At 39.1% G+C, this 72089-nt stretch overlaps 1 long non-coding RNA gene across 1 annotated transcript; it reads right to left on the reverse strand.

Moving 5' to 3' along the window:
• Window positions 1–11517: 11517 nt before the first annotated feature.
• On the reverse strand, window positions 11518–47812 carry LOC132402772 (uncharacterized). The gene is made up of 3 exons (XR_009515073.1): window positions 47619–47812; window positions 47375–47459; window positions 11518–11742 (listed from the first exon to the last, which is right to left on the reverse strand). It is a non-coding gene; the product is annotated as an uncharacterized LOC132402772 (long non-coding RNA).
• Window positions 47813–72089: the final 24277 nt, after the last annotated feature.

The raw sequence follows: 72089 nt of genomic DNA on the forward strand, positions 1-72089 counted from the left end.
GGCCATAGGATTGACTTCAACTGCACAAAACTAGTGTGCTATGCCAGGGGCTTTTGGGACCACCTGGTAATGGAAGCCATTGAAATAAAGCTAGCAGAGAAGAATTTGAACAAAGATAAAGGTCCCACTCTCAGTACGAACTAGAATTTGATTGTAAACAAGGTGGGAAAGCGGAAATCTGATTGGATGAGGACTAACCAATCAGGAGGGACAGACAGTGAGGGTATAACTAGACATGCCCAGGTATCATCCTTGACGTAGATGAAAGAGCTTGTCATCAGAACCAGCTGTACCCGGCTGGAAGTCTGAGAAGAGTTTATTCAGCATATCCGCCAGGAAAGCACTAGATCCATTTTTGCTAACAAAAAATGTTAAACTGTGGATTTGCACTTGAGTTACACTAAAGGATTACTTAAATGACATGAGTAACAATTCTGACATGGTCTTTTTAACAATGCAAGGTGTCACTCATGATGAGCATGTCTGGTGTTTGTTGTGCCATACTGATTACTTGCTCATGGTTTTATTCTTCAAAATCCATTTCCTTGTTGATCTCTAAAATTCGGAATAACTGTGAAACCTTTCTGATCTCTATTAAGTGAAATGCTAGCATTAACATGGAATGAGTCTGACAATTTCTAATAGTTTAGCTGTGGAGAATGAAACTAAATAATTTGCTAGATTGCATAACATCCAGAGCAAACATTCTTGACAGGATACCAAATATTTGACGGCATAAGCTAAATGGTTAGTCAGAAAAAAGGTTCTCACCAACTGGGAAATATTAAAGTAGTTACAGGACTGAATGTCATCAGATAACACCCTGGTATTTTACTGCTGGGAAATGGATGTCAAACAGTAAAATCAATAACCTAATTACAGTACATCCATTGTGCATTGCCAATAAGAAACAAAACTGAAGCTTCAGGCAAAAAATCAAAATAAATGCCCTGTAAAGCAAGATTGCAGGAATCCTTTCACTTCATCAGAGGTGCATAAAATACAAAATTTTATTTAAAGTAAGGGATGAGAGATTTTCAGGGGGATTTGAGGGGACCTTTTCAACCAGACTGCAGTGAGGATCTGGAATGCATTGTGGGGGAGAGTGATGAAAGCATAGAGCCTAACCACATTTAAGAGCTGTTTAGATAGACACTGGAAACACCAAAGGTATTGAAGGTTACAGGCCAAGTTCTGGGAGATGGAATCCATACATATGTTGCCCACAGTGTGGCTGGAATGTGGTGAGCCAAATCATCTGTTTCCATGAAGTATGACTCGATGACTGTTAGGGCTGCATTATAATTAATACTACTCAGTCTAAAACCAAAGTACTGCAGACTCCAGAAATCAGAAATAAAACAGAGAAGAGTGGAATGCACCCTGTGGATGGAGTAAAAAAGGTTAATGTTTAACGCAGGGTCTGTGTCATCCTGTATTAGGGGATCCATCTTGTTAATGACCAGTCAAATTTGGAAGATGCAGAACTTGCAAGAAGAGTAGGGTGGTTATCTATGATGTCCTGAGCAAGATGTAGCACTTCAATAAATATCACATTGAACATTAACTGATCATTTTTAAATTATCATTTGTCAGAGCTTGTCTACATAATGACTATCATATAAACCAGTGGCTAAAGAGTTCAGAAAGAGCTTATTTGGCACTAGGGAGTAAAAGAACCTATCAAAATGTAAATCTTTATAAACAGTCTTCTCAATAGTTTTAACCAATTTGTTTTATTCTTGACATTTAATGTCAGTTCTTTTCCAAAATGTTATTTTCTTCCATGTCCAGTGCCAGGAAGTAGGACAGGACAGTGACTGAACTCTTGTACTTTAATAGCACAACTTGTTTACACAGCGTCTAAAAGAAAACTGGGCCAATAAGTCAGAGAACAGAAAAACAGATGGAAATATTCTGCTCATTTTGAAAACGGCCATGGAAACAGTTCATTGGGTTAAGTTGAATTGAAACTCAAATAAAAGACCCCCTGCCCCTTCTCATCTTCTTCCATATCCTACTATGTCAAAATATCAGCCATCTTGATTTCAGCACTCCTTTTTCCTATTCAACACTTACCCCCCTCTGTACGCATTGCCTTCCACTCTTTTCAAACCAATCCTAACCTCACCATCAAACCTAGGTAATGTTGTAGGTCTGCTGGACTGATCTCTATCTTGTTGAGGCCAACCGGCAACTTGAACAGCACCCTACTAAGGAGTATCAGGTCATTGACACCTGCCCCATCATCAACTATCATTTCTGGAGAACTCCCATCCACTGCCACCAACTTTATCGTTCCCTTACCTGCACCACTCATTTCTACCAAGATACACAAGTCTGACTGACCAAGTAGACCCATTCTTTCTACTTGCCCCAGCCCCACTAAATTTGTTTGTGCATACCTTGACTCCATTTTGTCCCCATTGGTTCAGTCCCTACACGTACATCCATAACACTTCACGTGCTCTCTATCACTTTATCACTTTCAGTTCCCCAGCCCTGATTGCCTTATCTTCACTATGAAAGTCCCCATACACTTTTAACCCAATTCAGGAAGGCCTTAAATCCCTCCTTTCTGGACAACAGATCTAACCAGTTCCCCTTCTCTGTCTGGTAGACCTGTTTCTCAACATCAGTTATTTCTCTTACATTTTTTTTTCATTTTCTCCAAACACAAGGAATAGCTATTGACATGCAATGTTCCTTCTAATCTTAATGACCGGTGTGCGTAAAAATATTGTGCAGTCTGGCCTGTTGAGTTCCTCCAGCGTTTTGTGTGTGTTGCTCTGCAGATTTTCTCTTGTTTATAAACCGTCATGAATCAGGTCCTGAATGGCAAAACATATTTAGGTGAATATTGGAAAGTATTTTTTTGTTCATTGTGTGCCATGTTGTATGACGTGGGCAATCAAGGTCTTTCCACGGCCAAGATTTTCTTGGCAAATTTTTCTGCAGAAGTGGTTTGCCATTGCCTTCTTCAAGACAGGTGACCCCAGTCATTATCAATACTCTTCAAAGATTGTCTGCCTGGCATCAGTGGATGCATAGCCAGGGCTTGTGATGTGCACCAGCTGCTTATTAGACCATCCACCACCTACTCCCATGGCTTCTCAAGACCTTGATCAGGAAGCTAGGTTAGTGATAAACCTTGCCCAAGGGTGACCTGCAGGCTAGCGGAGGGAAGGAGCACCTTACACCTCCTTTGGTAGAGATCTGTCTCCACCCTGCCACACTACATTTCAACACTATCCTACCCCTTGTTATATTCCCCCCTCTAATTACAGTCTTTCCACCTGAAAGTTGTGTTTGGCTGAAATACCAACCCAATATCAGCTCTTAATTGTTCTTCTTTGACTGTTGTGGAACAATGACTAAGAATTGGTTCAGGCCATCAACATTTTATAGGTTTTGTGGAACGAGCTTCCAGTAGAAGTGGTAGAGGCAGGTTCAGTATTGACATTTAAAGTAAAATTGGATAGGTATGTGGACAGGAAAGGAATGAAGGGTTATGGGCTGAGTGAGGGCCACTGGGACTAGATGAGTGTAAGCGTCGGCACGGACTAGAATGGCCGAGATGACCTGTTTCCGTGCTGTAATTGTTATATGGTCTTTAAATAAGAAACTGATTTGGACAAAACTAAGCATTTTTATCAAACAGTTGCATTCTGAGTCATTTAAGGCTGGATGAGTAAATGGGCATTTGATCAGAGCTCTTTGGACATCAAGAACGACTAAAAACTTTAATTGTTTTTAATGCTTTTTCACCCTGAAACTAACTGTGGTGGATAGCTGATATCACCTAACTGAGCACACCAAAGGTTAAGATAAATAGATTCTAGATCAAAATGTCCCAGTGACAGTTAAGTATGTATATATCCACGAAATCTATGAATGAATTGAATTGAATTTGAATTGACTTTATCACTTACATCCTTTATATACACGAGGAGTAAAAATCTTTACTTTGCATCTCTGTCTAAATGTGCAATGTGCAACCATAGTAATTTATAAATACTTATAATAAATAGAGCAGTCAATGGAGTATAGAGTACACTCAGATCAGCGTGAGTTCATCAGTCTGATGGCCTGGCAGAAGAAGCTGTCCCGGAGCCTGTTGGTCCTGGCTTTTATGCTGTGGCACCATTTTTTTTACGCACCTGACCTTGTAAATGTCCTGAATCATGGGAAGTTCACAACTACAGATGCACAGGGCTGTCCGCACCACTCTCTGCAGAGTCCTGCGATTAAGGGAGGTACAGTTCCCATACCAGGTAGTGATGCAGCCAGTCAGGATGTGCTCATTGAGTTAATTAATTAACTCAATTAATTGAGTTAATTGAATTAAATATGCTGAAAATTTAAAATCCCAAGTAAATGATGAAGTTGAGGTATTCATGGTACAACAATGACATTGTACTGACCTCAAACTACTGTGACATCCCTGTGCAATAGCTAATGTACATATACTAACAATAGTGCAGTAATGAAAGGCTTGCACTTTAAATTGGAGAAGTATTTCTAACGGGCTATACATGATATTTATCAGTGTAATCACTGATAAATATTCTATCCAAGTTGATGAAGTAGGATTTAGCCAATGTCTGCTCCTCGGAATTTAGAAGAAAGAAAGACAGATTTAGAAGAAAGAATGAAGGGCGACCCAATTCCAACATATAAGAGCAACATATAAGTTTCTTAACTGGATAGATGTTGAGAGTTTTTCATTAGTCAGAGAGTCACAAACACAGAAACTTAGCTATGAAATAAGGGAAAATTAAAACAATGGTGTGTAGAAATGTATTCACTCAGAGAGCAGTGAACCTTTGGAAATCTTTGCCCCAGAAAACGGGGGAGGGAAGGTCATCAGTTATATGGAGATGGATGGAGATATATTTGAAAGATTGGGGAATTTAGGGCTATGGGGAACTGACACAGAAGAGGAGTTCCAGTCAACATAGATCAGTCATGGTCCGATTGAAATGTGGGGCAAGTTTGAGGAACCTGGTGGCCTACGTGATCAATGAAGACAGAGCAATGGATGATGTCTGCCTAGGTTTTGGTAAGGCATTTGAAAAGTTCCCACCTTCTAGGCTCACTCAGAAGGTTAAAGATCAGTAGTAGAACCTCTACAGCTTTGTGATACATATAAGTAACTTGGATGAAATCATGGATGTGTATGTTAATAAATTTGCAGTCGATACAAAGATTGGTGGCATTACGGTTAATGTACAAGATTGCCAAAGAACACAGCAGGATATGTAGTTTAATGGGTGAAGAAAAGGCAAATGGAGTTTAATCCAGCTTAGTGTAAGATGTTCCATTTTGGGAGATCAAATTTTAAGGAACAGTAGACAGTTAATAGGAGGACCTTTTAGAGTGATGAGATACAAAGGGATTTGTTTTCCCCTTAGCTTCCAGAAACTGGCTGCACAAGTTGATAGTGTGGTAAATAAGTCATATGGCATGCTTACCTTTATTAGTTGAGTTACTGAGTTCAAAAGTCAGGAAGTTATATTGCAGCTTTATAAAATTCTGGTTAGGTCACATTTGGATCATTGCATTCATTTCTGGCTGTCCTGCTATAAGAAGGAATTAGAAGTTTTGGAGAGTGTGCAGAGGAGGTTTACCAGGATGCTGCTTTCATTAGAAGGCAAGTAATGTAAGACAAGGCTGGATAATGGAGGTTGTTTTCTTTGGAGTGGTGGAGGCCTGATAGAGGTTTATAAAATTATGAGAGTAGACAGCCAGTATCTTTGTCCCAGGGCTGAAATGTCTATTACAAGGGAACATGTGTTTAAGGCCAGAGACAGAGAGTTCAAAGGGGAAACATGGGGTAAGTTTTTTCACAACAAGAGTGGCTGGTGCCTGGAATGCTTTGCCAAGGGTGAGGCTCAATTCAGATACAATATGTGTTTACAAGGCTTTTAGATAGGTGCATCAATGTGCAGAGAATAAATAAATTAGGATCATGTGCACTCAGAAGGGCTTAGTTTAACTTGTCATCATTAGCTTAATTAGTTCAGCATAGGCAAAGGGCCTCTTACTGTCCGGTACTGTCCAATGGTTGATGTTCTATGTACTGCTCAGGTGTTCTTGTGTTCTTTTCCACTCTGAATATAACTTCAAGTAATTTATATGGTCATTGTCTAGAAATTTCTGGAATTTCTTTGGCCTTCTTGCTGTTCTAAACTGGATCCTAACATTATCTGCTGTTCCAAAAAGCCACAGCAGGAGCAATTTCACCATCAGTTGCCCCCTATGTACACTAACAAGATCTGTCAAAGCCATTGTGACTTTTTTTTGAGAAATCTGGTGATTTTCACATTGCCTACAAGACAAAAATCTACATGTAGGCATCATTTGATCATTCCACATACAGAACAACGCACTAGGTAAAATCATTCATCACAACCCCATGTCAACATACTGTCATAAATAATGCACAACATCTTTAGTATCTTCATGATATCCCAAAACCAACTCTCAAAAGATATTTTTGAAATGCACTCAGTGTTGTTTCTTTCGAGAATTGTGGTACCCAGGCTTTCCACTGCAAGCTTACTCGAACAGCAGTGGTATGAATTATTGGGTTGTTGGTTTGTGAGGTCATTACTTGACAGGTAAATGTTATGAAGATTGCATGCAATACTTGATCACTTTACTTTGAGTAGTTTCATGTGATTCTTCACCTGAGCTGGCAAACAAAACAGTAATTTAACACATCATTGAAATATCAGCATTTACAATACGTTAGCAATTACCTGAAGATGAACTCAAACAATGAGGGTAAAATTTGGCTGAAAGAATGAATAGGAGGTTGATCATCTATCAGCTAATTTGCATTTTCTTGTATGTGAAATAAAAGCAGAGTTCAGAACTGGGACAGGTAAATTCCCAGTAAGTCTCTTTGCAGAATAAAATATAATTCCAGAAAAGAATGTGACGTCTTTCTGTGGTGGGCAACCCTGCTTAGACTTTCCATTCAGCAAGATAGAGCTTTAGATTTGTTGAATAAGTGAGTGCAAATACTTTGAGAATTTTCCTCACTCGTAAGGTTAAAAATAAACAATGTACAATTCCACGCTACATAGTATACACCATTATCAATAATTATAGTTTAATATTTAGCAATTAATCTTTGGTTATTTGAATATGGTCATTTGTTTTTGAATATTTGAGAACTGTTCAGCACTGCTTGTACAATTGGCTAAAAAAAAAGTGAAGTTTACTATTTTTTTTGGATGGCTTAAACAACAAATTTAAGGAAATGACCAGTGAAGGACAGTTGAATTGACGCTCCTATTAATGAGTGGAGGACTAGCAACATAAAATGTAGCCAGGTGTACTGTTAATAAGATCCAGTCAGATAGAGTTTAGCATGACCTAAACCATTACTGAGTGTCTGTATTTTACTTAAAGGAAGCACCACCATAAAGATGTCTCCTTTTAGCAGAAAGTATGATCTCTTTTTGACCTGAAGACCCTGTCAGTAACAATAGCTTTATTAGTCAACAATGACGTGGTGCCTGAGCTATTTCCTTGAGATTTAACACCCATCCTCTCAGCATCTGCTGTTTCCTGCTTGCTGAGGCTGAGTGACTTTTTTATTACTCCACTTACTTCTGGCCACTTTAAGCCAGCATTCTAGTGTTCTTGTCACTTTCATAACTGCTCCACTAACGCAACAGCACTCTCACAAGCTGTCTCAAAGTAACCACTTCCTCTGCAAATGGTCGCCCCACAATAACAAAGCTATTCACATTCTGGCTGCTCTATGTAATCACCAGAAAGACAAAAGTTTGTAATGGGAGACAAGTCTTTATGTGATTGCATTTACTGACTACATCGTGAGTTAATAGTGAGAGTTAATACTGTAGCAGGCATATGCACCATTGTTTTGTTAGTGTGGGAAGCTTCAAAGTGCAGCTACACTCCAGCCCTCTCATCTTCCAGCATTACCTGCACAGAAGCAATCAGAAGAAAGGCTATGCTAAATTCTTTCAATAAACCTTACAATATAAAGATTACCAGCATTACTGCAATATGTGTAAGATATTTGTTGCAAAATTTTAAGGAAATTTTAGGTATTTCAAACCATAATCAATGTTTCATTAAAATCAATATCACCAGAAAATTTGGTCAAAATATTGACCTCCAGCTCATATAGGACTAGTTATATAAATGCATATTCTCTGTTAAAGTAATGCAAGGGCAACATTTTAACATTACCGAAATTATCAGTGTTTCACCAAAATTTGTTAGTATCAACAGTGTAATTTTCTTTGTAACAAGTGACAAAAACTGTTAAGTATATTTTTTAAAAATCCTTTTAATAGTACATTTGATATAAGGCCATAAGACCATAAGATATAGGAGCAGAAGTAGGCCATTCAGCCCATCAAGTCTGCTCACCAGTCAATCATGGGCTGATCTAAGTCTTCCAGTCATCCCCACTCCCCTGCCTTCTCCCCATACCCTTTGATGCCCTGGCTAATCAAGAACCTATTTATCTCTGCCTTAAGTGCACCCGATGACTTGGCCTCTACAGCCACTCATGGCAACAAATTCCACAGATTTACCATCCTCTGACTAATCTAATTTCTCCGCATCTCTGTTCTAAATGGATGTCCTTCAATCCTGAAATAATGCCTTCTTGTCCTAGAATCCCCTACCATGGTAAATAACTTTGCCATATCAAATCTCTTCAGGCTTTTAACTTTCAGAAAGTTTCTATGAGATCCTCACTCATTCTCCTGAACTCCAGGGAATACAGCCCAAGAGCTGTATTCCTCATATGGTAACACTTACATTCCTGGAAATATTCTTGTGATTCTTCTCTGAACCCTCTCCAATGTCAGTATATCCTTTCTAAAATAAGGAGCCCAAAACTGCACACAGTACTCCAAGTGTGGTCTCACAATTGCCTTATAGAACCTCAACATTACATCCCTGCTCTTATATTCTATACCTCCAGAAATGAAAGCCAAAATTGCATTCGCCTTCTTCACAACCAACTCAACCTGGAGGTTAACCTTTAGCGTATCTTGCACAAGGACTCCCAAGTCCCTTTGCCTCTCTGCATTTTGAATTCTCTCCCATCTAAATAATAGTCTGCCCCTTTATTTCTTCCACCAAAGTGTATGACCATACACTTTCCAACATTGTATTTCATGTGCCTCCAGGTACCCTGTAATTTCATATCTAACAATCCCTTCCAACAATTTCCCAACCACTGATGTCAGGCTAACAGGTCTATAGTCTCCTTTCCGCTGCCTCCCACCCTTCTTAAATACCGGAGTAACATTTGCAATTTTCCAGTCATCCGGTACATCCCAGAATCTATCGATTTTTGAAAGATCAACTTTAATGCCTCCACAATCTCTTCAGCTACTTCCTTCAGAACCTAAGAGGGCATTCCATCAGGTCCAGGAGATTTATCCATCCTCAGACCATTAAGCTTCCTGAGCACCTTTTCAGTCATAATTTTCACTGCACGAACTTCACTTCCCTAATACTCTTGAATGTCCAGTATACTGCAGACATCTTCCACTGTGAAGACTGATGCAATATATGCGTTCAGTTCCTCTACCATCTCTGAATCTTTCATTACAATATCTCCAGCATCATTTTGTATAGGTCCTTTATCTACCTGCAACTTTTATCCTTTATATACTTAAAAAAGCTTTTAGTATCTTCTTTGATATTAGTTGCCAGCTTCCTTTCATAATCCATCTTTTACTTCCTAATGACCTTCTTCATTTCTTTCTGCAAATTTTAAACCTTTTTCCCAATCTTCCATCTTCCCACTAGCTCTGGCTTCCTTGTATGCCCTCTCGTTTGCTTTTACTTTGGCTCTGACTTCACTTGTCAGCCACAGTAGTGTCCTTCTTCCCTTTGAAAATTTCTTCTTATTTGGAATATATCTGTCTTGCACTACCCTCATTTTTCACAGAAACTTCAGCAATTGCTGCTCTGCTGTCCTTCCTGCAAATGTCCCTTTCCAGTCAACTTTGGCCAATTCCCCCTCATGCTATTGTAATTTCCTTTATTCCACTGAAATACTGATACACTTTTTCCTCTCAAATTTCAATGTGAATTCGATCATATTGTGATCACTCTTCCCTAAGATTTCCTTAACCTTAAATTCTCTGATCACCTCCAGATCAATGCACAACACCCAATCCAGCACAGCCGATCCCCTAGTGGGCTCAACAACAAGCTGTTCTAAAAAGCCATCCCTTAGACATTCTGCAAATTCCCTCTCTTGAGGTCCAGTACTGACCTGGTTTTCCCACTTTCATGTTAAAATCCCCAACGGTTAACATGACATTGCCTTTCTGACACATTTTTCTATCTCCTGCTGTAATTTGTAATTCACATCCCAGCTGCTGTTTGGAGGCCTGTATACAACTGCCATTAGGGTCCATTTCTTAACTCAACCCATAGAGACTCTACAAGTTCTAATCCTATATCATCTCTTTCTAAAGATTTAGTATTATTTCTTATACACAGAGCCACACCACCCCCTCTACCTACAAACCTATCTTTCCAATACACCATATATCCTTGCACATACCGTATATCCTTAGATATATCTAGTAGCTGGACAGAACATAGTTTTGCTAAAACTTTTTCCGGTTAGATATCATAATCATATGTTCAATTTTGGCCAATTAACCTGTAGCTTCCTAATATCCTCTCCACTACCTTCTTTACTTCCTGTGTATGTGTGATCTGCGAATTTAAATGGTAACTTTGGTGCCTTCATCCAAGGCCTATACATAACTTGGAAAAAATAGTTAAGGCTCTAAGACACATTTATGTTGCAGACCACTCAATCCATCTTGCCAAAAACAAAAAAACCCACTTTTTCCTATTCTCCGTTCCCCATTATCCAGCCAAACTCCTTCCCATGCCAATATCTTACCTCCCATCTCATAAATTATTATTTTCTGCAATGAGCTTTCATAAAGCATCTTATTCTGTAAGTTGAAGTACATCTCCTCTTCTTCCCTGTATTTCCAGTGTATGTCATTCTTTCAAAGAATTCCAATAAATAGATCAACCATGAGTTCCCTTTCACGAAACCACATTGGCTTTACCTGCATTCTTTGAATTTCTTTGTGCCCTGCTATCACATCTCTGATAGTAGTTTCTTGTGTTTTCCCCATCACAGGTACTAAGTTAACCTTTCTGTATCTTCCTGTTTCCTGTACCCCTTCCTATTTGAATATTATGGTGTGAACTTGGAGACTTGTGGATAGTTGTGGAGGAAGAGTGAGGTCAGTGGGAAAAGTTCAAAATGCATGATTTCATTTCAACTAAAATATGAGGCTTTGCCCACCTCTCACACTGTTCTTACACTTTGTACACCTATATAGCCTTTATTCCCCTCATGGGCAACTGAAATATTGTACTTCTAGAGATAGGGATAAGAAACTGTCTTTACTTACATCTTCCTAGCCCTGTTAATCGAGGTGCTGATGCACCATCAATAACTCTCGGAGACGTGAGGCAAGATATAGGCTTTTATTGGCTGGAAGAAAGAACAATCAGCAAGTGACCACCACACTACGTCCTGGAGACTGAGGCCGGGGCTGTGTCTCCAATCACCTTTATACCGGGGTCCGTGAGAGGAGCCACAGGAGCAGCCAGCAGGAGGCGTGTCCAGACAGGTATATGTAGTTCACCACAGGTGCAGAAGCCACTTTTCCAGTGATTAAGGTTCCAATGAAGGCACTACAAATGTGAAATTACTCTGTATGAATAAAAGATGTCAACCAAAGAAAGTGCCATTCTGAACACCGACAGACACATTTGATTCCCTTATATTTGCTTAATTCAAATAAAATTAAAATGTTCTTACATTGAAATTATACAGATATGTTCTTCATGCTAAATATTTTATTATTAGAAGCGCTGATGATTAATAGAAGCTATTCAGTAACATTATTTCTTCTAAGGACTTCATGCTTCTAAAATATTGGATGAAAGACAATTGACCCTCAACACAGGAACCCCTCAGGGCTGTGTGCTAAGCCCCCTTCTTTACTCTCTGAATATGCATGACTGTGTTGCCACCCACAGCTCCGATCTGCTAATTAACTTTGCTGATGACACTACACCGATTGGCCTAATCTCAAATAATAATAAGGCAGCCTACAGAGAAGAAGTCATCACCCTGACACAGTGGTGTCAAGAAAACAACCTCTCCCTCAATGTCGCAGAAACAATGAAGCAGGTTGTGGACTACAGGAGGAATGGAGACAGGCTAACCCCATAGATATCAATGGATCCGATGTTTGAGAGGGTGAACGGCTTTAAGTTCCTCAGCATAAACATCACCAAGGATCTCACATGATCTGTATATACCAGCTGTTTGGTGAAAAAGGCACAACAGCACCTCAGACTGTTGAAGAAGTTTGGTGTAGGACCCCCCCAAATTCTAAGAACTTTCTATAGGGGCACGATTGCGAGCATCCTGATTGGCTGCATCACTGCCTGGTATGGGAACTGCACCTCCCTTTGTGGTTGCATGAATGAAATCTCCAGAGAAAATTACTGGTAGATACAAAGTAGCTTCTTCATTCAACAAAACAAGGTACATCAGGCATCTTACAGAGATGCTTTCGGTGGAAAGGTCTGCTGGCCCAAAGTGGGGCTCGATATTTATGTGCTAAACATAAAGGACATTTCCATGTTTATAAAGTATATACAATGCTTTCTTTTGAAACTACATACAAACTTCTCACCTTCTGGTTCGCATCCATCCCACAGGCACCAAAATCATCTGGACTGGGATTCACAGCTTTTAGGAATGCATTGGTCTAAGCTGAATCCACAATACATTATCAAGAAACAGAAGACTGGTAGCCAAAGCCATTTGCTAAATGTAAATGACCTAAACCCAAAAATCACTCTAACTCCTCAATTGCAGGACTCTGCAGAGAATGGTGCGGACAGCCCAGCGCATCTGTAGATGTGAACTTCCCACTATTCAGGGCATTTACAAAGACAGGTGTGTAAAAAGGGCCCGGAGGATCATTGGAGACCTGAGTCACCCCAACTACAAACTGTTCAAGCTGCTACCATCTGGGAAATGGTACTGCAGCATAAAAGCCAGGACCAACAGGCTCCTTCCACCAGGCCATCAGACTAATTAATTCATGCTGACCCAACTGTATTTCTATGTTATATTGACTATCCTGTTGCACATAATATTTATTATAAATTACTATAATTGCACATTGCACATTTGAATGGAGTCTTAACGTAAAGATTTTTACCCCTCAAGTATATGATGGATGTAAGTAATAAAGTCAATTCAATTCAATTCGATTGATGATACTATATATCCAGTAAGAATTAGACAAAGTGAGTAGAAACATAGAAAACCTACAGCACAATACAGGCCCTTTGGACCATAAAGCTGTGCCAAACATGTCCTTACCTTAGAAATTACCTCATGTTACTTACAGCCCTCGGCTTTTCTGAGCTCCATGTACCTGTCCAGGAGTTTCTTAAAAGACCCTATCATATCCACCTCCACCACCATTACCAGCAACCCATTCCACGCACTCACCACTCTCTGTGTAAAAAAACTTACCCCTGACATCTCCTCTGTACCTACTTCCAAGCACCTTAAAACTGTATCCTCTCGTGCTAGCTATTTCAGCCCTGGAAAAAAGCCTCTGACTATCTGCATGATCAATGCCTCTCATCATCTTATACATCTCTATCAGGTCACCTCTCATCCTCCGTCGCTCCAAGGAGAAAAGGCCAAATTCACTCAACCTCTAATCTGTACTAGCAAAATAAAAATGATGGAATGTACCATTTACTATGATAAAGCATACTTAAATGAATGCTTTTATCTTTGTAGCAATAAAAATCATTTTAATGAGCAGCATAAAAATCACTATTTTCAGATTAGAATAACAACCCAAATATCTTCTATTATCAGAGTAATCTCAGTAAAGTACAAAGACTACTTGTGTAACTGGAATGAGAATCATATTAAATATAATCTCTATGATTTACAAAGCTGTTGATCAAGTACATACTAATTTTTCAGAATGAGAAGAATTTGCATTCCAGTGATTCCTTCAGCCACATTCATGGAATGGAACTCACAGAGCCATTATAGTATTCGCTTTGTGCATTCTTTCCTCATTTACATCTGGTTTTATGTGTTAGTTTATTTAATCAATGGATGCAAGTGACCATTCGAGAAGTTTCTATATGACAAGTCTCAGGGTATCTGAATCATCAACCATATAACTACAGTAACAGGGTTGTTGAACCACCCAAGTTATTAAGTATATTTACTGATGTTAACTTAGTTTGCTTGCAATGTCTGGTACTCTCTGATTACATCTAGGAATAAAACAAAACCTTCAGTGAACATCTGGACCATGAAACCAGCGATTCCTATCAAACAGGTCACATCTGAATATTTTCTACCACCAAAGCAATATTAGCACAGAAAGTAATTTAGGGAAGGTGAAAAGATGGAAACTTCTACTTATTGTTAATTTTGCCAGTCTAGCAACTTTTGCCGAATTGCCAGTATAAAAGAAGGTTTTGTACAATTACACATTGTCACCAAAGCATGGAAACCTGTTAATACAGAAGAAAGGCACATGACTCTTGACCCCCATGTGGCCCTTTAGTTGTAGCCCCATGCTAAGGCATTTTGTTGACAATTCCCTAGCTCAGTAAATTGGTAACCCATAAATATGCAACCAACTCTTTGCAATAGAATCAGCTTCTACTGTCTTTTCAGGTGAGTACTCCTCATCTGAAAACTTCAGAATGAATACCTTTCTCATTATTTCTCCTCACAAGTTTTGCCTGTATATTTAATTTTATCTCTTCCAAATAGAGGAATTCTTAATCTATTCTGTTAAAATCCTTCATTTTTGTAACAAAAACCAGTACCAGTCTTCCCTGTTCCATAGACAACAATACTGCTCATTGCAACAGAAAATCCTCATCTCTGCTAATATCCTATCAAATATCCCCTATGCCTTCCTTCATTGTGTTTTCCCAACAACAAATTGAGCAAAAGGCATGAGGCTTGAGTTGGAGGGAAAATTGCCTATGACCGTACAGCCTTGCACCAACGACGTCAAATCATAGAAAGTGATAGTGTTTTCAAGAAGCAATTTTGAATAAGCACTGGAAAAATGCTGCAGTATATTTCATAAATGGCCCACCCTGAAGTCCTGTAATACTGGCGGTGGCAAACATTAACATGGTGGATAGCATGCTACTATGCCTTGGATGATGTAGAATTTATGTGAGTTATATAACTGCAATCAACCAGGCAAGTGGAGATTCTTCCATGACAATCCTGATACCAGAATCAGGTGTAATAGCACTGGCATATGTCATGAAATTTGTTAACTTAGCATCAGCAGTACAATGCAATACATAATAAATATAGAAAAAAATGAAGAAGTGAGTTGCAGTAATTATATATGTATATTAAATAGTTAAATTAAAAGTAGTAGTGCAAAAATAGAATAATTATTAAAAAGTGAGACAGTGTTCATGGGTTCAATGTCCATTTAGGAATCAGATGGCAGAGGGGAAGAAGCTGTTCCTGAGTCACTGAGTGTGTGCCTTCAGACTTCTGTACCTCCTACCTGATGGTAACAGTGAGAAAAGGGCATGCCCTGGGTGCTGGAGGTCCTTAATAATGGACGCTGCCTTTTTGAGACACCGCTCCTTGAAGGTGCCCTGGGTACTTTGTAGGCTAGTACCCAAGATGGAGCTGACTAGATTTACAACCCTCTGCAGCTTCTTTCAGTTCTGTGCAGTAGCCCACTACTTCCCTCTCTCCAATGTACTCAACAGTGATACACCCTGTCAGAATGCCCTCCACAGTACATCTGTAGAAGTTTTTGAGTGTTTTGGGTGATAAACCAAATCTCCTCAAGCTCATAATGAAATATAGCCACTGTCTTGCCTTCTGCATTGATATATTGGGACCAGGTTAGATCCTCAAGGATATTGACACACAGGAACTTGAAATTGCTCACTCTCTCTACTACTAATCCCTCTAAGAGGATTGATTTGTGCTCTCTTGTCTTACTCTTTCTGAAGTCCACAATCAGCTATTTGGTCTTGCTAACATTGAGTGCAAGACTGTTGCTCTGACACCACCGTGCTAGCTGATATATCTCACTCTTGTACACTCTTTTGTCTTCATCTGAGATTCTGCCAACAAAGGCTGTATCATCCTTAGCAAATTGATAGATGGTATTTGAGCTATGCCTATCCACACATTCATGGGTATAGAGAGAATAGAGCAGTGGGCCTAGCACACATCCCTGAGATGCACCAGTGCTGATCGACAGTGAGGAGGAGATGTCATTACCAATCTGCACCGATTATGGTCTTCCAGTTAGGAAGTCGAGGATCCAATTGCAGAGGGAGGTACAGAAGCCCAGTTCTGTAGCTCTTCAATCAGGACTTTAGGAATTATGGTATTAAGCTCTGAGCTATCGTCAATGAACTGCATCCTGACACAGGTGGTTGCATTGTCCAAGTGATATAAGGCTGTATGAAGAGCCATTGAGATTGCTTCTGCTGTTGACCTATTGTGGAGATAGGCAAATTGAAGTGGGTCCAGGTCGTTGCTGAGGGAGGAGTTGATGCTAGCCATGGCCAACCTTTCACATCACTTCATCACTGTAGATGTGAGTACTACTGGATGATAGTCATTAAGGCAGCTCACAATACTCTTCTTTGGCACTGATATAATTGTTGCCTTTTTGAAGCAGGTTGGAGATTGAAAATGTCTTTGAATACATCCACCAGTTGGTTGGCACAAATTTTCAGAGCCTTACCAGGTACTCCATCAGGGTCTGCCACCTTGCAAGCGTTCACACTCGTGAATGACAGCCTGATGTCAATCTCCAAGACTGAGATCACAAAGTCAGTGGGTGCAGCAGGGTTCCTCACAGCTGTAGTTATATCCTCCCTTTCAAAGCAGGCATAAAAGGCATTAAGCTCATCTGGTAGTGAAGCATCGCAGTCATTCATGATGCAGCATACTCATCCACATTCGAAGGTGAATCCTTGAATACTGTCTAGTCCACCAATTCAAAGCAGGGCTATAGGTGCTTCTGTGCTTCCCTCGTCCATACCTTTTTGGTCCTCACTACTGGTGCTGCAGTCTTCAGTCTTCGTCTATAAGGAAGTAGTACAGCTAGGTGTTGAGACTTTCCAAAGTATGCGTGTGGAATAGCCCAGTAAGTGCTCCTGATGATGGTGAAACAGTGGTCCAGTGTGTTGTTTCTTCTGGTACTACAAGTGATTGGTTCATGATAATTATTAAGAGATTTTTCAGTAACTTTACTGTGTATCCTTTGTTGAAAGTGGTGGATATACTATAGAAGTGGATGAGTCTTTCACACAGGGTATCTAGTCTCAGGCACACCCTTAACACAATATTTTTGGCTCATCAGGGAAGGTTTTGGGCAAGGATGTTGATGGAGCCATGACTCAGAGAGAGTGATGCTGTTTGTTGAAGGTCAGGGGAAGTGGCAGGACTTTCTCTTGTTGAACTTGTAATTACACTGCTCCTTGCCTGAATTCTAAATAGGTCCTGCTCCATGAATGAACTACTCCATTGGGTCCATGAATGAACTACTCCATTGGGTCCATGAATGAACTACTCCATTGGGTCCATGAATGAACTACTCCAGCAGTTGTCCGATCTTCACAATATACTTGTAAACGTTTTGTCACCATACGAGGAGACATCATCGGGGCGCCGTTCATTGTGGTGTGTCCACCAAACATCCCCATTTGCCAGAGGGCTGTAAATGGAACTGAACACTAAACAATCATCAGCATCATACTTCTGAAGTTTTGAAGGAGAAATCATTAATGAAGTGGCTGTAGCTGGTTGATGTTTTGCCTTGAGCAACTTCTGCCGTGTGATTGGCCTCCACCAATCACTATCATCCTTTTTTGTGAGGTGCAGCTCCATTTATTTGAGAATGTTCCCCATGATTCACAATCAGCAAGCTTACAAGAATTTATTGATACACCATTCACTCAAATTCACTCAGTCATTTCCACTCCAGAACACAGCTAATTTTTTTTACTACTTAGACCAAGAATTCGATGCGATCTATAGAGGAGTATCTCTATATGAGTTTTTACTGAGATAAACTCTTACAGTGTTATTCCACAAGACACCATCAGTGATACATGTTCATGATGCCTTTCACTACTTTTCTGATTCTGAAGATTATTCTCATGGAGCTGTTGTTAGTCAGATTAGATTTTACACAACTTTGAGTGTAGGAACTGTACCAAAACTACTTGTTACAATAGGTCAACATTTTTGGCAAGCATGAATTCTTCTGAGAAGAGTCAATCTGAAGTGATCTGCAGTCCAAAATTATATTTGTACCACCCACCAAGTAGGACTCTGATTTATTTTCATGTAAATCTTTGGGTAAATAAACTATTTGTGATCTTGGAGTGATGTGAAAGGGAACAGGAAAATATATTTCAAAGTGGGTGAAACTTTAAGTAAGATCACTTCTGTTACAAAAATACAGATGGTTGTCTCAAGTAAGCAAGTATTTAAATCATTGTCGGTTACACTCTCTGCTTTTCACACAGTGTCAAATGAAACCAACTTCAGCTATGCAAATACATCACCATGCTGAGGTTTTTGAAATCATCACCTATGCAAACCTATTTAACTTATAAATCAATCACCTGCTTAAGTACTCATTGCTGCTGCTGCCTGTAAGGAGTTTGTATGTACTCCCTGTGACCATGTGAGGTTCCTCCGGGTGCTCCAGTTTCCTCCCACAATCCGAAGACGTACTTGTTGGTAGAGTAATTGGTCATTCAAATCGGCCCATGATTTGGTTAGGAATAAACCTGAGCTTGCTGGGTAGTGTGGCTCAAAGTGCCGGAAGGGCCTTTTCTGCACTGTATCTCAATACATAAATTAGTTAATTAACTAATGCCAACTCTTCCCATCTCACTTACATCATCAGTATTTCTGAGGTCTTATCAGAAAGGCTGCTTAAATATCCTTCAGAAATATTACTTCCATGTTGTTATGACTTTCTATCATGAAACATGAGGTTTGGAGAGGCATACCAGAAAGAAAACTTAGCAATTGTCCTTTGAGACACCATACAGCCTCTATATGTCTTCCCAGTAGGTACATTTTTGAAAATGAATCACATTTGAAACGCAAAGCTGTGAATATATCCTCTTCGATTAAAGCAAAGGATGCCTAGTCTTGTGTCTTAAGCTGCAGTCTGATGATTCAACTTTCACACCATTATCTGTTATTTCCTGAATACAACACATACTTTAAAACCTACTTTCCTCTGCACGTGGATGAAAGTAGACTGAAAAACAAACTTGAAAGAACAACATTTTTTTTTCTTTCTGATCTTAGCGTGAATTAATTTGATCTGTTTATAGATTTCATCATTCATTTTTCCAACTTGTGACAAAACTTTTCCTGTTGACATTACCCTTTGGTCTATAATTCAGTGATAATTTCCAGTATTCCTCTCATTTCATTTACAACAATCAGTTTTCTTATCATTTTTCTTCATAATGTAAAGAATTTTTTATCAGTATTGAAGCAGTGCTGGCCATCACTTCCCCTCTTTTGCCAGATTTTATAACATGTGAACCAGTGATAAGTAGGAAAAGATTTTTTTGCTACGTTCATTGCTAGATTTTGAAATTCAGTCAGAAAGGTTCACAAAACTCATATCAAATTAAGATTGGTATACAAATTATTAGAAAAAAAGTATTTTCATTCATCCCTATGTGTGAAAATGGAATGAACATTTGCTTAAATTGGAAATTTTTAAAAAATCATAAAAGTCATTGGTGCTAATTCCAAAAAAAATGGTAGTGGGCTACATTTTGTCTCAGTTCTCCATATCAAGGACTAGAAGAACTATTTCCTCTTTTCCCTATAGCTCAGATGTCAGCAAGTAAACCTTACTGGGTTAGTATATTACAGTGACTAAATGATGGGGATAAGGTGGAAGAGTGCTTCTGGGAGCTGCAGAGTACCTTACACAGGCTTCTGAAGAGTAGTGCGTATGGGTGGCAGCCTCTGCGTGAAGGGCTCTAATAGTAAGAAGTTGCTAATGAGGTGAATGCACGAACATGAATGTCCTCTACAAGCACTTGCAGTTCTCAGGACCAAAACCGCAAAACCCCTCCTGGAGTGAACACAAGATTTACACAAACCAAAGGTTAAGGGTTGCTCTCTTATTGGTTTCTTTACTTCCACGATGCACCAATGAGCAGCCGCGACGCATGTGGCTTATCTCGGTAGAGGCACCCAACAGGGCTTCGGAGAGTAAGGGGAATCTGCCTTCAAGATGACAAATGCATTTGTGCTTGTTTACTGCTTGAGTACAAACACAACAGACAGGTATTAGTCATTAGGTTACATCTGTTAGTCAGCTGGAAGAAGTTTTTAAGGACACAATAGAATCTTTGTTGAATGTCTCTTCATGAAACAACAAAGGAAGAAAGGGCCACATGGATGTATGGAAGGCATATGGAGTGCAGGATACATGAAACAAGTTACTCTGTTGAATCAATCCATCAAAAACTAGTTACCTCAGATGACGGAGGAGGCTGTTAAGTGATATATTAGAGCCTCATTACTCAATTCCTACAATTAATTTGCAAATGACCTTTATTATTTCTAAGGGTGCAGAACAACATTTGTAGACTTGTTAGTTATTTCAGTTTTCAAAAGGTTCACAAACCTAATTCCTGAACAACTGACCTCAATAATAAATGACTGACATCATGAAATGAGTTTAAGTAGAATAGTTCTAGGCATTGCTTAAGTGCATTGTTTACCTGCTTCTGATCTTTGCACTTAAATGAGTCACAGAGCTACAGGTCTGTCTATTCCCCTTAAATACGAAGAATGTGGTTAAGAGTAAAAGAACTAGGTAGCTTCTTACCAGCCCTCAGCTTGCATAGGGGATAAAATGCTACTAACTTTATCTGCTCTACAGTCCTTCTCTGTGGATCAAAGCAAATGCTTGTGAGCTCAAAGGAGGCCATAGATATTTGTTTCTGTGCTTTACATTTCTCTTGAAGGTAATGCATCATGAAGATAATATAACTTTAAAAGCACAGATCTATATCACCACCATCATCTCTGTCATTGTTCTTTTATGAACCTCTCCAAACTAGATCATTTTTGATGACCTGATCTGATGTATCAATAAGTCAAAAAAAAATCCCATATATTCACCCAGTCTTATGCCAATGCTTTGGTGACAATTGAGGCAAAAGAGATTTAATTTACTGGAATATGCAGTAACAATTTGTTGTAGGAATCCAGTGGATCAATCAGCATCGTGGGTTTCCTCTGGGTTTTCCAATTTCCTCCCATAGTGCAAAGACCTACCAGCCAGTAGGGTAATTGGTCATCATAAATTGTCCTGCGATAAGCCTAGGGTTAAAATAATTGGGTTCAGCCAAGTGTTGTAGTGGCATCCACAATGGACTTCAAGGTGAGTGGTCCTGGGTTTGAATCCAGACGGTTCCTTGCATGCTCTCCATCCTTTCTGGGTTGAGCGTTGAGCTAGTAACCTGGCCTTGTAAAAAATGGACAAATGCTAAAGAAACAGCAAGGTTGCTGCTCAGTGTGACACAAGACGCAGAGAAGAACAACAACGAATAGCAGGCTTGCATCTCTTTGGACCAGAAAGGCCTGTTCAGCACTGAATCTCTAAATAAATAAATTTGTAGGAGAAGAGGATTGTTGATGTTTCAGGTGAAAGACTGTATTAGGACTGCAATAGATTTGTTGTTGTTCAGTGGTTAGTCGAATCCGACTCTTTGTGACCTCACAGACCATAGGGTTTCCATGGCAAGATACAGAAGAAGATTGCCAGGCCTTTCTTCCACATGGATACAGCTGCTGCCCAGGTTGGAACCCAGCTGGCTTTGACAATTAAGGCAAAGGACCATCTGCCTTGAAGTCCAGTGCTGATGCCACTGCACCTGGTCCCCTGCAATAGATACTGCTGTCATTTCTGGGGCATCTCTCTTAACTTCAACGCATCCATTCCTTCACCCTTCCAGCTCCTTCCCATCCCGCCATTGGAACCAGCTCCAAAAACCATAGGACCACTGCCTTCTTCTGACCTCTCTCTGCAATAGAGACGCCATTCCCCCAGCTTTCCACTCCACCAGAAGACCACAGTGTGTACAGATCAGAAATTACATCTCCACCTTGCTGATACTGAAGCTGGTACAACTCAAGGACATGTGTTTAGCCCACTGCTATACTCTCTCTACACCCATGACCATGTGGCTAGATGCAGCTCAAATGCCATCTATAAATTTGCTGATGGCACAGGTATTGTTGGTAGAATTTCAAGGGGTGACAAGAATGCGTGCAGGAGTCTCTGTGTGGCTTCCATCCAGCGAGAGGAACATGTAACATGATTTTTACAGCACATCAATTGCAGGATAACGTCTAGGAACAAAATCTCCCATTTTATATGGCCTTCATTGATCTTGCAAAAGTATTTGACTCTGTGAATCATCCTGTCCTTTGGCAGGTACAGTCCAAAATTGGGTGCCCAGAGAAATACCTCAAGATCCTACAGCTCTTACATAATGATATAAGTGCAACAACCATCAGCAACAGTGGCTCTGAAACAGCACCTTTTAAGGCTGAGACCAGGATCAAACAGGGGTGCATCATTGCCCCAACTCTGTTTGCCATTTTCATTGCAAGCATTCTTCACCTCACAGGCAAGACCTCCCATAAGGAGTCCAGATTCTCTATAGGACTGATGGGAGGGGGGTGCTCTTTAACCTTAACAGGTTCAAGGCAAAGAGCCAGGTGTCAACTGCTTCCATCATGGAGCTCCACCATCATGGCTCACCCCGAGGAGGATTTGCAGTGTCAGAGCATACACACTCCTGGGATTTGATCTAGACATCAAGCCCCGCACCATATCTGCTCCAGATCAAGCTCCTAACCCTCCTACGATTGAGATTGACAATATCCCTCTGGAGAACATTGATCATTTCCCATGTCTTAGCAACCTTCTTTCTTCAAGAGCTAACATTGACCCTGAAATAAATCACAGAATGGGCTGTGCAAGTGGAGCTTTTGCCAGGCTGAGGAAGAGGGTTTTCTACTTGATGAGCGTAGACACATTCTGAAGACTGCAACACTAGTCGTAATGGCCAAGAAAGTATGGGCAAGAGAGGCACTGGAACACTTACAGGACTGGTTTGAATCAGTGGACTGGATTGCATTCAGAAATTCTTCTTCAAGACTAAATGAGTACACCATATCTGTCACAGACTTCATAAAAACCTGTGTGGATGAGTGTGTGCCTATGAAAACTTATTGTACATCCAAATTAAAAGCCATGGATGAATGAGGAGGTTCGTAGTCTGCTGAGGGCTAGATCTGTGGCATTCAAGACACGTGACCCAGGTGTGTACCAAAAAAACAGGTACGACTTGCGGAGGGCTATTTCAAAGGCAAAGGAACAATTTCAAATTAGGCTAGAGGCAGTATTGGATGAATGTCAACTCTGACAGGGTTTGTGGGGCATTACTTCCCACCAAGCGAAAACCAACATCATGAATGGTTGTGATGCTTCACTCCCAAATGAGTTCAACAACTTTTAAGCTCACTTTGTAACAGAAAACAAAACTGTGGCTATGAGGATCCCTGTATCACCTGGGGACCCTGTGATCTCTGTCTCGGAAGCCGACATCAGGCTCTTTTAAGAGGGTGAAACCATGCAAGGCAACAGGCTCTGGTGGAGTACCTGGTAGGGCTATGAAAGCCTGAGCCAACCAGTTGGCAAAGTTGTTCAAAGACATTTCCAATCTCTCATTGCTCCAGTCTGAAGTTCCTACCTGTTTCAAAAGGACAACAATTATACCAGTGCCTAAGAGCAGGGTGAGATGCTTATATGACTATCGTCCATTGGCACTCACATCTAAGGTAATGAAGTGCTTTGAGAGGTTGGTTATGGCTGGAATTAACTCCTGTCTAACAAGGACCTGGACTCACTACAATTTACCTATCATAATAGGTCTACGGCGGATGCAATCACATTGGTTTATCACGCAGCCTTGGATCACCTGGACAAGAAAAATACCTGGGTCAGGATGCTGTTCTTTGACTACAGCTCAGCTTTTAACATAATCATTCCAACAGTTCTGATTGAAAACCTCCAGATCTGGGCCTCTGTACCTCCGTCTATAACTGGATCCTTGACTTTCCAGCTGAGCAAGGAGCACATCAGTAACTATTCTTAAATTAAAGGGCCCCTCTTGGGTCAAGGTTACATCATTAACTTTCCCTTGTAGACAAGAAGCACTGATAGAGATTGCAGCAATTTTGCTCAAGATTTTGCAACCTATGTGTCTGTTGGGGGTGACCTGATCATAATATTGATTGTTGAGGTCCTTTCTTGCCACAGGGCTTAATCAGGCTGAACACCATTGCCCAGCACTGTGATGTTAACATCCATCCAACTCCTATGTCCTGTACCCACCTGTGTGCTTTCTTCCATTCCATCCCCCTTTTCCTCATTCTCATGCTATTCTTTGGCAATGCCAAGGATAACACTTTAACAGGGCAGAAACAAGAGAGAATCTGCAGATGCTGGAAATCCAAGCAACACACACAAAATGCTGGAGGAACAACACCTTATATTCCGTCCGGGTAGCCTCCAACCTGATGGCATGAACATCGATTTCTCAAACTTCCGATAATGGACCCCGCCCTCTCCCCTTTCTCTCTCTCACTTTATCTCCTTGCCTGCCCATTGCCACCCTCTGGTGCTCCTTCTGCCTTCTCTTTCTTCCATGGCCACCAATCCCCACCTATCAAACTCCCTCTTCTCCAGCCCTGTATCTCTTTCACCAATCAACTTCCCAGCCATTCACTTCATCCCTCCCCCTTCAGGTTTCACCTATCACCTTGTGTTTTTCTCTCTCCCCTCCCCCACCTTTAAAACTACTCCTCATCTTTTTTTCTCCAGTCCTGCCACAGCATCTCACTCTAAAACATTGATTGTACTTTTATTTCATAGACGTTGCCTGGCCTGCTGAGTTTCTCTGGCATTTTGTGTGTGTTAGTTTAACAGGGCTTTCCAGCATGCGGAGAGTGAATGGGCAGATGGCTGTGAGAACAGGTAGCAGCCACTGCCTGTAAGGGTGCATGTTGCTTCTAACACTTTTAAAAGCAGAGAACAACAAAGATGGCTAGGATGTACTAGGTTAGAGTCTCATTTTGTCGACATTTTAGTTTACCACTATGGCTAAGCATTGTGTCCATTAGCTGGATCAAAAGTGAATGAAATTGAATTTCTCAGTGTACATTCCTAAAGGGGTTAATTCTGCTGAAGAGTCTCAGCCCAAAATATCAATTGGTCATTACCTTCAGTCATTACTACCTGACCTGCTGGCCTGCACAGTGGTTGCTAGACAGTCTTTGTCACTTATGTATAGCTTTTTTTTGTAAAATTGTATTGTATTTTAGTTTTTCTGCAAATGCCTGCAAGAAAATTAATCTCTAGGTAGTATATACTTAATTTGTCAATACATTTACTTTGAACTTTGAAATGTTAACTTACTCCAGGATTTTCTGTGCCTGGCTGAAGATTTCCAGCATCTGCTGAATCTTTTGTTTCTCGTCAGATCTGTGCTCATGATCAGCGATCTTGCTGAGCTTTTTCTTTGCAAATATCAGAGAGATAATTTCAGAATTTTGGTGCACACATCATTTATATGGTGTATGTTCAGGCAACAACTTGGCATGTCTCTTCCGCTTTAGTGGTTTGAAATCCCACTTAGTTCATTTGCACATTTCTAGCATGCATTGTCAGTGACGTCAGAAAATTATCTTGAAGATAACAGAATTTTCAAAGTCGGCTAACAGCCCTAGACACATTGATAAAATTCCTGACAGCTATAGCTAGTCAACAGAACATCAAATCCATGCAAAAAATAAAGATTTAAAACCTTTAAAAAGTATATTCCAGCCAGAAGACAAAGGGTCATCTCATATTAATTCTGTATCATCCCTTCACATAAATAATCTTTCTTGGTTAGGAATATTAGTTTCTAAATTCATTGCATTCTTAATAGAAAAAGATGTCTTCTGTGAAACTTATCTAATTTGTCTCCTGTGATTAACGTCAGTGATAGAAAGATATTGAATTCACAACTGCCACGTGAGCACTTCACTCTCACGGAGCATTCAGCAGACTATGGAGATGTTGCATCTGGAAATTATGTTGTCTGATTCCTGAAATAGTTACTCAAATAAGCTCATGAAATTAGCCATATGAAATATAAACAATATACATTTTTGGACTTGAGTTGACAGAAAAATAAACACCAATGTGAGTCAAGCCAGCTTCACTTCCCCTTTGTCTGAGTTCCTCGGCTGCCAATATTATCGGCCGGTTTATTTTTCAGCAAACCATTGTTGGGGTTCATCTACTTTATTAATAAAGCCATCACTCCATGAAAATTCTCTTTGAAGCGCATTAGAAAATATTGTTTTATGAAATATTTAAAATTGTTGTCGTTTCAATAACTCTCCATCTTGTTTCAGTGAAATGCAGTTTGCAATTCAGGTTGAGCTTTGCAATAATTCAGCAATCAAATTTAAGCTACATAAATTATAAAAAAATTTTAAGTCTTTCCGAAAACAGTCCATGTAGCTGCTTCAAAAATTTACATGGCTGATTTTATGAGTTATTTATTCATAACTTGAAGACCAGACACTGTAATTAAATTCACGTTGTGTAATCACTTCTATGTACTCACAACCAAAACATTCTAAGGTCCAATATCCATCACATAATAATTCACTCTGTAACTAACAGGAGAGAATACAAGAAAGTCTTGCACTTACATAGCGCCTTTTATGACCTCTGGGTATTTTTACTGTAAATGAAGTGTTTTATAAGTGTAATCAGTATTATGATGTGCAGAAACAGCGGCAGATTGGTCATGCAAGTGATAATGATTAAAAGGCATGCTATTTTCTTAATAATACTAACATCACTGGGTAGAACATTTATATTATACTCTGTATTTGCAAACACAGAAACCAAATTTTACTTTCAAATGCTTTATATTGCAAGGGATTCCTGAAGAAAGTGCTAGTTAGCATTGCCAAGCCAGTTGAAGCACTGCCAGTGAATTCAAAGTTATATGCACGGCAATGGGCATCAATTGTTGGTAACTGAGGCTGGGTTCGCCTTTCTGTAAAATGTTTGCTGTTGGCTGAGACTGAAAACCACCCAGGCTTGATATTTTCTTGCTTTTACATCAGATTAGATGGGAATCTAACATCTATCTGCTCGCGTGAGAGAAAGGGGAATGGTCTTCAAACTGAAATATTAAGTCAATTTCTCTTCCCAGAGATGCAGCCTGACCTGCTGCGTGTTTCCAGCTTTTTCTGTTTTATTTTTGATACCAATTTACATTAAAGAAATATAAATTTTCATGCAACATTGAAAAGGCTGTAGTCCCATCAAGTGAATATTATCAATAAGCAAGACAATGCCAAATACAGCTGCCACTAAATGGCAGCAGATAAAAACTCCTTAAAATTCTCCAATGTCTCCCTGCAAGAATTGAGGACTGGAGATTCCATTAGAGAACAGCACAGACTGTCTCAACGTAGGTGGCAATGTCTGTAAGTATGATTTGCATCCACGTGCAGAAAGATGTTCGGTGATTTCCTTAGGTGACCAGGATAAGTCAAGACAGGTTCACTCATCTGTTTATTCCACCCTATTTTCCTCTCTCAGCACCTAAATTCATCTCAGGTACACCATGGAGCAGCTTTCACCACCACTCATCAAGTGGCTTTGATTATTTGAGACGGAAATGGAAAGGAATGGAGCACATAAGCACATTGTGGCACATGAGCATCTGTCACATGTCAAAGAAAGCTTTTGTGAAGGAACTGTAAGTGTGTTAGAGACTGCAGTAGATTCAGGGTGATACCATGATGCAACTAACAGACCTGCTGCCTCACAGCTTTGCTGACGAGGGTTAGAATGTACTGTCTGTATGGAATTTGCATGTTCTCCCTGTGACCGTCTGAGTTTTCTCCAGATCATCTACTTTCCTCTCATATCTTAATGGCAGCTTGTAAGTTAATTGGCCATTGAGAATTGCCTCATGTGTGGTTGAATCTAGCTAGCAGTTAACGAGAATGCAGAGGGAATAACATTAAATTAGTGTAGAGATTAGTTTTAAAATCAGAATCAGATTTATTATCATGAAATATATATATTGACATATATCATAAAATTCTCTGTTTTGTGGCAGCAGTACAATGCAGTATGTACAAAACACTATAGATTAAAATACAAAATACTTTTTAAAATAGTGCAGAAAGAAAGCAAAATACTGATGTAGTATTTATAGATTCCTGCATCATTCAGAAATCTGAGGCAGAGATCAATAAGCTATTCCTAAAGCACTGATTATGAATCTTCAGGCTCCTGTACCTCCTCATTGATGGTAGTAATGAGAAGAAGGTATGTCCTGGATGGTGAGGGTCCTCAATTATGGATGCCACCTTCTTGAGGCACTGTTTCCTGAAGATGTCCTCAGGGGTGTTCAGGTTAGTGCCCATGATGAAGTTGTCTGAGTCTAGAACACTCAGCAGCTTTTTTCAGTCTTGTGCATTGAACCAACATACCAGGTGGTGATTCAACCAGTCAGAATTCTTACAATGGCACAGATTACCTGTAGAAATTTGCTAGAGTCTTTGGTGACGTATCAAATCTCCTCAAAGTCCTAATGAAGTATAGCCATCTTCATGGTTTGCTCAATATGTTGGGTCCAGGATGGACCATCTGAGACTTTGATGCCCATGAACTTACAACTGCTCACCCCTTGATGAGGATGGGTGTTCTCCTGACTTCCCCTTCCTGAAGGCCACAATCAATTCCTTGGTCTTACTGACATTGAGTGAATGGTTGTTGCTGTGACTCCACTCAACCAGCTGACTTATCTCACTCCTCTATGCCTCCTTGGCCCCATCTGAGATTCTGTCCACAACGGTGAAGTCATCAACAAATTTATAGATGGCATTTGAACTGTGCTTAGCCACACAATCATGAGTGTACAGAGACTACAGCAGTGGGCTAAGCACACATCCTTGAGGCATGCCTCTGTTGATTGTCATCAAGAAGCAGATGTTATTTCTGATCCCGACTCAGAAGTCAAGGATCCATTTGCAGAGGATGGTGCAGAGGCTCAGGTTTTGAAGCTCGTTGATTAATATTAACAGAATGATGGCGTTGAATACCAAGCTGGAATAAATAAACAGCAGCCTGTCATATAGGTATTGCTGTTGTTCAGGTGGTCCAAGGCTGAGTGGAAAGCCAGTAAGGTTGCATCTGCTATGGACCTGTTGTGGTAGTAGGCAAATTGCAGTGGTCAACTCTTCTGCTGAGGCAGGAGTTAATTCTAGACAAAATTAACCTCATCATCACAGTAGATATAGGTGCTGCTGGGCAATAGTCTTTGAAGCAATTCACTTCTTAGGGCACTGGCGTGACTGATGCCCTTTGACTACAGCATGCATGTATCAAAGGTGTTGACCTCAGAGGGTGAAGTATTTTAGCCATTTATGATGCTAGGTTTGACCTTACTGGAAGTAATCTTATTAAATCTCTGGCAGAGCTGATGCACATTTGATTGCATCTCCAAATTCACTGAGATTTGCTTTTTTGCTCTAATGATAACCTTGCATCCCTGAATTCCTTGTAGAGTTCTGGATCACCAGTCTTGAATGCCACAGATCTAGGCCTCAGCATATTGCAGATCTCCTAGTTCATCCAGGACTTCTGGTTTAGATATGTCCAGTATGTTCTCAAGGGCACACACTCACTCACACAAATCTTGATGAAGTCAGTGATGACTGTGGATATTCATTCAGATCTGATGGGCCCCTGAATATGTTTCAGTCCACCGATTCAAGCTAGCCCTGAAGCATTTCTCCTCCTCCCTTGACCATACCTTTGCAATCCTCACCACTGTTGCTATGGATCGCTTCTACGCCGTGAGTAGAACTACAGCCAGGTGATCAGACTTGCTCAAGTGTAGGGTGGAATGACATGATATGTGTTCTTGATGGTGGTGAAACAGTGGGCAAGCATGCTGGTTCCACAGGTGATATGTTGATGGAAGTTCTAAAAGACTTCATCAAGCTGGCCTGGTTGAAGTTCTTTGCAATGATTAGGAAGGCATTAGGGTATGATGTCCCATAACTGTTGATCATTGGGCTCATGTGCTCCAGTGCCAGCTTCTTGGTATTAGCCAGGGTGGAATGTACACTTGAACCATCATGCTCTCTGCAGATAGAATGGGTAACAGTTGACAATAAGCTGTTCCAGATCAGAGGAGCAGGACTGAGATAGAACTGCAACATATGCGCACCACAATGTCAACCATGAAGCCAATACCATCATCTCTATCTTTACTTGATGCTGCTGTCTGGTCCATACTGTGCAAGATGAATCCCTTGACCCAGAGTGCAGAGTCAGAAATGCTGGGGGTGAGCCATGTCTCTGTAAAACAAAGTACACAGCAGTCCCTGATATCCTTTTGGTACTCTAAACTTGCTCTGAGGTCTTCAGTTTTATTTTCTAGAGTCTGTACATTAGCCAGGAGGAAAGAAGGCAGTGGGGGCCTCAGAACCCCGTGTTTTAGTTTTACCTGCAGCTCAGCTTGGCAGCCGCACTTCTTTCATCAGGAAAAACTGCACTCTCTTCCTGGGTGGTCTCCTGTCCGGAGTTTGCTGATTTTAAACACTGATAGATTACGTCGAATAGCCTTGAAACAATGTTATTTACTGAAGTAACTGTGACTGTGACTCAGATTTCAGCTCTAGTAGTCCTAAGTGGGAATGTTTTATGATTAGTAACGCACACAAAATGCTGGAGGAACTCAGCAGGTCAGGCACCATCTATGGAAGTGAATAAAAAGTAGAAATTTCAGGCTGAAACCCTTCTTCAAGACAGAAAAGGAAGGGGGAAGATGTCAGAATAAAAAGGTGGGAGAGAAGAAAGAAGACATTCTAGAAGGTGACAGGAGAAGCCAGGTTGGTGGAAAAGGTAAAGGGCTAGAGAGAGTGGAATCTGATAGGAGAGGAGAGCAGACCATAGGAGAAAGGGAAAAAGGAGGGGTAAAGGGTGATAGGCAGGTGAGGAGAAAAGGCAAGAGGCCAGTGTGGGGAATAGAGGAAGAGGGAAGGGGGATGGAAACACTATCAGAAGGAGAAATTGATGTACATGTCATCAGGTTAGAGGCTTTGACTTCTTTGGGAGCTGCTCACAGCTCACTGCTCTCTGGCGCCATCTTCCATTAAGGTAACTTAAAATGGTGCTTGATGGTTGGCAGTGATTCTTGAATGTGTTTGTGTCATATGCCTTTCCAGAGTTTGAAAGAAAGTGGCTTTAGAAATAGAAGATGTTCTGATTGTCATCCCCCAAAGTTTGGTAGCTTCTGAAATCATTGCTAACAACTGTAGGGTAATAAATGTGACTTCACTATTTCAAAAAGGAGAAAGAGAGAAAATTGGGATTTACTAACCTGCTTGTCAAATGTTTCCTGGACAGTAATGCTGGAATCCACAATGAAAGGTGTAATAACAGGAGACCTTGAATAATTAGTTTAGGTTTATGAAACGGAAATCACGTTTGATTCTTCTGGAGTTCATTGAGAATGTAAGTCATGGAATAGATTGTGGAAAAAACAATTACTGTGGTGAATTTAAATTTTTGGACGGCTTTCAGTAAGGTTGCACATGAGAGGTTGGCCACAAATTTTGGAGCATATGGAATTGAGAGTAAAATACTGACATGTATTAAGAACCGATTCGTAAAAGGAAAGTAACGAATGGGAATAAACAGATGTTTTACAGACTGTCTGTGTATGACTTTTGGGATTCCGCAGGGATTATCAATGCTGAACCCCAGCTGTTTACAATCTATCCATGATTTGGCTGAGGGAACCAAATGTTTTATATTCAAGTCTGCTGACAACACTAAAATAGTGACAGTTGTGAGTTGAGACACATGTCACTCAAGGCCAGCAAGCAGCTGCAGCAAATGATTAGAAGGGAAAATAATATATTAGCCTTTGATATGGAAGGATTTGACTAAGGAGGTCTTAATTCAATTTTATAGTGATTTGGTAAGATTACACCTGGAACTTTGTGCAGAGATTTGTTCTCTTTACCTGATAAAGAATGCACATTATGGAAGAAGTATAGCAAAAATTCACTTGACTGTTTCCAGGGAAGGAAGCTTTGCTCTATGAGGGAATATTTAATAGATAATGACTGCAATATCTCCAGATTAAAAGAATAAGAAAAAAAATTGAAACTTGCAAAATTATTAAAGCCCTTGATAGGCTGGCAGTAGAGAAGAGGTTTCCCTTAGGCAAGGTATCTAGGACCAATTTCAGAATAAGACATAGACCATTTATTAGTGAAATGACAACTTCTTCAGTCTGAGGTTGGTGAACCCCTGGAATACTACTCTGAAGGGACAATGAGTCAATGTATTCGTGATGTTCTATTTGGTGTGACAACATTATTCATAATTACAATGCAAGTATATTGAATTTATGTTCATAACCCATGAAAGCGTTGATTAAAAACTCACTGACTGCCACTTAAATCTCCTTATAGAGTCATAGACTCACACGGTGTGGTCATAGTCCCTTTGGTCCATAGAGTCAATATCAACCATCAAGTACCCATTTGCACTAATCCTACACTAATTCCAATTTATCTCCCTACATTTCTCTCAGATTCCCCTAGATTTTACCACTCTCTCACACACTTGAGACTATTTAGTGGCTGATTAAAGGACTGTGAGATATGGGAGGACAACAGAGCTGGGTCAAAATCATGGATTTCCCTCCCTAATAGCACTGTGGTTGTACCGACACCTCAGGGTCTGCAGCAGTTCGAGATGGCAGTCCATCACCACCTTCTCAAGGGCAACAAATGCTGGCTTAGCTGGCAACACCCACATCCCGTAAATTAATAAATGCAAAACAAAATTAAAAATAAATACATAAATAAATCCTGGGGAAACCTAGGCAGTCACAGAGAGAATCTTCAAATTTTGTACAATGTTCAAGGTTCAAAGTAAATTTATTATCACAGTTTGCATATGTTGGTTCCAAGGTTGTCAAGCCGAGGAGTGGTAGTAGGGTCAATCTCCCACTGCCTAAAAGTGCTCCTCACGGCATGCACCTCAAATAGCCTCTGACAACCAAGTCCAACTCCTGGCCTTCTCGTGTAGCTTAGCCTCTAAGCCCGGTGGAACTGTTTCTACTGACAGAAGAAGGGGTGAAAGTGGGTCTTGGTGCCTTAAAACCAGTGCTTCAGGTAGAAGGAGCTTGTCAGCCTGGGAAGGCAGTCCATCTAAGAGAGGGAAAACTCTGATTTCAAACCTCCGCTGCCTTGCGGCCATACCCACTCATGGGAAAGGCTTGGGGAGTAAACCTTGAATATAAAACCAGAGCTGAAGTCCCTATGTTGTCTTTAACCTCGTTCTGGCAACTCCTGCGACAACACTGGTGCCAAGCTGTATTGGCCCTTGCCCTTCCCTTGGACAACATCAGTGGCATGGAGAGGGGAGACTTGCTGCTTGAGCAATTGCCGGTCTTCCATACAACCTTGCCCAGGTCTGTGCCCTGGAGAGGACACTCGCAAGAGTTTCCAGGTGCAGATCCATGGTCTCGCGAGACTAAGGGATGCCATCCTATGTATATGTTATCAAATACTACCGTGAGATTCATTTTCTTGCAGGCATTTACAGGAAGAATAAAGAAATTCAACGGAATTTATGAAAACCCATACATAAACAAACAACCAATGTGCAAATGAAGACAAACTATGAAAATAAAAAAAGAGAGAACAAGAACTATCAAAGATTACTTCAAAGTGAGTCTATAGGTTGTAAGATCAGCTGTTGCTAGAGAAGTTATCTATGTCAGTTCAAGAGCTGATGGTTGCAGAGTAATAGCTGTTCCTGATCTTAGTGGTCTGGAACCGAAGACTTCTGTACCCCCTGCCCTGTGATAGTAGCGAGAAGACAACATGACTTGGATAGTAGGTTTTTGATGATGGATGCTTTTTTTTTGTAGCACTAAGTGAATCCAATGTTGACAAAGGCTTTCCCTGTGATGGACTGAGCTATATCCTTCCCCTTCTTTAGGACCGAACCCAGGTCACTGAAGCTGCAAGGCAACAGCTCCACTAGTTGGACCACTGAGCTGCCCCTAAATAAAATACATTCTCAAGGAGGAATCTCTGCATTTGGAGCACACTCGTTAAATTAAGACATATTTCTTATAGTTAGCTGTCATTATGTTAACAGTGGCAAAGCGTTAATTCTCTGTGCCGATCATTTTGAAATGTTGTGTTGTCAAAATGACAAGTGCATTTTCCATACTAAATCAGGTCTTATATTTCCAAGGTCCACATGATCCAGGGTGAATTTGGTTACTCCTGAGGGATTTTTCCCAAAAATAGTACTTGCCCAGAACAAAGAAGCTAAATAATGTTGCCTTTCTTAAGGTATGAAGTACACAAGTTTCTGATAATTTCTAGGCCTTTAGATGTTGTGGAAATGTAAGAATAAATAAGCTCCTAAATGCCAGCCTACTGCTCCAGGTCCTTTGACATAAAGTGTCAGTTCTGCATATTCTAGCACCAAATTTTCTTGCATCATTTTCTTGCAAATGCAGGAGGATATTTCCACAGAAGTGCAACCACCATAATCAATCAAGGGTCTAGTTTCACATATTGCTGCAAATGCATACGGGTACATGGATTGATCTTGATCTGCTGTGTGCTCCCTCAATATTTTCTTTCTATATGACTGACATTTAAGTGCAGCAAGATAATACAAACTGTGATTGCTCTTGATTAGAGGAAATCACAAAACACAAAATAACAAAAATAAGGTTATGCTTGATTTTGTAGGTCAAGTGCACACATGGAGGTTTATGCATAGTGTTGGTTTCCTTATTTATGAAAAGATTTTACAAACTGGAAGCAGTTCATAGAAGGTTTGCTAGACTTATCCAAGTGGGTTGCTTAAATGGAAAGGATGGCTGGAGTAAAATGAAATTTAGAAGAATCAATTTAGAAGAGTCAATTTCATTGAGGCACTTCAGATCCAGCAAGCTGCTAATGGGTTAGGTGGAGAAATGCTCCCCCTTGTAGGAAATAAAGACTGAGGGATTTATGTGACTGATCTAAGTCACCAGGGAGACAATGAAGCTGGTGATGTAGAAGTCTTTATTCATCATGACAAACAGACCTTCTTCTGAAGAAGTACATCACCTTTTTATGCACATAAGTTCAAAGGTAACAGTAGGTGAATCTATACACTTGAGCTTGGTGGGAGGAGCTAAATGTGATGCCAAAGGTGTTCTGAGGACCTGGACAACTTCTTCCAGTTCATCTGTGAAACAGCTTAAATCTCCTTTTCTCATTCTTTGTTTTCCCTTTTCAAGGTGGCTGGGATCTTGTCAGAATCCATGATCTACAGCTACACTCAAAGAACATTGTTCACAGGTAACAGGTTCTTGCCCTCAGAGTGGCCTTGCATTTCGGGATCATTAGGAGTGGCTTGGAATATGTGTGCCTTCAGGGTGTAACCCTGTGGACAACCTGAGTTTTAGCTGATGTCACCATTTGAATTGTTGGGGAAGATCGAAAGATCAAGACAGCAGGCATGGCTGTCAGAAGCTTCTGTGCTCGAGTGATGTCTCTCTCTCTCTCTCTCCCTTGATGGAGTCGGGAATACAAATAAGGGGTGCTGCAGAATGTAACATCGAAACAGGAGGCTGTTATCCTCCCCTCTCGCTGTGGCAGGAGCAATAACTCTCTCTCCCTCGTCAGTGAGAGAGAGAGAGCCTGTTGAGATATCGAAGTCTTAGGACGAACTGTAGCTTTTGATGCAGTCCAGATCATGGTCTCTGGGGGCATGCTATTGCCGATGCTTTTGCAGCTGCTTGTGCTTGGGAGAAGAGAGGGGTGCTTTGGTGTTCTAATATTTTTCTGTCATTCATTCTTTGGGTTTTTTTCTCTCTGTTTCGTGGATGTCTGTGAAGAGTTGGTTTCAGGTTGTCTATTGCATACATTCTCTGATATTAAATTGAACCATTGAACAATTTCAATAGTTAAAAAGACATTGTTTACTTCCATATTTGTGGGTTGACAACACAACTTTGAATTACATATTTACAGTGGCAGCCACCTCTGAATGTTCAAATACCTTTGCTGGGACAAAGTAATTCACAAAGATGGCCTAAAAACTTCTGGGGACAGAGATTCAGAAACACCAAAGAATAATGTTGTTAGGGCTGCCTCTGAGTATAGAAATATCTCATCTATTGATTGCCTATACCTGTGACTATGTTTGAGATGCTAAGTGACAGCATCAGCCTGGCCTGCCAGCTTGAACTCCAGTCCCAATGGTGCAAATACTGTAACTTAGCTCATGTTGCCTGGTTTGATGCAGATCAATTAATAAACCCGTATTGCTTAATCTAACTCCTGAAAGTAGATGAAAAAACAAACAGCTGGAGGAACTAAGCAGGTCAGGCAGCACCTGTGGATGCAAAGGAATAGTTGATGTTTCAGAAGGCATCAATACCTCCTTGTGAAACTGGATCCTCAATTTCAACAATTACAGACCCCTGTCATATCAAATAGGCAAAAACATCTCCTCCACAATCATATCAGCACAGGTGCACCATAAGGTTGTGTGCATAGGCCCCTTGCTCTACTCACTTTACACTTATGACTTTGAGGCTACGCTCCAATGCCATATTTAAGTTTGCTGACAACACCACTGCTGTTGACCGATTCAAAGGTGGTGATGAATTAGCATATAGGACAGAGATTGAAAATCTGGCTGAGTGATGCCATAACAACAAACTCACATTCAACATCAGCAAGATGAAGGAGCTGATTATTGACTTCATGAAGAGAAGATCAGAGGTCCATGAGCCAGTCAAGACCGAGGGATCAAAGGTGGAGAAGGCTCGGCAAATTTAAATTCCTTAGTGTTAGCATTTCAGAGGATCTGTCCTGGTCCATCACATAAATGCTACTACAAAGAAAACACCCTACTTCCTTAGAAGTTTACGAAGGTTCAGCATGACATCAGAAACTTTGACAAACTTCTATAGATGTGTGATGGAGAGTATATTGACTGGCTGCTGTTACAATATGCACGCCAGCTTCCAGAATTTCAATGCTCTATCTCTCCAGAGTATATATAGCTGGCTCAGCCCCTTTAAGGATTCAAGACCATCCACTAGTTGACTGCCATGTTTTGGCGCCAGGATTTCAGTATTTAAAGAGCACATGAACGAAGGTTTGGTGCTCAATCGTAAGCCCACCTTGGGCTGTTGTCTAGCTTGTTTAGTGCTCACATCTTGTTTCAGTCCCATACCTTGTCTTAATCTTGGCCTTAGATACTCCAGCACTTGGGTACTAACCATCCTTATAATGGTCTCTCATCACAGTTGCATCATGGCCTGATATTGAAACACCAATGGCCTGGAATGGAAAATCTACAAAAAGTTGTGGACACAGCCCAGTCCATCACAGGTAAAGCTCTACCCACCATTGAGCACATCGACACAGAACGCTATTGCAAGAAAGCAACATCCATCAGTAAGGACCCCCAGCATCCTGGCCATGCTCTCTTCTCACTGCTCCATTGGGAAGAAGGTACAGGAACATCAGGACTCACAGCATCAGGTTCAGGAGTGGTTAATATCCCTGATCCATCAAGTTCGAACCAGTGGGGATAACTTCACTCAGTTTCATTAGTCCCATCACTGCACTGTCCATACAATCTATGGATTCACTTTCAAAGATACTTCAACTCATGTTCTCTACATTTTGTTGCAAATTTATTATTTATATTATCATTATTATTAGTGTATTATTATTTTCTTTTGTTTTGCAGAGTTTGTTGTGTTTAGCACATTGTTTATCCATCCGGTTGGGTGCAGTCTTTCACTGATTTTTTTTAAAGTTATTGACTTTGTTGAGTACACCGCAAGAAAGTGAATCCCAGGGTTGTGTATGGTGACATATATGTACTATGATAATAAATTTACTTCAGTCTTTTGACTTTGAACTTTGGAAAGCTATGGGGAATAGAGGGGAGGAAGGGTGTAGTTACATAATTTGTATTAAATGCGCAGTAGTCAAAAGTATCTTTAGTTACAAAGAAGGGAAAGGCATGAAGAGAAGCAAGAAAGAACAAATGCCACAAGTGGTGGCATTGCTGCTTGAGAAGGTTTGGTAAATGGAAACATTAAGGGTGCTCATTTGGTAACTTTGCATGGTGTGGAGGGTGAGTGGAGACATAGAGACTGCAAATGTTGTAGAGCATTTTGGAAGAACACAATGGAACTGAGTGAACTTAGGAGGTGAATCTGACACTGCAGGCAGCCTAGCCAGAGGCCATTTAAACAAATGAAGAACATAGGAAAATAAAGAGATAATTTTAGATAAATCATTATTTTCCTCATGTGTCTCCTTATATGGTCAACATCGCCTTCACAACTGTTCCTTCAATGTTGGAGTAGAGTTCTAAATTCCAGCCTAGGATTAATGCTTTGGTGAAAGTGCCAGGCTCATGTGGCAAGCTAAGAAGTGGCAGAAAAATAGGGAGAAAACCAAAAATACTTCAAAGGTACAGTCAAAGTGGAGCTTCATTCTTGAAACATCACCTAAATCATCACGAATAACACGTTTCAACCTTTATCCAATACAGGCATAATTTTGAGTTAAGACATCTCTTTTATACAATGTTTAATTGAAGCTTGCTACTACTAATAATAAAAATAACTCTTAAGTCATTGAAGAAATCTTGGACATCAATCATTCTTGAGAGACATCTATCAATAAGGACTGCTTGAAGTATTATTTCTTATACAGACTATATTCCTCAAGGCAAGAGTAAACTTAAAGCAACATACACAAAATGCTGGAGGAACTCAGCAAGTCAGGTAGCAACTATGGAAATGAATAAACAGTTGATGTTTTGGACCAATACCCTTCTTCAGGACCTAACAAAAATGAGGAAGAATTTCCTTATTCGGAGGGTTGTGAATGTACCCAAGAGACGGTGAATGTTCTGTCCTGATTGAGACTGACGGAATTTTCAAAATGGATTTGTGAATTTGTCAAAAAAATAGACTTGAGGTACAAGTATGTACTGATAGGCAGAGCAGTTTCAAGGGTTGCGTGGCCTATTCCTGCTTCCAGTTCTTGCATTTTTACATCACTCAAATCACAGCTCAATGTCACTTTGTAGAAAAGGGCGAGGATGTAAGAGTTACAACAAGGTCAAACAATTCTTCACACAAAAAGAAGGAACAGGAAATTGGGGGTTTGGGAATTCCTGGCCTCCTGGGACAAATCTTAATAAAAGGTTACTTTTATTAGAAAAGAGAAATACACATTGGGTAACAGCATAAACACAATTAGGAATTCAAGCAGTGTTAAGTGAATGGTATAGCCAACTAATGTACTATTTCCCTATGCCTCTTCCTATTCCCACTGTCTGAAAAGGAGTTCACAATATTTCAGAAAAGAAAAAAATCATGAGATTCATTATCAAGAGTCACAAAAACTGTGCATTCTTGATCATAAGGCTAGAAAGTAATAATCACGCCATTGCAATCATCTTGTAAACTGGCAATGCAAACAATGCAATGCACTCCACTCCTTCTGAACCCAACGTCAAAGGAAAAGAGAGACTTTGAGCTGTATTGTAAACAGTCACAATAAAAGCATACTGCATTCGACAAAGTTGAAGGAAAGCAATAGGAGAATTTAATCAGAAAATTACAAACAATTGTAAAAATATGTTTTAAAAGTAAACAAGTTTAGCCCTGATTAGGGAGAGTTTTTCCTACATCTGGACCCAGAGTAATGGAAAATTCCATTCCTAGTCCCAGTTTATTTGTTGCTTTATCTTGCCATCTTTTGTGTTCTCATGCTTTTGAGCACAAGCATAATGAAAATGCAATCACACAGATGAGGAGGATTCTCACTGGAATTTGTTAAAATTTTACATTTGCTTTTCAATCCTGCTCTTGCAAGTTCATATCTGTCTATCCCGAGGACTGTGTGTTTCTCAACGTGGGTTTATTGTGAAATCCAGTTAGGTGTGTTTGCCATTTTTAAGCCATGTCGCTTTATGTTTTATCTTGAAAGCAATAAATCTTACTTTTGCCCTGGCTATCAGCCATTTTGCCCTTTGGCTTTTCTCCCGTTCTAGCTAACAAAGCGCAGTGTGATCTTTGCCAAATTGGCTAAATTAACAAAATGAATCATTATGTACATATGCAGCAATGATAGTTTGTTTGTAATAAATGTTTATAGAGTCTGAAATGTTGCATAACTAAAGTTTGGCAACTTTTTGGCTAGGAATGTTTAATATTCCAAAGGAGATGTGATGTTAAATAATCATCTATAATGTATAAACAATGGTTTGCTTGTTGGAAAAACAGTGTATGTATGAGAATTTAAATTACCTACCTCCACTCTGGCAACTGGACTACTTTTTATTCAGCTGTTTGTCAACTGATACATCACTTAAATTTGATATCCCATGAATGTCCCATAGAATCAGGAGAAGAATAATTGAAAACATCGAACATTCTAACTACTTACCTAAAATGCATTCAAATAGAAAAACAGCAGAAATATAATTTGGCTGAGTAAGGACTAGGATTTGTTGTTTCTTTAAAACAACGTAAACAGCTTTTGATTGAACCCAAGGTTTCCTCCGAAACTGCACTCAGATTAAATTATATACATTGCAACAAAAGGAAATATTTTATTTGCAAATTTTAGCAGTGCTCTGTGCATTTCAACACCTTTCAGGCAAGCAGCATTGCAACAAAGCCGATAACGAATTCCTGTGCATTTAGTAATATGGGTGTACAATAAATCTACAATATGCGCAAGGTGCTGATGAAGGGTCTCAGCCCAAAACATCAACTGTTTACTCTTTTCCATAGATGCTGCCTGGCCTGCTGAGCTCCTCCAGTATTTTGTGTGTGTTACTTGGATTTCCAGCATCTGCAGACTTTCTCGTTTAAGATCTCGTAGCCTCATTGAAGTACATCAAAGCCGAAATTTGCCTTTAGTAATTTACAGATAGGAAGTGCTATAATATTGAATGCACATCGTAAAATCTGATTTCATTGAAGTCAACAGAGATGAATCTTCCGTGTGCATTATCTTGCATGTTTAAAAGGTCTTTAATATCTGCCTCACTGAGAGCAAGCAAGAACAGAATAGGAAACAAATGACCCACTCTATTCCTGTTCTGTCTTGGAATAAGTTATAAAGAATAATTTGGGAAGATAGAAAAACTTTCTCTCTATGTCTCAACCAACACCAATTATCTGGAAATTTAACGGTAAAATGCCATGTTTTTGTTTGTGAAAAATAATTTGAATCTGAAACCAGATTGTAAAGGTCAGGGTGTCGGGGCCTGAGGCGAGAGATGGGCTGCTTCAGGTCACTGCTCCACGAGGTTTGCTCGGCTCTGCGCTGAACTATGCTGAATGGTGGGACTCTTGCGGATTTCAGCTCAGAACTCCATTTGCGCAATTTTTCCCTGAGTATTGGGTGTTTAACGGTCCTTTTTTAAATATATGGAGTTTTTTTGTTTTGTGGCTGCCTGTTAAGAGACAAATCTCAAGGCTGAATAACGTATACATACTTTTTACAATAAATGACCTTTGAACTTTGAATTATGTTAGTTTCCTTCCAGGTCCCCTGTGTGTCATATGCACCAGAACTGAAACAATTAAAATACTGGGAGGTATAATGTGGTGAATGTGGAGGGATAGTTTGTTTTTGTAGGAAAATCTAGAACTTGAGGTTGCTGATACGAATAGGTATTGCTCCTTTAAGAGAGAAATGAGGCAATCTGTTTCCTCCCAGAGATATAACCACCTTTAGAACTCCCTTCTTCCAAGGATGATAGAGTTGCTGATTATTTTTAAAGCAGGTGCTAGATAGTTTGTTGATAAACAAGGGGATGAAAGTTTACCGTGGGTAGATTGGAATATGAAGCTGAGGTAGCAATCAGATCAGCTTATTGAATGCTAGACTTAACAAGTTGAGTGGCTTACTCCTGCTGCTAATTCATCTGTATGTAGGCTTTATATATGCATGAAAAGCAGATCAGACATGCCAAATAATGAATAGGTTAATGCATGTTAGGACAACATAACATTTGTGGAGTTCAAATACCAAGGGCTTTCCAATGCTTGTGAGCCTTGATTCAAGATAACTTTATAGGGCGCTGATATGGTGCTCAGCAATGGAGACCTTCAAATGGAGTAATAGACAAGTCTCCCTCAGATTCCTGAAACCCTTCTCTCATTAGCTGAAACAATCATGTGTTCCACAATGTTGAAGTTGGAGAAGGTGACCCTTTTCAAGTTCAGCGCCTCTTCAGTATTGCATGTCCCTTTGGGCCTTGTGCATTATTGTACTTTTTTAGCACAGACTCTCAAGGAGGTATAAACATATGGACTACGATCCCGTTCTGATGTCTTTATTGGCACATACTAATTTCTAGCCAATAATTGGCCCATTAATTCCATCCACTATGTGGGAGTTTGCTTGATGTATGCTGGCCGCTGTGTTTCTTACACTACACCACTATTTACACTTCCAAAATTCTTCATAAACTGTAGAATGTGAATACCTCTTCTGAGATCATTGGAAGCTTTATATCATGCCAGTCTTTATTTTCCAAAATTTCTTAATGTCTTTTCTAGACTTTATGTTTTCCCTGTCTGAATTTTGCCAAGTGGTTCATATTTCATATAAATTTTTAAAACCTGAACATTTCTTGACAAAATGTGTGTTTCTCTTCACTGTAACTCATTAGCAGTTTTTAGGATATCAATCCTGTGTAATTAGAAGCATATTTATTTGAGATTGTTAGAGCAGGGACTTGCACAAAACCTTCTAAAAATACTCCCCCTGCTTCTCCTGAAAATCAGTTACTTCAGAATGGTTTGGAATCAAATTTGGGCCTCATGGTCTGCACTATCCTGCTCGATGCAAATAAACTATCTGGATTAAAAACAACAGATAGTATTAATGGAGGAATATATTTTGCATTTTAAGAAAAGGGAAAAGTTAATACTATTGGTTATCATAATTGACATAGTTGTGAACTCTTCCTAATTTACTGAGATTTTATATGGACAGGACAATGTACAGATTGTTGATACAGATAAGGTTCCTAAACAGAATCAGTACATTTCTCCGGAACTCTTAAAAGAATAGAGAAATGTTATTCATACCTACCTAGCCTACTGCATTCCATAAGAGGTGTTACTATGGTACCATGAAATTTTGTAGAAGCACAATGTTTCACACAGTATTCAATTGTATTCCCCGACCTTTGATCCATTTTAACCTGGTATTTCTGTCTAACTGCTTTTCCACATTATAGCCAAACCAATTATCAATCAGTTAGACAATTTCCTATTAACTCTGTTTGTCTTTGTCTTCTTTGGAGCCCTCATCTATCAAAACCCTTTAAGAACGAAAAAAAATTGTATCCAGTAGATAATACTCATCCATAAATTTAGTTATCAGGCAAAGGAATTCCATTAGTTTCAAGAGGCATGGCTCATCCTATCAAGACTCATTTTGACTGCTCTTATTAACTCCTTTATAGACCTCTGTTTATGAAACATCTCATAAAGTAATTTTGATCAATTTCTAGTCTTTGCTATAATTTCCCAAGAGCTCCTTCACATCATATTTGTAAGACAGAGCTATCTGTGCCACATTCAAGTCCTTAAATTCAGTCTCCATATTTTTAAAATCCTTACACAAATGTGTCAAGAACTGTGACATTTCCTGAATGGCTTTCTCAAGGATTATTGGAGGAATTCCATCTGGGTGAGATTAATAGTCCATTGCCATTTTAAAACTTTAATACCTTGATTGTATGCATAATAAGTACTTTAAAGATCAATAAGAATGTGATCAATTTATTGGTCTTGAAATGGGATTGTGCCACTTTCATTTCTGGGGCAGATTATCCAATAACAACAGGGCTTTAAAGCAGACTCATTGTGAGTTGGACGTTCTTATCTGTATTATTGGATTATGCTGTTGATCTTCAGGAAATTTCAATCTTTCATACATTGAACTAATTATGCCAACTAAATATAAATGAGAATTAACCAATTCAGAACTAATTAAACCACAAAGCATTCGTTATTTATAATAATCATGTTTGTCTGGTGTCCTATCATTGCCAAAAGCACTTACCAAATTATTAACTTCTGAATCATTCTTATTATTTTATGGTCATGAAAATCAGGAAATGTTTTACCAATGAGCCTATACTGTACATTAAGTCACTCCACGTCCAGTTAGGTATGAAGGCAGGATGTCAATGGAGACTCCACTGCGGTTCCCTGCAAATCACAATGGCTAAAATCTGCAAACCTGTCAATCACACCAAAAAATCTAAAACATGTGGATATAATATTATTACCTCATATTTTGTTCTATTATGAGTATGTTGCTAATTTTATTACTATTATCTTCTGAATTTCCCAAAAAAGAAATTGAGTGAGAATTTAATTTATTTTACACAATGCTGGGAAAGTAAATATCATATTCCATTGCTTAAATGGAAAATTGATATACCCATAAATAACCTCTTAATAAGAACACGATGTTACACTGGTTCTGGTTCTTAGTTGCAAACTAACAATCTAACATGTTCAAATCTTTCCAAGCCTGCTGTGTATTTAGAAATTTTTTTATGAATCCATTTTAACACCATGTTGTCTGACCATTAACTTGCCTCTGATGAATCACTCTTCCAATAAGTTGCATAGATATCAGAACAGCTAATGATGGGCATTGATAGCTGTTTTACCGAAAGTTCTGCTAGTCTTCAAGGAAGGTGGGGAAAAAGCAAGAGATAATAAGGAAGTAGATTTCATTACTGAGTAATTATTGAGTCCAAATGCACATATAGCTGTTGAGTTTTAAGTCAAGAACGATGGCATAGATAAATTTCTAGAGTTGCTTTAGAAGTTGTGAGGCTCTTTACCTGGACAACTATTGTTGACTCAAAACTAAACAAAAAAAAATTCATATTCTTATAAGCTAAATGTAAGCAGGATATTGAAGAAACATTTGGATTTAAATCAGTCTGTCCAAAACATCTGATAATGCAAAACCGGATGGCAGTGTGGGTTTTGAAGTAGAAAAACATCTTCACAGATGTAAATGGACAAGGACATGGCAAATGGAAGATAATAAGGAAAAATGTGAACTCATCCATTTCAGTTAAAAAAAAAGACAGAAATTTTTTTCAATAAAGAGGGATTGAAAGATATTTTGGTTCAGATGATTTTTAAAGAGTACACAAATCAGAATATTTACATGCAGGGAAAGCAAGCAATTGCGAAGCCAAATGGTATTCTGGGTATTTGTGTAGAAGAGATGTCTTGCCTCAATTTCACAGAGCTCCAGAGAGCACTTCTGCAATACAGTGTTGAGGTCTGGTTCCCTACTGAAGGAAGCTTTACTCGTCATAGCAGGAGGGTATTGAATATTGATTCCAGGAATACCAGGCTTTTCACAAATGAAGAGATTAAGTAAACTGAGTCTAGTCTCTCTGGTGCTGTAGAAAACATGAAAAGTAATTTCATTGAAACATAAAATTCTTGTGGGACTTGGCAGGGTGGATGCTGAACTTATGTTTCCTTTGACTGTGGTGTCTAGAATCAGGAGTGAGAGTCTCAAAATAAGCTGTCAGTTTTCTGGAAAGGATAAAAAGGGATTTCCTTATCTAAAGTCAGTGAATGCCAGCACTCTATCCAAGAGAGCTCTGAAAACTCAATCCCAGAGTATGTTCAAGTCAGAAGTTGATAGATTTATTTTTTGTTATTAAAGGAATTCAAGGTCATGGAGTTAGTGCAGAAAGGTGGTGCTAGTGTAAGATACCAGCCTTCATGATATTGAATATCTGGCGAGACACGAGGGGCTAAATATTGTTTCATCTGTATTTTCTGTTCTTTTGCTCATGGACATTCCAAAGAGTTTTACAAATAATGAAGTATTTTTATTGTACAAACATTTTTGTATGAGTCCAATTCATGAACTACACCACCATCAATACTAGGATAATTAGACAACTGAATTACCTGTTTTAGATATTGGTTGGGGATTAAAGGTTGGACTGGACATTAACAGAACACCAAATTTCTTTTTGAAGTTTTATCTTTCCTCTCTCCTGAGAGAACTGATGGAAAAGAATGCTAGCATTGTCTTCAGATAAAACAGGGATCAATAGATTTCTGGACATTAAGGGAATTAATGAATATAGGGCAATGCATTAAGATAGAAGATATATTATGAAATGGTTGAGAAGGCTCGAAGGGATAGATGGTCTACTCCTGTTCTAAATCTTATGATGTTACATTCTCAATCCCACAAGAAATTCTCAATCTCTAATTCGTGATCCAATTGCTGGAGTAATATTTGAAACCATGACATTCTGAATCATAACTAAGATTCCTAACTCTAAATAATGACCACCATCCAGTTTGCTAGCACAGAGATTGAGAATAGTGGCTCACCAGATCTATCAGCATAATTTTGGCATAAGATGAGCAGAAACAGCATTTGCACATCTTGTCAGATGTCCAATTCTCAGCTATTGGAGATTAGAGGATCTCCACAGACAAATGACACTGTCCACATTGAACATGTGGGCCTTTGATAGTCATTAATTATTAGTTGTATTCTCTTAATTTATCATTCTGTTATAATAATCAAATATTGAATTATGGAGCCTATGTAACATAATAAACTTCTTTATTCTCTTCTTTCCCTACATCTGTCCATCTCAAATAAAGTTAATTATTGCTTTGAATGTAAGTCTTATGATTGGCACATCCAGTAAATAGTGATTGATTAATTTAATTTTTTACTATACCCTTTTCAGCCTCAAAAATCCCTCTGTGGTTGTGGCTTTTTATTTCAGTTTTTCCAATTTAAGAACGTTGGAGCAGATTTCCCCTGGAAATCGTGTCTCCTTCACCTTTCAGTAGAACTGTGAAATTCTGTGACCTAACTCTGTACTCCAGTTTGCCCTCAGTTCCTTTGGTTAGCAGAAAAATAGCCATTTCAGACAATCAGCCATAGCAGCTGCTCTTTCTGGAAGAGAATTCTCACCTTCCGCCATCCTTTGTGAGTGGAAGGAATTATCAGTGCATGTTTGAGATTCTGTATTTATTTCTTTTCTTGGGGAAAAACACTCCTGAAAAACATCACATTTTTTTTAAAAGGAAATACATTTAAAGAACCTAGTGACTGCATAAGAGTAAATGGCAGTTGAGAGGGATAATGGAGGGAGGTGGCAATTCAAGTAAATGAACAACTTAGAACTAAATGTATTGTGTTTTGAAAATGCTCTTACCAGCAGCTGTAACTTCCTGTGTTCTGCTATGTAGTATTTGCTGCAGATTGTATCAGAACTTATTCTGTACAACATGGTGTCTTGTATTCAGCAGGCTCTTGTTTCCTGTTATTGTAAACTACTCCAAACCTGACACACCCAGACTTTGGCATAGACTGTTCAATCTTTAACTATATTATGCTTCTCTATTTTATTGTAAGCCTCCTCCCTCCTGGGAAGAAAAAACAAATATTTCATCTGGAATTAAAGGCTTTGCAATTCTCAGACATGCAGATTTTTTTTTACAAGAACAAAAGCAAAACAGTTCCTGTACGTTTGCAATTATGCAATCTGAAATCATAATTCAAGATATCATGATAGTTTGCAGACCAAATGAACACCCCAAATAAAACAAACGAAGTCTGAACATAGAAAATAATCAGAAATACTGGGTTTGATACAAAGAGCAAAGAGACAGTTTTGTTATCTCTGTTTATCTACTTCATGACTTCAAAGTCTGTTTCATTTCAACCACTGATCATAGAGACCAATGCCATTGTGCAAAACAGATTGATGGGGAACCCACAGAATGTTTTGTACCCTGTATGATTTCCTGTTCTACTGAAGCTTGATAGGTGTGGTGTGAAATGAGTTGCCAATCGACTGTTTGTACGTTTTGCATAGATGGTCCTGATCATTCAGGCTGAGGACAAGAACTTCAGCCTCTGCTCATTACAGCTCATCTATCAACATTCCCTGTTATGCTTCATGCATCCATCCAGTTTTCCATAAATCATTCATTTTATTATCAAATCTGACATGCCCCTGTGATATTGTCCTATCAGTTTTGTCATGCACTGACTATGACCCAAGTTCATGCAATGCAAGGGCTGTTAAAAATTATTGTTGATAAAACAGAGGAAGCTGAATATATAAAGCATTTATGACGGTCCCAAATCTCCTTATCACTTAGATCATGCATGTGGTGAGACTTGACCTCACTACTCTCAGAGATGACTCTGCTATCAGCTTCTCTACCCACCTCCATAATTTGCAAGCACTGTTTATCACATCATCTAGCTTGTTGCTCGAACAAAGGCACAAGAGGTGTAATGTTCTAAACTTTCTCTGTTTGTCTAAAGAATTTTTAACCTATATATAAATTATAAATCAACTACTGCTTAAAAAGTATACCAAGGACTGTGCAATTGCATTAAACAACATGCCTGTGTGAAATATTCCTTGTTTTTACCATTTCTAATTAGTCAGCAACTTCTGTATAACCTGGTAGGGAACACAAGGAAGAATGGAATTCAAAATATGGCATTGTGCTCAAATAAAGTGGTTTTCCAACTGAGTGATATGAAGACAAAATATTGTCTTCAAAATAACGAAGATTATATTTGAAGCAAAAAATCCAAAGTTACATAAAAGTCATTTATTCACAAATATGGAATGCCATGGCAATTTCTGATAGTTTGTTTTATGAGTCATCATTATTAACTGTTATATACTACATTACACAGCAGTAGGGAGTGGATAATTTCAGTGATTTACCTAAACAATTTCTGATTTCATTCTTCATGAGAACTAGCAGACACCAAAACTCTGAAGTAAAAACAGATAGGAATACTCGACAGCATCTGCAGAGAGAAAAATCAAGTTAATAAAGAGCTATTCAAAACCAGGAAAAGATAGTAATTGTCAACTGAAGAGAAAGGGAGGTGTGGTGGAGAGAATATTGAGAAGGAATGTGGCAGTAAAGACCAAGCATTTTTCTTCAGGGAATTTGGGAAAAAGGTGCCATCAGGGAGCACAATATGTATTGACCATAAAAACAACATTGGCCGAGACTTGGGAAAGGTCATCTGCCATCTCTTATCTGGTGATTGTTTATGATGCAAGGAGGCCATAGAGGCAAGAGACAAAATAAATATATATTTTTAAATAGTCCATAAAAAATGCACTGTTAAGATTGTGCAAAGGATACCAGGGTATAAAGCTATATGGTCACAGTGAACTGGAGTATTTCCTATAAATTAATTCAGTATTTTAAGCTGACATATCCCTCAAATCAAGAAATTTATGAAATTACGGCATTAATTTATATATTACTTCAGCACGCTGCTAACTTAAACCCCATGATTGAAATGTAAGCTCTGATATTCCCAGTTGCTAATTCATCTGATGGTAACAAATCTATCATATCAAGTTTTAGCCGAAGGTCCAACACACCACAGGCACAGAGTTAATACATGGAAAAAGATAGGGAATGGGACTAGCTGTTGGCTTCAGGACCTTCTCATTGCCTCCTGTTGAGGTCCTCCAGCATGGAAAGAGGCAAATAATAGGTCATCCCTAACCTCCATTAGCTTACATGCCCTTTATTTCCTTTATTGCAAATTATTGCACTCTGCCACATATCTTCTCACTATGGATCAGGAGTCAAGGAAAATTTCCAATCTATAATAAAAGTCTGTCCTTTTGGTTATAAGTTCAGTTATGCTAGAGAAAGACAAATTGGTGGAAACATATTAAGTGTTTGCACAGCTGTGTCACCAAAAGGTGAAAGGAAGGGGGAGGGCTGATGCCTTGGTGCAGCTTGTGCGTGGGATGGGGAGGGGGGTTTGGTGTTCTAACATTTTTCTGCCGTTTATTCCTTGGGACTTTTCTTCCATTTTGTGGATGTCTGTAAGAGTAAGAATTTCAGATAGAATACTGTATACTTCCTTTGATGTTAAATGGAGCCATTGAACCATATATTCAAATGCATTTTTCACTTAATTTTAAGCAGGATAGCATGTGTATTACTCTGGCCTGAATCACACTGGGACTTCTGTATGAGCGATTGATTAATTTCTGTCACTTCTCAACAACTTTAGGTCATGATTAAGTGTTCCCATAAACCTTATTTTTTCCTCAGCATTTCATCTTTGGATTCATGCCTAGCCACAGAGGTCAAGGCACACATGGAACAGAAGGGAGTTAGTTGGCAGTGAATATTCTGTACATAATCATAAAGAAGTGTAATTCCTACACTTTCTAAAGAGCTCCTTCCAAATTAATCTACAAATCTGCTTTCCCAGGGGTTCTGTTGGATTGGTCAGTTGAAATAACTTCAGTCCCTTGTCATATAATCTAACAAGGATAGAGGTCTCACAGCATTCATTCCTGTGCTTATCAGGAATGCAGAAAATACTTAGCATGAGAGTGACCACAAATTTCCCTCAGCGTTATCCAACCCAGCTCCAAAACATCTGCATTATGGGCAGTATTTCAAGAAATATGGCTGACAAAATAAAAAAAACCCACAATACTTATATTGATGTTGTCATAACGGGAAGTGCAAATGCCAATTTATGCACAACAGGCTCCCAAAAAATAAAAAAGTAATCCTCGTGATTTGTTTTAACAGTATTGGTTCTTTGAGACCTAATTTCATGAACAGAAGATCTAATCAGAATATTTTGTTATTAGGACTCCGGAATATTGATTTCTATTATTCACATGTGCAGTTTGGTTGGGTCTCATTCCATTCATGCTCACAAGTTTACAAATTTAACTTATCAGTCCAGTAAGGTAGTGGTGTGCTCAGAAGCAGTGGCTACCCGGGATTCAATCAAAGGTGTATTATAAGTCTTTTTAATGATCATAAGTCACTGCTGGACACTAAGAGCACCAAGTGCTGCAGAACTATCCCATCATGAATTGCTCAATAGCAAAGAAGCTGGGCTTATTTGGTACCATTGTGTTGTTGCCGAGACTTGTTATGTTCCATTGTACTGAGGCGGTGCATGTTCCAGCAAACGGGGCGAGTGATTGACTTTGGCATTTTTCAATGTGGTCAAAAGACTCTGTTTGACATTGGTGATATAAAATACTGAAAGTCCTTTTCACTGGTTCATTGGCGAGACTGACGGCAGGGGAGCTGCACTCAAGCTCAAGTTCAAGTTTATTTATCATTTAATCATATGTGAATAGAGTCAAGGTGCAAGGCACATTAGCATACACTGTTTAAGATGACAAGTAAATATACAGTCTCACAAAAAAATGGCTCAAGTCCCTGAGTGACATGTCCTGTAAATTGATGATGCATGAGTGCTATCGGCAAGAAAACGGAGCTGTCGGCAGTATGCGTGCTTGTAAACAATCCAGCTTGTCATCCCACCAATCAAACACTGGAGGGCAGCACCAATGGAGGACCAAGTCACTGCGTATATTTAAAGTGGAGCTTGTTAGGTTGTTGATTAGTGAGGGTGTCAAAGGTTGGGAGGAGAAGACAGGAGAATGTGTTTGAGGGGATAATAATGAATGGCAGAGCAGACTCAATGGGCTGAATGGCCTAATTCTACTCCTATGTCTTATGGTCTTATAAGAAATTTCATAACATATTGCCAATCCACCATATATACCCTGCCTTAATTTTCTACACCAATAAGTTGCTTCCCATCTCTATCTACTGATTCAATGAAGTTTTTAAATCAGGCCTCCATAGTATATTTGGAAATGTCACTGCTGCCACATGGGTTTATTATGGCTTGGAAAACTCAGGTGTAAAAATGGCCATCATTTGGAAGTTTTGACAGCATTTCTTGTTGTCCAGAAGGAGCTTCTACTATCCCACGACCTCCTCAATCAATCCTTCAGTAAATCACCATCACTTCTGCTGTTCCATCAATCAGCCCTACCAACAGCCCTCAATCATTCTATTTACCAACTTCTAAATCACTTCCTTCAAAAAAGGAGTGAGATTTAATTCAATCTATTGCCAGCCTCTGATCCTCGCCAAAAACACTCACCACTGGAGCCGTCCCTAGTTACTGTCTTATACGACTTGTTTATGCATTTGACCAGCCTATCAACCATGCTGGATAAAAGCCACAAAATAGTCTTATATTGCTGTTAAATTCAACAGGGCCTTCACATGGCTCTTTTTACATATCAGGATCTACATCACTCTCTTCTGCTATATACCTGCTCCATTCTCACCTATCCATAAATGTAAAAACAAATAGGTGGAGTTTCTATAGATAATTAAAGAAAAAATAATAAAATGGATGTTGCTTCCATAGAAAACAAATCTGGAGAAGTAATAACAGGGGGAAAATGTCAGATGGATTAAACAGGCAAATTTCATCAGACTGCACTGTAAAAATTTAGTCATCATCCCCAATACACTATAAGTGTAATTTGGGAACTGGAAAGGTGGCAGGAACAGAGAGAAGTTGTAATCACCAGAGAAGTGATACTGAGGCTTTATCCTAGGGTACTAAATGAAATGAGTAATGAGATTCTTGATGCATTGGCTTTAGTTTTCCAATGTTCACTGGATTTGGGGAAATTCCCAGAGCAAATATAACTCCATTATCCATAAAAGGAGACAGGATGCAGGGAAGCAGGGAAGTTGGGCACAAATTATTAAAAAAATGAAGCTTAAACAGTTGTTGGAGAAAATGTATGTTCATAATGTGAAGATGAGTGACAATTGCTGGAAGTAGAGAGTTGCAGTAAGGGGATCTTTTTCTGATTGGCAGGAAGTGCTGAATAAGGGACTGGTGTTAAGATTTCACATTTTTACAATGTATATAAATAACTGGAATGAAGACACCAAAATGTAACTGTTAAATATGCTGATGACACAATGAAAAGGAGGAAAACAAGCTGTGAAGAGGACATAAGGATGCAACCTCTTTCAATCTTTAAAGAGGATAAGGAAAATTAAAAAGAAGCACATTATTTAAGAGGTGGGAAAATAGGGAGTTCTCAGATGTGATGGGATATGTGTGTCCTGGAGCATGCTTCTCAGTAGACTAGAATACAAGGACCACCATTAATGAAGGGAGCTAACAGAAGGTCTACCAGGATGTTAAATCACGGTGTGGTACAGTTCAGAACGTGTCCGGTTGAATCACTGCTCTCAGGAACAAATTATCTCACACTTAGTTCAATCTCGTTTGGTCTGTAATTACTTTCTGTACAAAAATAACCATTCCCTTTCATCTGGGTCTCCAGACCATAACCACTGAATGCATTGCCAGAAAATATCTTTGATTTTACCAGCTCCTTACAACTGGAAGCATCTTCTTAATGGAACATCAGAACATGCAAAACTCTTCACCTGACTGCATCTTATTCCTCACCATCCTTCCACATCTTCATGCAAGTGAATCAAGCTGCGAAACAGAGTTACTTTGACTGATGTTAAATATTGGATTAGCTCATCTAGGTCGAGCTGGGAAGAGTTCAGTTACAGACATGTGAGATAGCTGCAAAAAAATGTTAAACTACATACTATTTTATAATTAGCCTGAACAATGATAGGATTACTTGCAGCTTAAGAAAGCTACAGTAGGTGCTCTTTCTTGTTCAGATATGATGGTGGCTGGTTTTTTCATCAAGTCCTCTGCAGCTCTGATGTCAGGAGGTGGATTCCAAGCCTTCAACTCAGTTCGGGTGCGATTTGCACTGCTCCTGTTCCCATGGTAGAGGCCTTCTCTTCCTCTTCATAGCAGAGTTTGTAAAAGGGAATTATTTTCTGAATAAGTTTAGTGAGTTAAATTTTTTGTAAATGGAAATCTGAAATAAAAACAGAAAATGGTGTAAGCTCAGCCAGCATCGCTGACCTGAAATATTACTCCTTCCAAAAATGCTGTCCAACCTGCTGAGTGTTTTCTGGAGTTTATCTCAGTGAATTGTTGCAGCATATCTTGCAGATATATAATACAGTTGAAGTCAGACGTTTACATACACCTTAGCCAAATACATTTAAGCACAGTTTTTCACAATTCCTGGCACTTAATCCTGGAAAACATTCCCTGCCTTAGGTCAGTTAGGATCACTACTTTATTTTAAGAATGTTGAAATGTCAGAATAATAGTAGAGAGAATGACTTATTTCAGCTTTTATTTCTTTCATCAATTTCCTAGTGGGTCAGAAGTTTACATACACTTCGTTAGTATTTGGTAGCATTGCCTTTAAATTGTTTAACTTGGGTCAAATGTTTTGGGTAGCCTTCCACAAGCCTCTCACAGTAAGTTGCTGGAATTTTGTTCCATTCCCCCTGACAGAACTGGTGTAACTGAGTCAGGTTTGTAGGCCTCCTTGCTCTTTTTCAGTTCACGCTTTTTCAGTTCTGTCCACAAATTTTCTATTGGATTGAGGTCAAAAAATGATGTCAAATCCGGTTCATCCTTGGGAGCAATTTCCAAATGCCTGAAGGTACCACATTCATCTATAGGAACAACAGTACGCAAGTATAAACACCATGGGACCAGGCAGCCGTCATACCGCTCAGGAAGGAGATGCTTTCTGTCTCCTACAGATGAACGTACTTTGGCGCGAAAAGTGCAAGTCAATCCCAGAACAATAGCAAAGGACCTTGTGAAGATGCTGGAGTAAACAGGTAGAAAAGTATCTATATCCACAGTGAAATGAGTCCTATATCGACATTACCTGAAAGGCTGCTCAGCAAGGAAGAAGCCACTGCTCCAAAACTGCCATAAAAAAGCCAGACTACAGTTTGCAAGTGCACTTGGAGACAAAGATCTTACTTTTTTGGAGAAATGACCTCTGGTCTGATGAAACAAAAACTGAATTGATTGGCCATAATGACCATCGTTATGTTTGGGGGGAAAAGGGTGAGGCTTGCAAGCTGAAGAACACCATCGCAATCGTGAAGCATGGGGGTGGCAGCATCATGTTGTGGGGGTGCTTTGCTACAGGAGGGACTGGTGCACTTCACAAAATAGATGGCATCACGAGGAAGGAAAATTACATAGATATATTGAAGCAGCATCACAAGACATCAGCCAGAAAGTTAAAGCTTGGTCACCTATGGGTCTTCCAAATGGACATCGACCCCAAGCATACCTCCAAAGTTGTGGCAAAACTGCTTAAGGACAACAAAGTCAAGGTATTGGAGTGGCCATCACAAAGACCTGACCTCAATCTAATAGAAAATTTGTAGGAAGAACTGAAAAAGCATGTACGAGCAAGGAGGCATACAAACCCGACTCAGTTACACCAGTTCTGTAAGGGGGAATGGAACAAAATTCCAGCAACTTACTGTGAGAAGCTTGTGGAAGGCTACCCAAAATGTCTGACCCAAGTTAAACAATTTAAAGGCAATGCTACAAATACTAACAAAGTGTATGTAAACTTCTAACCCACCAGGTAAGTGATGGAAGTAATAAGAGCTGAAATAAATCATTCTCTCTACTATTATTCTGACATTTCACATTCTTAAAATAAAGTAGTGATCCTAACTGACCTAAGACAGGGAATGTTTTCTAGGATTAAGTGTCAGGAATTGTGGAAAAATGAGTTTAAATGTATTCGGCTAAGGTGTATGTAAACGTCTGAGCGACAAGACCTGCATCGCGTGGTGAAGGCAGCCCAGTGAATTGTCAGGATGGAGCTCCCAGGACTGGACACCATCTATTCCAGCAGACTCAGGAGGAGAGCAATCAGCATAACCGGAGACACCGCACACCCCGGCCACTCCCCGTTTGACCCGCTGCCATCCAGCAAAAGGTTCAGGACACTAAAAGCAGAACAAATACACTGAGGAACAGCTTCTACCCCAGAGCTGTGGCCTCCATCACACCAATCCCACAGAACAATGACTGAAACTGTGAGCACACACAAGGACTCAAATACTTGCAATAACGGCACTTTGTGCATTACTGTGACATTCTGGAGCTGCTGCAACATATTTTCTGCTAGTTATCTATTTAATACTGTTTTTCTATTGAGAGGAAGCCAAACAGAATTTCATTGTATTTATGTATAATGACAATAAAGATCACTCATTCATTCATTCATTCAACTGTATATCCACCATGTCAGAGCTAGTGAATGGAAATACTGAGTACAGTGGTACCAACATTACTAACATGGCCAGCAATTCCAAAAAGGAAAGTAATTCAACCAGAATGACTATTTCTGATTTGTTTCAGTCACAACACTGTGAATGTAAATATATAAATATTAGAAGAGATTGGCATGGAGTTCAACTGTGCTGAGTGACCTCCTAAACTATACATATGCTTACAAAGTAAGAAATGACATTCTGGTAATTTCTGGACATAATACTGCCTGTGTAATTGCGTCCAGGGGTTAAAAGCTTCAGCAAACTTTAAAAATACACAGACTTTTTAAAAAGTGGACCTGAACTCTGGAAGGTGAACCTCTCATTCATCAGTCCCAGTTCCCTATTCCCAACCCACCACCCCTCACTAGCGGCATCCAGCCTGCAACTCAATAGAAATGGTCTGGCATTAAGTTGTGGCCCCTTCAATCAGACAGGAGAAGATTTCATAGTGCAGTCAGTGAAAGAAGGAGCTTGGTACAACATTAAAGAAACAATCTAGAGCAAAGAGAGACAAAGAAATCTCAGAGGTTCATTTACTTTTCAGAAGGCAATATTTAATGAGAGTTACCACATCTTTTGAGGTCTTGAGGACATACTGCTTACATATGAAGTTAAAAATGTAGTCAGCACACAGATTCTCCACCCATTTTTTGATAAGACAGTAGCAAGTGAAACCTAAGGTAACCACAAGCTTTGCAAATAAAATATTTGATGGGTCCAATTTATATTTTATAGTTCTCTTACTGGGGCACTTAGGTAAATTGTTCACACTTGACAATGCATTATTTCTTCACAGTCAAGTCCTTGAAAAAGAAATATTTTACCTTGAACACACCTTACCTTTTATGTGAGAAAAGCCTTGGGGAGATATAATGAATTATAATTAATCTACATTAGCTATTGGTAAATGTTTGGAAGACAAAGAAAGCAAAAACAAATTAAACAGTCAGGGAAATTTTTATTCACATTGAAAAATCACTGCTGTTGAAATTCAGTGGATGAACAGAGACTGGTGTTTGAAACGTGCTCTTAAGTGTTGTTTATTTAAACTGCGTATTTTTGCAAAATATTGTAAAACTTTAAAAATGAACTGCAGCCAGGACTTGATGGCAAAAACAATATATAACATGCTCCACATAGCTTGAAGCAATAAGAAACTCATTCTTTTTGACAGCTCCCTAGCCTTTCTTCACCAAAATCTGGAAGACAGCTTTGTCAATGGAAGTTCTTCTGATAGAAAAGACATGGCCCAGAATGCAGTAAAATGTTACTTAGTTTGTGTTATAATGAGTGCATGTTGATGCCTTACAGATTACAGATTGGGATCATATGGCTTCAGTTGAAATCACTCAATTTTGCCAATACTTGCAAAATAACAAAAGATTAGTTAATGTCAAAAGCAATATACTTTAGATACACAAACAGTTTTTCTTTGGTATGTTCTAAATCTAGTTTTCTGAGATTATGTGACATCTGTTTCACTCAAATAGCTAGAGACATGAAATAGCCATAGGAAATTACAATTTGTTTCCAAAATGTAATGTACAAGATTTCTTTGTTTTTCAAGGGCATCTTTCATAATTTGTGCAATAGTTATGAATTTGGATCAGATATTATTTGTGGGAACATATTTTAGTTTCCTGGCATAGCTGCAAGGATGATGTGGGAACGTGCTTTCAAATGCTGAGGAAATCCATTTACTGAAGTAATCTTATGCTGCAAAGATTTGATGCTTTTAAGCAACAAGGAAGGTGTAGTCAGGATTTCATTCCAAAACAGAGGGTCCCAACCAGGGGTCCACAGACCCCCTAGTTAATGGTGGGGGCAATGGCATAAAAATGATGGGAATCCCTGTCCTATAAGAAAGCATTATAGATACATCTTCACCTTATTCCATTTAAAAGCAGGATTGGTCCCAATATTTCCCCATGTTCAGGACACTGCTATTTTCTGATATTATCTCTGATGTTGTGTTGAATTGCTGCCTTCCCCAATTTGATACAGTTATTAATTCTGCATGGCGTGTTCATTAGGACATTTTGGAAGAGGTAAAAGAGAGAAGGAATCTTTCAAGAAAGCGTTAGTGCCCCTACCTTTAACCTGCCTGTACAGTTATTTTCAATTATGTGTTTATATTTACCAATCAAATGCTCCTTCAGCATTTTGTTAGAAATGCTCCACAAATCAATTTTTGTGCTGGAACAATGTTTGAAACTACAGGCGACCTTTGCTTTAAAACCATTCAGGTTATAGATATTTAGCTATAAATATTTCACAAGTTACCACCCAAAATGTTGAGATATGGTAACTTCCTCAGCCTATTTTAAAGCTTTGAAATTTTTTTTAGTGCAGTTTTAAACACAAAATCATTTCAAGGAGCATTATGAATTTTGATACAAATGTTGCAATTCTAAATGATTACATGGCTAAATGCATTGCTGAATTGTGCTGAGTATTTTTTCCCAAACCAGGTCAGCAACAGTTACAATGCAAATGCACTCACTCATTCATAAAGAAATCTCATAAAACTAACTAAAAAGTTAAGATTGCTACAGTTGCATAAAATGCTGATTTTTGTCTGATGCAGAACACAGCAGAAATAGTTTTGAAGGAAACTAAGACTGCTTTTTCCCACCTTGCCCTTGGACAGTCAGATTCTCGTTTTCTTACTTTACCTAGTAGAATGGTGTGCGATAGTTAAGTTGTAGAACTAGCAAATAAAGACCTATACACATAATCCAGGGTTGTGATAGGGGCTCCAGATGTTAAAAGCTTTACAATGGTGAGAGTCATACCTTGCACAAAGGAAGATTGTTATTTTTAATCATCCCAGATTCAGGAAGTCCTCAAGTCAATATCCCAGGCCCAATTATGCTCAACTATGTTATCAATGGCTTTCCTTCTGTTATAAGATCAGAAAAGGGTTGCTCACTGATGATTGCAGAACATTCAGTACTATTTGCAACTCCCCTGCAAATGAAACAGCCGATGCCTACATAGTGCAAAATTGAGACATGAACTAATTAGTGGCAAATAACATTCACTTCACAAAATTGCTAAGAAACAGGCAAATCTAACTAGTGAGCATCTCAGAGACCTTTAACGTTCAGTGATATTACCATAATTTAGTCCTTTATCATTCATATCCCAGTGGGTTCATCACTGAACCAATATTCAACCAAACAAACCAGAATAGTTATGGCTACAAGAACAGGTCAGAGACTGGGTATTCTTTTACAAGTAACTTATCTCCTGAAACCTTAAAGTTTTTCCACTATATACAAGGCATAAGAAAATAGTATGATGGAACACTCTCTGTCAGCTGAATACATCACCAGCAATGCTCAAGACTTTATACTCTGGTACATTGTCTGCATAGATACAAAAGACTGCAAGCATCAAGTTCCTAAGAGTGAACTTCACCAATAGCCTGTCTTAGTCCAATCATGTAGACACCATGTCTGAGAAAGTACACCAATGGTTCTACTTCCTCAAGAGGCTAAAGAAATTTGGCATGCCCCATCTCCCCTTGCCTGTTTTTTCAATGCATCATAGAAAGCATTCTATCTGGATACTTGGTAACTAACTGTTCTACACGTGACTATAAGAAAGTGCAGGAAGTTGTGGACACAACTTAATACGTCCTAGAAACAAGTCTTCCCTCCACGTACTCTGCCTAGTAAAGCAGCCAGCACAATCTATTCAGGGCTTGTTGACCATGAAATTTTAAATTCAAAGAACTTAAGCCCTGTCCAATTTAAATAGCTATGGGTACCCTCACTAAACCATCTACTCTTCAAAGAGTAGATCAAACCCTCTGTTTATCCTCCACAGCAAGCTTAGCTGCCAACTCCCATTAAATACCATTTATTTTTTTGTGATACACATTTAAATTTAGATAAAATTATTAAAAGACATTTAAAATTCTCAGAAAATTTACATCTTATAAAAGATTTTCAGATTACAAAGGATTTCCAAAACATGGGTGCAATTTCTATAAGCTAAAAAGACATACCGATGAGATGCAGATGGATGGGTTGTCTGTCACAGAATTGAAAGGAGAAGAATGGATTCCAGCTCCTCCCATCTTTCTGTCATTCTTCTTGATGCTCCTTGACCATTCCTAACAAGCCTGACAGCACTCTTACATTTATACCATTGTCCTGTCACTTGGGCGACTTCACACACGTGATTTTTTTTCTTTTCACTCAGTCTGAAAGCTTCTGGGGACAGAGTTCCCATTTACCCACAATAAATGCTGTTAGTTTCTGTCTCTGACTACACAAATCTTCCAACTATTAATCAATCAGCTATTTTATATGCTAAGTGACAGTATCAGTTTGGTCTGCAAGCTTCCTTGAACTAAATAGCTTAGCCAGTGTTGTCTGGTTTGACGCAAGCCAATTAACATAAACCTATTGTCTTACACTGCAACCAGCCCATGCTGTGAGTCACCATCCTGTGCTCTAGAGACAATGCTGTTTGTTTGCAAAATTATCTTCTTAACTTCAGATCACTTATTGTTTGTCAGTTACATTAAAACACTGGCTCTCGATTACAGCAAGAAGCTAAACAAAGAATATTGGGTGGAAGTTTTGCTTACTCAGAAACAACTCCTTGATCTCTAGAACTGTTTAGAAAGGTAAGCTGTCAAAAACACCCTGTGGTCCGAGACAGTGAATATCCATCTCAAATCAAAGACCCTATCGTATCAGATATTCTCTCTTATCCCCTCTTCCACCAGGCAGAAGATCCATAAGCCCAAAAGCTTATGCCACTAGGGTCATGGACAGATTCTATCCTGCTGTTACAAGACTATTGAAAGATTCCTTAGCATGAAAAGATGATTCCTGACCTCACAATCCACTTTGTTATGATTTTGCATCTTATTGTTTATCTACACTGCAGTTTCTCTGAGCTATTGCACTTAATTCTGCATTGTTATTGTTTTACCTTGTTCTATCTCAATGCATTGTTTAATGATTTGATCTGGATGAAAGTATGCAAGACAAGTTTTTCACTGTGTCTTGGTACATTTAACAGGAATAAACCAATTCCAATTCACTTGATGAACCCCAATTCATCACCATTAGCTTTCATTCCCTCCATTACCAGCACACTGAACAAGTGCATTGCAATTCCCACCCAGACTGCTCTGATAGTACTTCCCAAACTTATGGACTCAACAGCCAAGAAAATCACGAGTAACTAGCACATGGGAACACCACTACCTGCAGTTTCCCCTCTAAATCATCCTAAAATAAATATGTCACTGTTCTAAATCTTAGAACACTCTGCCCAGCCATATTGTGAGAATGTGCCCTCCAGAAGGACAGAAGAGCAGTTTAAGCTAGCCCACACTTTCTTATAGGCAATGGTGGATAGACAGTTAGTGCAGGACTCACAAGGAACACCCAAAATCTTTATAAAAATTGAATGAATGAATAAAAAGCTACTTCCCTCTCTTGTTTTATGCACTCTGGCAGTCACAGTGCAGTATACCACCCAGATCATTATTTGTCATGTCTAAAGGTGCAATAGCAAGGGAGAAATGACAGAGAAATTAGTTCACAATGAACAAAACTGCCTAGAATGTGGGTTGTAGAATGTTGCTACTCATGCTTTGTCGATAGCTCATCAAAATTCAAAGTAAATTTATTATAAAAGTACATATATGTCACCATATACAGCCCTGAGATTAGTTTTCTTGTGAAAAATGCTCAAAAAATCCATAATAGAATAATAATCATAATAGAATCAATGAAAGACCACACCACTTGAGTGTTCAACCAGTGTGCAGAAGACAACAGAAGCAAATTCTAAAAGAATGAAATAATAATAAAAAATAAATAAGCAATAAATATTGAGGACATGAGATGAAGAGTCCTTAGAAGTGACCCATAGGTTCTGGGAACATTTCAACAATGGGGTAAGTGAAGTTGAGTTAAGTTAATCCCTTGGTTCAAGAACATGATGGTTGAGGGTTATTGAGGGTTAATAACTGTTCCTGACCCTGGTGGTATGGGTTTTGAGGGTCCTGTACCTTCTTTACTTATGGGATCATGGAAATTTGCTCCCTAAGTTTCAACTTACCATTCAGCTGTGAAGGACACCATTGCTGAACTTAATTTTAACTGAATATGAATGTACTCACACCTATATTAAAGGCTCTGGAGGTCAACTAATTGCAGACAACCTCGCTGTAGGGCTCCAGTCAGAGGTGCTTAGGCAAATTCATTCTTTTCATAGACTAAGTTCTGCTCATTTGACATATAGTATTAAATCATTCCTGTTCTCTTCTATTGTGGATGACTGAGCTTTACAAGAAACTAAAATGAATGAATAGTTTCAAAACCAAACTTCTTTACTTCTTTATGAGAGATAAAACAAATTTTTAAAAAAGGTATAAGATTTGATACTACATTAAATTCATTCACTTCTTTTTTCCTTTGACCAAGTCTTTGAGTTCAGACTCATTCAGATGTAGTCTCTCTCCCAAGTTTTCTCATACTCTCCTCCAGCCAAATATTATTGTTTTTGAGCAGAAACTGTTTATGTAATTTAAATAAAGATAGAGCAACCCAATATTTAGATCAAAAGAAAATAATTAAAAGAAAATTTAGGGACAAAGATCACACTAGATAAGTCATGACTTCAATAAAAATTAGAAGAGATATGGAAGGAGTGGAAAATGAGTAGAAAGCTTTAAGTGCACATTCCATAAATGAAAAGAACTTCACAAGCTGCAAGCGCCTAATAGGAATTCTGACCAGTGCCTCCCACTTGTAGTTCCATTTAGTTTTATTAAATGGAAACTTGTAAATACAAGCCCCCAGATTTTCTCTTTTCATTCCTAGACTGCAAAACCTCATATCAGTGATTTTCCCAGCACTACAGCTCCTCACTGAGGATGTATGTTGGAAAATTTACATTTTAAAAAAAGAAAACAGAGGATCCGTGCCATCGTTCCATACAATGATATTGTCAACAGTATTCTGAGCACACAATAGTTAAACCCAGAACATTTACAAAGATATGTTATGGTTGGAGCAGAAATTCTATATCCTGCTTATTACAGAAAGCCAATTTAAAATATTTGTGCTCAGCCCACTAAATCACACAAGCTGGAACTGAACCATAATTAAAACATACAAAATATGAGCTTCTTCAGAAATATCTTTAGTCTATAAAAGATTATTGAAGAATGTGGGCTGAAAATGCTCACTATTGAATGGATTTTTATTTTTTGCTTCATTTCCCCTCAGTTCTCACCAGGTAAAATCTTAACCAAAAAATATGGAGCAGGCTGCTTCTAAAGACTACCATCAGTACTAATGGATTATTATTTAGTAACCACCTCGAATATCCTACAATGCTTCACCTTTGATTTTTCTAACTTTGTTGTGCTTGGCCTCTGTTTTTACACTATTCATCATTTTGGGAAAAAGAATACACCAACATTTATGTGATTGAAAGATGTTCTAAATCACACTGAGTCCTGTTGCAGAGTTTCAAATAAAGCATCCACAATTCCTTTACTGCCCCTCCCCCACCCCACAGATGCTACTCACTCTATTGGATTGGTTGTTATTCCAGATTCCAGTACCTTTAGCCTCTTGAGTCCTATAGCTAGCTAAATGCTTTTGGTTTGCATCATGCTTGATATACAAAATTACCAAATTTGAAGCTATCATAATGGAATAAAAATTCATGCACATTCTTTTTCCCTCATCTCTTAATCACTTTGATTAACAAAAAGGAGAAACAAAATGAAAATATGTCACTTCAACGGCAAGCCTTATTTGAAATGTTACCAATTTCAATTGCCATTTGCAGAAGAGTACGTAACACCCTAATGTGTTCATCTCATAGAACTGAGGTTTGGAGAGAATGCAGCATTGCAATTGAGTATTGTAATACAACGTCTGTTTTAAATCAGCGTAATTTGAACAGAGCACACTCATACATGAAACTGCAGATCCAATAAACCTTATGGATGAATTTTTAAACTTCTCTGCTTCTGCAATTAAGGCACTAACCATACTAGGGTCTCATTGTAAATAGGCTGCTATCTTCACAAAGCAGCAGAGAGGAATTTCAACCACACACTGTAAGCCCTTGTATGCTGCTATCTTCTAATTTCTGTTGGGGTTAAGGAATGAAAACTATCAAATTGAAAAGAAATGCAAGTAGAATAATTGTAACTGTTTAAATGATTACATTTTAAAATAATCAAGGATTGTTTTATCTAAAACAAGCCAAGCTGAATTAATTCATTGTCTGAGATCACAAATATGTCAGTCCTTGAAGTCATAGAGCTTCAGCTAACAGTCTAAAAGTTACTGCCTTAAAAAACCCATGTGATTATGTGATCTTACACTCACACATTCTTTATAAGATACAGTACACAGTTACATTTTGAGGTTAAGTGAACCCCATTAACCTTGAAATTATGATATTGGGAGAAATAATCAAAAATAAGTCTAAGAAACTCACGAGTTTTTTACTTGAACACCATAAGCAGCACTGTTAAAATATGTCAGCAACAGAAAATGAGAAGGAATCATTAAATTCTGAATAGACCTGACTAGGTTAATGCTGATTGGTTCTTCTTATGATGGAAGATCCAGGATAGGCAAGAACAGATACAAAATTGGCTTGGTGGTTTTAGCCAAAGATGGTGGCTACTTCTCAGATTGGAGGCCTGTGGCCAACAGTGTGTTACGGCGATGTGTGCTGGGTTCTCTGTTGTTAACAATTGTATTCACAATTTGGTTAAGAATGTAGTTGGCCTGTTTAGTAAGTCTGCAGATGACACCAAAATTAGTGGTACAGCAGATAGTGAAGAAGGTTATCTCAGATTACACCATGATCCTGTTCAGCTAGGAAAGTGGGACAAGGAATGGCGGATGGAATTTAACTCAGGCAAGGGCGAGGTATTGCGTTTTGTTGAGATAAACCAGGGTATGAGATACGCAGTTAACTGCAGAGCCCTGGAGTGTGTAGTAGAACAGAGAGATCCTGAGGTACAAGTACATAGTTCCCTGGAAGTCATGACACAGGTAGACAGCTGGTGAAGAAGGCCTGTGGCATGCTTGCCTTTATCAGCCCACCTCATCCATGCTGACCAAGATGCCTATCTAGGCTAATCCCATTTGCCCACCTTTGGCCCAGATCCATCTGAAACTTCCCTATCCATGTGTCTGTCAAGGTGATGCCCTTCTTTACTGTCTATGATACTGCCTATTTAATACTGACTGTGAACTTACAACATTTGCATATTGCAACACACACAAAACGCTGGAGGAACTCAGCAGGACAGGCAGGAAAAGAGTATAATCAACATTTCAGCCCAAAACATTGACCGCACACTTTTCCTAGATGCTGCCTGGCCCGCTGAGATCCTCCAGCATTTTCCATGTGTTGCTCAGATTTCCAGCATCGGCAGATTTTCTCATTTACGCTTGTACATTGTCAACCACAGGGGTGAAGCAAGATGAAGGGCCTCGGCTTGAAATTCTGACTGCTCATTTCCCTCTGTAACTGCTGCCTGACCGGCTGAGTTCCTCAGCATTTTGTGTTTTTTGTTGCTCAGGATTTCCAGCATCTGCAGAATCTCTTGTGTTTGCATTCTCATCCAAATCATTTATATAAATAAAAACCAATGGACCAAGAACCAATCCCTGTGGCACACCATTGGAAATAGGCATGCAATCCCAAAAAAAACCTTTTCCCATCACCGTCCTGCACCCTAACATCAACCAATTGTGTGCAGTTCCAGCCGCCTACTGTAGATTAGGAGGGATGTCATTAAGCTGGAAAGGATGAAGAAAAGATTCACGTAGATGTTACTGAGACAGGATATGTGAGTTGTAAGGAGAACCTAGATGGGCCAGGATATTTTTCCCTGGAACACATGAGGCTGGGGGTAGACCTTACAGGAGTTTAGAAAATCATGAGGTGCAAAGATAAGATGATATTTCCCCCACAGGTTGGGGGTCAGGGGAGAAGGTTGTAAAACTTAATGTCAGAGGGGACCTAAGATGCAACCTTTTCATGTGGTGGAAGGCTGGTTATGTGGAACAAGCTGCCAGAGGAAGTGGTTGGGGCAAGTATTATCACACCATTTAAAAATCAGGTACTTGGATAGGAACAGGATGGAGATACATTGCAGCCAGATGGGATAGCTCAGGTATATAACTTTGTCAGCATGAACAACCTGACCAAAAGGGCCTGTTTCTGTTCTGTATGACACTTAGAATCTATGACGAATCTGCTGATCTATTTTCTAAATCTCAGATCTCAAAGACAGATCTGAGATCCAGAGGATTTTTTTTTTACTTCATGGGTTTTGAGTCTTTTGAATATTCCATTCTGAGAGTTATGAGGTCAGCCATTATGTCTGTGCAAGAGTGAGGCTGAAAAGTGTTCGGATTCCACAGGAATCAGAGAATAAGGAGATCAAACAGGAAGGTGGAATTTAGAAAGAAAAGCCATGAACTAGTTGAACTGTGTCGTGCAGTTTTGTTCTTACAAACCAGTTGATAGGCAAGTCAATAGAATGGAGAAAGGGAGACAACCATGTATTAAAAAAGAACAGGGAAAAAGAGAAAACAACTTTCGTAATTCACAGCCTGGCTTTTTCTAGAATTATTTTAAAGATTACACTCAATTTTCCATGAATTCAGCAGCAAAAGCACTCATGCTGCTTGGTTCCAACATAATTTTAAATTACTACGATAGATCAAAGAGCCACTTCTCTCCTCCCCCACCCCCACAACCTCTTCCTCCTTAATTTGACATGCCATGAACAAATCCTAGTTGTGTGCAATGATATGTTTATCCAAAGCTCAAATATCCTGTCAAGAAAAATTGCCTCTTTTAGCATGTCTTAGCTCTGCTTAATTCTGTAACCAAACAAAATTAGGAAGGTAGGCTGACGAAGCAGACACTTTCTAAACTTTATCTGACTCAATGCCGAAAGTTCCTGTTTTGTTAAGCAGATCAAAAACATTGGCATAGAAGGTTGATACAGAAATTCAGCAAGGAAACCCAGTATGTACATAAAAGACCACGTTCAGGCTGCAGAACTAACCACCAGACACATGTCAGACTGGGCTAATTTGTATATGCTGTGTAGTTCAAAAGCTTTGTGGCTCCTCTTTCGTCAAATATATTTTTGACCTAGGAAATGGAACTTCTTTTAGAAATGCACTCCTGAACCAATACCTCATTGTCGTATCATTCCAATGGAACAGAGATCTCACATTCAGTAGACAAAACTGAAAAGAAAATGTAACATAAATTGACAAAAAAAAATTAAAAGGCAAATGTTACTCTTTCAGCATAATTTCTGTTCATTTAAATTAAATGCCCATTTTAGATTAATTTAATAGCAATTATGCTCAAGTATTCACACAGCAAATTGCACATCCCATACCTAACTTACCTCTGTGGTAGTACTTACAGAACAAACGGCCCAGTTACCCACATTGTTCTAATGCCTTTTGTAACTGAAGCAGCTATATAAAAGTCCTTTCATGTGACTAATAAATAGGATAATAAGTAGGGGTATCGGTGCTTGAAGCTAACACCCACAGTTATTGAAAGTCTCCTTAAAGATCACCATGAATTAACTGTGAGTGCCCTGCTGAAGTTTGTTGCATTCCTGCTTCACATCTGATCCCTGGCCTTGATTCTAACTTGGGGAGGTTTCGGGGTAGGGGGCAACACCAAGGATAACGACAAGGTATTACACTAAAACCCAGAGGGAGATTAGCTCACAGACCAATTTGCACGTGTATGACTGGACCACATTTAAGCTGCAAAACTAACCACAAGGCACATGTCAGACTGGGCCAATTTATATATGCCGTGTAGTTCAGAAGCTTTGTGGCTCCTCTTCAATCAAATACATTTTTGTCATGGAAAGTGGAGCTTATTTTAGAATTGCACTCCACAACTAACACCTTAAGGTTGTATGCGGAGTTCATGCTGAACTAGACACGATTCATTATCTGGCTTGATCAAAAAATGTAACCCATCAAATTGAACTTGTTGAATTTCTGTGGGGCACATCTAACCTCAACTGCTGCACAATAGAGTAAATAAAATGACTTCCTTTGGAGTAACCAGATCTGCCCTAAGCTGTGTCCATCCCGGCTCACAACATTAGTATTGCTAACATTTCAAATAGGGTTGCTCTTGTTTCTGGCTGAATCTTCCCATGCACCCCAGTAAAGCAATTTCCAATGGCTCTCCTAAACTTTGTTAACCACACTCAGAAGTTGCAATTATGATCTGTGTGAAGATGAGTTGGGCAAGAATGAGCTTGTACATTTTGTAATCTGCTAGTGTTTTAAAAAAATATGCTTGTGATATTAAGTTTTCTAAAGCCAAAGGATATGAATGTTTACCAGAAGCCATTCCAATCATACTTCCATTATGCAATATTTTGCCAACAAAATTTTGGAGTAAAATTTCAACTTGCAATTAAGCCATGAAACTAGCAATCCATGTCTGTTCTCTGTTAGAGAATTCACCTTCTTCCTATAGATCTACAAATACCTTAATATGACTCACAGCTATAGTCAGACAAAACTGGGACCCACACCAAAAAGAGAGATAACATGATAAGTGAGAAAGAAGATTATTCAAAGAACAGGATTTTATAGAAATGTTTATCAAGGGAGAGAGGCAGAAAGACCTAGAGAGCCTACATAGTGACCTAATTAGTTGAATATTAGCAAAGGAAGGAAATGATTCACAAATGGTAAGAGTCAAAGAAGTGGTGAGTTTAGCAGAGTTGCTGTGGCTCCAGAGAATAGGTCACTGTTGAAAAGCAAATTTCATGGTAAACCAACCTTCCCCATCAAACTCAAGGGAAACAGTAGAGGCCAAATGAATGTTGAACGTTTCAGGGAAAAAAAAAAGCTGAAATGAGGTATACTAAAATATTCAAAAATTATCTCATAGTGGGATTAAATATTTACAATAATTAATTCCACTTTACCCTAATAGTGTAGCAACTAATCTAATTAGATAGATAACACAAACAGACATTACATAGTCTTATGGATAACAAGTTTTAGAAGATGAACAGAAATGTGACTCACTGAGTTATAGAACAGAGATCTGAAAATTCTTTGGTTTCATCCTAGTTTAACATATCAACCACAATGCTTTCATCTCTTTTTTCAGACTCAATATCATTGAGGTACTACAAATAAGAACTCTGGAGAAAATTATTTTTCATTATTTGATGAAAATAAATTGGCTTTCAGATAATAAAATGTAACCCTTTACAGACTTGTGCACTGAAAGTTGAACTAATTCACTCATGCAGTCTCTGAGCATTTTGCAGAATAATCTTCATTAAATTCAACAGTTGATAACATTAAAATACTGCTAGACAATTTCTTAAGGGATTTTTGAGCAATGATTCTGCATTACATTGATGATTGTATTGGTACTTCTTCATGTGTTGATCTTGTCAACTTCATCAAATTTGCCTCCAGCTACCAACTTGCCCGCAAATTCAATTGGTCCTTTTTTGACACCTCTCTCCACTTTCTCTATCCCTCTGTCTCCACCTCTGGAGACAAACTATCTACCAATATCTTTTACAAACCCACCAATTCCCATGGCTATCTTGACTATTCTTCTTCCCATCCTGTCTCCTGTAAAAATACTATTCCCTTTTCTCAGTTCCATCATCTCTGCCACATGTTCTTAGAATGAAGTTTCCTTTCAGGACATGAGAGGTGTCTTCCTTCACCAAAGGACTGGGTTTCCCTTTCTTCACCATTGATGCTGCCCTTACCTGCATCGCTCCATTTCCTAGACATCTTGCCTCAGCCTTAAAAGTGATAGAGTTCCTCTTGTCTTCATATACCATCCCATAAGCCTTCTCATCTAACACATTATTCTCCACAACTTGCACCACTTTCAACGGAATCCTATCCTATCTTAACACATCTTTAGCTCTCCCGCTCCCCATTTTCTCCCTCTGCGAGTCTCCCGTCCATTCATCCATCCACATCTCCCATCTTCCTCCTGGCACTTATCCCTGCAGACAGAAGCTGTGCTACATCTGTACATTCATCTCCTCCCTCTTTACCCTTCAAGGCCCCAAACAGTCCCTCCAGATGAGGCAATATTTCACCTGGGAATCCATTGGGGCCATCTAGTGTATCCTGTGCTCCTAATGAGGCCTTCTCTACACTGGTGATACTCGACATAACTTGGGGGACAGCTTTGTTGAACACCTTCACTCCATCCGCTAAAAGCAGGATTTTCCGATGGCCAACCATTCCAGTTCTAATCTCCATTCCCATTCTGCCATGTTGGTCTATGGTCTTCTCTACTGACATGATGACACCACTCTCAGGTTGGAGGAGAAGCATTGCATCATCCATCTGGGTAGCCTCCAACCTGGTAGCATGGACATCATTTTCTCCTTCCGGTAAAAAAAAATTCCCTCCCCCTTCCCTCTTCTTCTATTCCCCACTCTGGTCACTTACCTCTTCTCCTCAGCTGCCTACCACCTCCCACTGGTGCCCCTCCTTCTTCCTTTCTCCCAAGGTGCACTCTCCTCTCCTATCAGATTCCTTCCTCTCCAGCCATTTACCTTTTCCACCTATCACTTTCTAGATTGTACTCCTTCCCCTCTCCCACCTTCGTATTCTGGCTTCTTCCCCCTTCCTTTCCGATTCTTCCCAAAACTTCAATTATTTATTCATTTCCATAGATACCGGCTGGCCTGCTGTGTTACCCCAGCATTTCGTGTGTGTTGAGCTTGAGCAATGACTAATCTGATCTTATTTTAGTGCTCATATGCACAGGATTTTAATCTGGTGATTGAATTAGCTCAACAACTTCTGAATTAGCTAACCAAATGTGTGTAATGTCATTACTAGTTTTAAGAAGGGATTGCCAAGGAAACAGGACCATTGAGAATGCTATCTTGACCCTGCAAACTCCCTCAATAGCCCTCCCTCTCCTCTACATTAGTCGAGAGCCTAGGAAACCATATGGCCAAAATGACATCTCCCTAAAAGTAAATCACGCGTACAGACCCATACTGTATGTATGTAACTAACCCTGATTCTTTTGATAATTTCTCACAGCCTATTTCTATCACCTTATCTTTGGGTCTGGGCCTGATTCCAAGATCAGACTTACTTTTGACCAATTTTGATGATGTGATTCTTTTGATTAATCTTTTTCTAGGGAAAAAAAATTAAGATTATATTAACAGCTTCTATGTGAACCCAAAGATTTTGTGACATATATCTGTTGGCAACTTCATCTGCTGAGTCAACCTTCTAACTAAATTAATATTTGTGATTTATACTGTGTAATTTAAATCCTTGGGTTGAACTATCAGAAATAGCCTTTGTGCACAAAATTCCTACATACAATGCTTTAATGTGAAAGTACTTTCTACCTCAAATCTCCAGTTAATAACCACTAAAATGCAGCATCTAATTATTGTTGTAATGCAATTTGTGTGAGATAACTGTCTTTTGCTGACTACAGCAGCAAAAATATTTTAAAATATGTAAGATGCTTTGCAATGTCCTGAATGGTTTCCTTTGACAAAACATCTGAATTTATTT

The sequence above is a fragment of the Hypanus sabinus genome, chromosome 12, assembly GCF_030144855.1.
Source record: "Hypanus sabinus isolate sHypSab1 chromosome 12, sHypSab1.hap1, whole genome shotgun sequence".
In the NCBI taxonomy this organism is placed as follows: domain Eukaryota; kingdom Metazoa; phylum Chordata; class Chondrichthyes; order Myliobatiformes; family Dasyatidae; genus Hypanus; species Hypanus sabinus.